We start from the raw sequence: 72,089 nt of genomic DNA, 5'->3' as shown, positions 1-72,089 counted from the left end.
TGTCAATTCGTAGGACTTATCCATCTAAACCCTACAATTATTATTTTTTCTTTTTCTTTACAAAAATAAAAGAAATTATTTATAATTTTATTTTTTCAGAAAATATAACTCATTTTTATAAATTCATGATAGAACTATCATGAAAATTATTATATTTTATTAATAAGTCCATAATTAATAAAATTTTGTGCATAAGAAATCAAATGTTTCTAGTTGTGTAACTCTTTTGAATCAATTAATTTAATTAAAATACTGTTATTTTATTTTTAAAATCTTAAAATTTTAAAATAGTTTGTTTGATATTGAGATTTTTGAATTTTTATTCAAACTACAATATTTCACACTTTTATTTTATCTATCCCATCACTTTTTGTAGATCATGTTTGATTTGAGTTTTTATTGAAATTTTATCTAGTTTTCTACAATTTATCTTCTGGTTACATTATTATTATTTTCATTAACTAAAATACTAATATACCTTTACTTTATTCTAAAAAAAATAAAATCTTAAATATAAAAGAATATTATAGTATTTTAACAAATAAAAAACTCAAATAACTTATTTTTCCATCGAACAAGGTTTTATGGGCAAAATCCCAAAAAATCCTAAAAAAAAACCAAATTAAATAACCTAATTGTTACAAGCCTTTACTCGTCAAAATATTAAAATATCTTTTATTTAATATCTCATATCTCATCTATTAAAAGGTAAAACGGTCACTAAATGTAAAAAAAATTATATTTCAAAAAAATATTAAGTCAAATAAAGCTTTTATCCAAAACCTAACCTTTTTTTTAAGGATTTGATTGAGCCCTAACATGATAATATGAATGAATGCAGCTAAGGAATGTGATGATAAATCTGGGGGAGAAGCTAACAGATGAAGAAGTAGAACAAATGATCAAAGAGGCTGATTTGGATGGTGATGGTCAAGTTAACTATGATGAATTTGTCAAGATGATGTTGACCCTTTAATCATCCTCTCATTATCAACAACATATTATTAATTATTCATGCATTTCTTTCTTTTAGGTTATTATTATCATTTTCAATTTTATTTGTCTAATAACATGTCTATCATTATTAATTCCTTGATTCTTATTGTAGCTATATATAGCTAGTTGATTATATGATCATTGATTCTAATTACTGGGTAGAGTTACAAAAGATACAATTCAATTTCTTATTATTATTTATGTGTTCCATTATTTATAGTTAGTTTCATTTAGTTTACGTGATATGTACCTCAAAGCTTGTTATTTTTTTTTAAATAGTTTAGCGCAATTTCATTAAAAAGTTTAAAAGTGAGAGAAATTGTCAAACTTTGATTAAAAGATCACAAATAGCGACTCTAGAATACCTGATTGGAAACAAACAACAAAATCATACCGGACTTATAATTTTAAATTCTAATTCTATTGTGAGTTTCTTCTTTGACTACTATTACTCTGCTCTATAATCCCAATCTGCATTCCTTGAATCTCAACAATTATATTCACGTTTCATCATCACTTATTTGATTCTAGACTTTACTATTGGTGATTGAACTGTTGCATATGATGATGTCTATTTGTGAGTTGTGTTTACATAATTTCTTTGGGTTAGCTTTGCTTTAGTTGAACCAGCCCTTCTCTAATAAAAATAGTTTTGTTTTAGTATTTCAGAAATTTCACTTTTACCTATACATTCTTTGGCTTCAACCTTGTCTGAGTTGCTTCGATCTATTTTTCATAGGTTTCTCTTCATTTTCCTCCAGTATTTTGCTATCACTTCCATCTTCTAATTTTTCATTGTTTTCATCCCCTAATTCTTTACCTTTTTCTTCCTCTAATAATTCTTCATTTTTATCCTCTAATTCTTCTTCTTCTTTTTTTATCTGATTCTTCATCTTCTCATTTCTCTAATTTTTCATTTTCTCCCTCCTCTGAATCTTCATCATTTTCATCCTATTCTTCTCCATCTTTAGTTTTCCTCTAGATGTCTTCTAGTTTTTGATTCTTTAGTTTCATTTTCTTGAGGGTTTTCTCGTTCTGTTCCTGAACTTTCAGTCTTTCATGTTGTTTTTCAATTTATTTTACACATTTATTAATGACATGCTAAAAGTATATTGTAGAACACACATCTATTTGGACTCCATTCATATCAAATATTCATGACTGTGGACTTACCTCTTCTATCAATAACTTACAATGATTTTCCCAAGAGATTAACAAAATGACTAAGTGCTTCTGCATTGTACATATGAGCCGAAATGTTCCTCAGTTTGAACCAAATTTGACCTGTTTCTTTCGGTTTTCTAAGAAGGTTCATTTCTTCATACCATATTTTTAGCTTCATGCAGTTTGACCCAACATAAGTATGCCCCAACTTTAGAATATTTTTAGATTTGTTTTCTATTTTAACTTTATAAATAAAGATCGCTGATATTTTCTAATCCAATTTGCATCCTCCTTAGTGATCGGGAAAGATACACGATTATTTTATATGTAATTCCCAACAACTACATATTCTCACTCTTTAATGCACTTTTCTTCAACTTTAAAGGGTAATTTAAATTCAAAAAGAGAATTGAGAATCACAACATTTGATTTAAAATCACTTAATTAAATTTTGTCTTTGTTGGAAATAATGAATGAGTCATCATTGAATAACGTATAAGTGACTTGGGGAATATAAATATTTCCACCTTGGTTAATGTCTAAGTCAAAGTTGGGAAGTGGAGTAGTGGTTTGAGTAATGTAAAGGTTTATAGGGTAGTGTAAAAGTTTCTTGTATATTGTATATAAATAGGGCTCTCTCCCTCTCATTTAATCAATATAATAATAAATAATATATTACAACTTTTCTCTACATGGTATCAGAGTGAGTACTTGTGTCCTGACTCTCTTTCAGCACTATCTTTATTTTCTCATATTCCTTTTTAGCACTGTTGTGCTATTTAGTTTGAAATTTCAGAGTTTTCTCTGTTTTTGTTAAACACGACAATGACTAATTTCGGGAGCAATTTTTTTGATGGGCACTCAACCGGGAAGATGACATCGGTTCTTTTGAATGAAAAAATTACATCATTTGGGCGCGGTCAACAACTATTTTTCTCAAAGGGAAACTCAAATATGGCCATATTTCTGGGACATCAACACAACCAACCATATTAGAGAAATCCACTGAGGAAGATTAGAAAATGGCCGAGGAATGGGAAGCCCATGACTATCAAATCATGAGTTGACTTCTAAATTCCATGGAGCTGAGAATTTCCGAATTTTTCTTGGGCAAAAATTCAGCAAAAGAAATTTGGGATTCAGTCAAGAAAAGATATGAAAATACTCAAAATTATGCTCACATATATCAACTGAAATTTGAAATCCAGTCCCTCAAAAAGGGATCGAAATCGATTACCGAAATTGTTGGTGAGTTAACTAGAAGACGAGAAGAACTCATGATGTACTTACCTCGGACCAACGATGAGAATACCTTGCAAGAGCGAGATAAACAAGAAGGGATATACCAGTTGCCTGCCTCCTTCGATCCGAGTTGGGACGACATCCGTGCTCAAATCCTCATGATGTCTACTCTTCCAGATTTCGATGATGTTGTCTCAAGGCTACAACAAGAGGAGACACGGAGAAGCACCATGGGAGGTGAGGGGCAAACAATAGGTGAAAATCAAGCATTTTTTGGTCACAAATCCCAAAATTTTCAACGAACCAGCAATCTCTTCTATAATCATTGTAAGAAACAAGGTCATGCTAAGGAGTCTTGCTTCAAACTCTATCCTAATCTTCGTGCGGCAAAGAAGAATGACGAAGAAAAAGGTAGAAATTTTAATGGGAGAAACCCGAAAGGATTTCTCGCTCAAAACAATGGAGGAGAAAGCAATGATAAAATGGGCTGGAATACTAGGCCAACTACTGGACAACACAACTTTAACATATCAGCAAGGTCAAACAATCAAACAGATTTCAATAATCTTTTTGATCAGTTTACCAAATTCATGTAGACACAATAGGCTCGGTCCACATCCATAGTGGACCCAGGTATTTTTTCAAAATATTTTACATATTTTTGCAAAAATCCTAATTATTGGGTAGTTGATTTAGGAGCCTTAGATCATATGACTGGAAATAAAAATAATTTTTTGGATTTTTCCATTAAAAATTCACAACAAAGTGTTAAAACAGCTAATGATTCAAATATGTCTATCTTAGGAACTAAGTCTATTAGAGTATTTTCAAAAAATGTTGATAATATTCTTTATGTTCCACAATTATCTCCTAACTTATTATCTGTTAGCAAAATAACTAAAGATCTTAAATGTCTTGTTATTTTTTCTAATGAATGTGTTGTGTTTCAGGACAAGTTGACAGGAATGAAGATTGGTGAAGGACAACTTGTCAACGATATTTATATTGTCGATCTTTCTAGATGTGCTTTCAATTCATACACTAATTTTGAGCAAGATTTATGGCATCAAAGGCTAGGACATCCTTCTAATAAAGTTGTAAAACATCTTTTTCGAATAGATAATTTTTGTTCAAATTGTGATATTTGTCAATTTTCAAAACAAACCAAACTTCCTTTTTCCATCTCTACAAATAAAACCAAATCTCCTCTCGAATTGATACATTCAGATGTATGGGGTCATGCACCTATCGATTCGTATAATAAGTTTAGATATTATGTTAGCTTCATCGATGATTTCTCACGAACAACTTGGATTTATCTTTTAACTTCCATTCAGATGTATGGGGTCATGCACCTATCAACTTCGTATAATAAGGTGGAAGTGTATGAAATTTTTTTGGAATTTAATTCATTTGCAGAAAATCATTTTACTGCCACAATTAAAAACTTTCGATCTGATAATGGTACTGAATACATTAACTCAAAATTTTCAAACTTCTTTAAATCAAAGGGCATTGTTCATCAAAAAACTTGTCCTCATACACCTGCCCAAAATGGAGTTGCTGAACGAAAAAATAGACACCTTCTTGAGGTAACCCGAGCTTTACTTTTCCAGTCTAATGTCCTTAAGAGATTTTGGTCTAATGCCCTTCTCGTTGCGGTTCACCTTATAAACAGAATTCCTACCTCTGTATTGAATGGAAAGCTCCACTCAATGTCTTAAATAACAAAGAAATCTCTTATAAACATTTGCGTGTTTTCGGTTGCACATGTTTTGTTCACACTAGTCGCACCGATAAAATTAGTACAACTTCCATTAAAGCTTTGTTTCTTGGATATTCAACGACTCAGAAAGGGTACAAATGTTATGATTTTGAAACTAATAAAATTTACATATCTAGAAATGTTATATTTAGAGAGCATGAGCCATTTTTCAAAGAAAAAATTAATGATTATGATTCTTTTAACGATTTTATCCTACTCTTAACCCTTTTACAGATGTAACTACAGGAAATGAAGCACTAAGGTCAAGCTCATGCTCAGGGGAGATGAGGTACCAAGGACCAAAGATAACGTGCAATCCGATATCATCTCAGGGGGAGAATTAGAGAGTTCAACCTATTCAAGAGAAAATAAGGAGTCACATGGTTCGGAAAATCCATCAGAACAAGAAAGACAACCTATTTTAGAAGAAGTTCGTGAAAACCTATCAGGATATGCAGGTGTAAGAAGATCCGTGCGTCGTAGCCTACCACCTGCAAAACTTGATGACTATATTTCGTATAAGGTAACCTACCCTATTCAACAATTTTTATCTTATGAAAAAATTACTCCAACACATTTTAATTTTTTAACTTGTTTAGATAACATTGAGCCTAAAATTTTTCAAGAAGCTGTTTCTAATCCTTTATGGCAACAAGCTATGTGTGAGGAACTAGAAGCACTTTAAAAAAAATCATACTTGGGATATTGTTGTTCCTCCTATAGGAAAAAGACCCGTCGGTTGTAAACGGGTATATAAAATAAAATATGATAGTAATGGTAAAATAGATAGATAAAGGCACGTCTTGTAGCAAAGAGATATACTCAAACATATGGTATAGATTATGAGGAAACATTTGCCCCCGTAGCCAAAATGAACACGGTTAGAATTCTTTTATCGATTGCCACTAATAAAAATTGGAATATTTTTCAAATGAATGTAAAAAATGCTTTTCTCTAGGGTGATTTAGAGGAAGAAGTGTATATGGATCTTCCTCGAGGTTACAAAGACAACTTGAGTTCTAAACTTATTTGTAAACTTAATAAAGCTATATATGAATTAAAACAATCTCCCCGTGCTTGGTATGCTAAATTAAGTAATGCTCTTCTTCAAAATGGATTCACAAAAAGTACGACAGATTCCTCCCTATTTATTAAAAATTTCTCTCCTTTTGTTCTTATATATGTTGATGGTATTATAATTACTGGGAACAATGACGAAGAAATAAATAAAGTTAAAAAGTATTTACAAAAAACTTTTGATATCAAAGACTTAGGTATTCTTAAATATTTTCTTGGAGTAGAGATAGCCCATTCACAAAAAGGGTTATTCTTGTCTCAAAGAAAATATACTTTAGATTTATTAAATGAAACAGGGAAGTTGAGATTAAAGCCAACTTATACTCCAATGGACACCACTACTAAACTTAATTCTGAAGATGGTGAGTTGTTAGTGGATATTGGCAGGTATCAAAGGTTAGTTGGAAAATTTATATATTTAACCGTCACTAGACCAGATATTACTTTTTCTGTTAGTGCAGTGAGCCAGTTTATGCATGCTCCACGAACAAGCCATCTAAAAACAGTCGAAAGAATACTTCGATATCTCAAGGCTACTCCGGGGCAAGGAATATGGCTTAAAAGAAATCAGTGCTTAAACATCATTGGATACTCGGATGGAGACTAGGCAGGAAGTTCTGATAGAAAATCAACCACTGGATTTTGTACATTTGTTGGCGGGAATTTAGTCACTTGGCGCAGCAAAAGTAAAACGTGGTTGCAAGATCCAGCGCTGAAGCAGAATCCCGGGCTATGGCTACTACAACTAGCAAACTTATTTGGATTAATCATCTACTCTAAGATATGGGGATATCTCATAGTGAACCTATGAAAATGTATTGCGACAACCAAGCAGCACGACATATCATATCTAATCTCGTTTTTCATGAACGAACGAAACATATTGAAGTTGACTGTTACTTTATCAGGGAGAAAGTACAATCTGGCCAAATTGAAACACCTTACGTAATGAGTAAGAACCAGTTGGCCGACATCTTCACGAAGTCTCTGGATAGAACCTCCTTCAACCACATTCTTGACAAGTTAGGAGTTTTCAATCTATTCACTCATAACTTGAGGGGGAGTATTGGAAATAATGAACGAGTCATCATTGGGTAACGTATAAGTGTCTTGGGGAATACAAATATTTCCACCTTGGTTAATGTCTAAGTCAAACTTGGGAAGTGGAGTAGTGGTTTGAGTAATGTAAAGGTTTCTAGGGCTCTCCCCCTCTCATGTAATTAATATAATAATAAATAATATATTACAACTTTTCTCTATAGTCTTTGTATTGTACTTGAGTTTCAGATTTCTGTTCAGTGTTTTTTTTTCCAAATTTTCCAATTGAAGTTATTTATAATAATGTAATCTTGGTTTTGGGGGCACTTCATTAGCTCCCGCATTATTTCTACGGACCAACTAATTATCTTATCATATTCTTATTTTTTGAGTAAATTTAATCTTGAAAATAGTGAATATTAAGTTGGGTTATGGATTGTTGGGTTTTTTTCTTTACTAAGAACAATATCTCATTTCTTCGTTTGGAACAACGATTTTGTAATTTGATTTTTTAGTCCATATAGATTTACCCTTCCATTACATCAAACCCTCAATTTTCTATACTTGTTGACTTCTGCCCGATCACTTTTTGTCTTTTAAGTTTGATTCTAATTTTTTTCTCTGTTTTTCTATTATATTTTAGCCTTCTGACTTCTGTTTCTGCTCTGTTTAAACCTTTTCATAACTATTTTTATTTTTATTTTTATTTTTATTTATTTTCTTTTTTTCTGTTTCAGCCATCGTTTTTTTACTTTTTATCTTCATTATTATTTAATTATTATATATCACAATCTCAACTTATTTAAAGTTATTTCATCTAATTTATCAAAATTGTCTATGCTTGCTTGATTTAGTTTATTTTTCATATTTTTCATATTTATTTGTTTAAAATATTGTAACAACTTATTCACTATGAATAAGCTGAATAAAGTGTGTATATAAATGTTGAACAAATTTAGAATGTTCAAACATTATTGAAATGGGCCCACAAAATTTAGCTGGGTTTAGTCTGCCCATTAGCCCAATATCTTGATGGGCTTTTCTGTTGAAAAAATTGATTGAAACGATTAGAATAGTGTCATAATTCACTAAAGTAAAAGTAGTCTAGGGTAAGATAACAAAAGATTAGAGGGAATTATTTGGCGGTGATTGAATATTTAGATTTATTAAACATGTCTTATAAAATACATATAATAATAATAGTAATAATAATTACTTTACTTGTTTTAATACTTCAAATAACAATTTCAAATAAAATTGCAATACAATCTTTATTTTTAGATTCGGCTATTAAAACTAGCTAAGTTTGTTAATTGGTTTGAGACCATAATTCATGGCTTATGATTGCGACAACTTATTTCAAAACTCAGACTGAACACTGAACACTATCACTAAGTCGAAAATTTATTATGATAACCCTCTATATAGTAGTCTTCTATTCTAAAAACGACAAATATTTTAAATGTGCCAAATTATGAAATTGAAGTATTTTTACGTTAAAAAGTTATAAATACTGAGAGATCAATCGTATGACGAGAGATTCCATCAACAAAAAGGAACTGTCCACAAAGAAAGACTCAGATTCCAGCTTTTATAAAGTCTTAGATTCGAGTTAGATTCGAGTCCGTTAAACGGTAAATTTCGCTGTCTGGTTGAGTAAATTTGCAGATATTACTTAACTCATAGGGATTAATCGCATTTCTAAAGAGAAAAAAAACCTAACGTTCTAAAAGTAAAATAAAATGATTAAAGAATATAAATTATAATATATTAATTTTTATGTTATGTATGTTTAAATTATGATAGATTTGCCACTTTGTTGTTTTTAATATGAATGTTATGAATATTGTTTATTATATTTGTATATACATGAATAATATTATGTGAATCAAACAAACATGATTTATTTTTTTAACAAATAAACATTATTTATTGTTGGATCATTAAGTTGAGTTTGGTCCTCTCTTACTTAGAGCTGAAAATTGGTTTTTGAGGCACAGGGATGCACTTAACCATCAAAGCAAGTGGCAAAGAAAGAGCCGCAATGGCAACACTAATTCCCCATTGCCATAAACTCAGCCTGATAGTATCAGCAAACTTGTTCAACAACTCTACCATCACTACTTGAAGAACAATTGTTATCCCAATAATCGCCAAGAACGGTTTGTTCTTAACCACTCCCTCGAACACATTCTTCTTCTCGAGTTTTCGCGCGTTGAATTCGTTAAAAACTTGACATAGTACAAACACATTGAAGATCATCGTGTTGTTCACCTTCTTGCTCACCCCAAGCATTGTTTCTCCCTTGAACTGCATGATTAGCAAGATTGACATCTGATAGATTGCTTGCGATAAAAGATTCCTCCACATTATGTTGGTAATGATCGGTTCGGTTTTGTCGGTTGGTTTCTTCATTAGTAGATCGTCGGTTGGCTTCTCCGTTGCTAGAGCCAATGCTGCCATTGTGTCCATGATCAAGTTCACCCATAGTAGTTGTACTATGGTAAGTGGGACTTCGCCTGTAGAAACTGCCCCAACGAATTGGATCGATATGGCTGCGACGTTTATGGTCATTTGAAATTGTATGAACTTCTGAATGTTATTAGAAACACACCTTCCCCACTTCAATACCGTGACAATCGTGTTGAAGTTATCGTCCAAGATTACGATATCCGAGCTCTCTTTAGCTACCTCGGTTCCTTGGATTCCCATGGAAAGCCCTATGTTGGCTTCCTTTAAGGCCAAGGCATCGTTCGTGCCGTCGCCGGTTACCGCGACGATATGACCTTTTTTCTTCAAGCATTGGACCATTTCGAGTTTGTCGAAAGGTGATGATCGTGCCATTACGAGGATATTTTCAACTTTCTTCATTCGCTCTTCCGGAGTATAACTCCGGAATGTGACACCTTCCACTACTTGAGTATCCAAGTCGTGTTGGTCGGGACGAAGTATCCCACATTCGATGGCTATGGCTATCGCGGTGAAAAGGTTGTCGCCCGTTATCATTTTTACGTTCACACCTGCCATTTGGCAATCTTCAACCGCTTTCTTAGCACCAGGCCGACATGGATCCTTAATACCAATGAACCCTAGAAGTATCAAGTCTTTCTCCACCATGGCGTTTCTATGATCTTCAAAACGAACTTTCTTATGTGCGAATCCTATACATCTAAGGCTGCTAGTCGACATTCTTTTGATAATCCCCTCGTATCTCTTCCTTTCGGAGTCATCTAGAGTTTGAATGTTTCCCGAAAGATCGTAGTAATGTGAGCACATGTCTAGGATCATTTCCGAAGCGCCTTTCCAATGTAGGGACATAGTTTCGATGTCTTTCGTTCTTCTCATCAAAACCCCGCTTCTTTTCTTTGTAGAATTGAACGCTTCAACATGAAGAACCGTGCTATTCCGTTGTGTTTCTTCCATGTCGAAGTTTAGCTCCAATACGGCCCATGAAAGTATGGCCTTCTCGGTCGGGCTGCCGGTGAACTCATATTGAGATTCCAAATTGGATGACTTGTAGACCGTAGCCGTCGTGTTAAGACCAATCGCTTCGTATAACAACTCGAGGACGTTAGTAGCCATTGACATGTAATTTTCCTCTTTGACCAAGTCGTGTCCTAGCCAAAATTCAATTACTTTCATTTGATTCAATGTCAAAGTTCCGGTTTTATCGGTGCAAATGGTGTCGACCGAGCCCATTGTCTCGCAAGCCGAGAGCTTCCGAACCATCGCATTATCGCGCATCATCTTTCTCATCGTGTACGCGAGCGTAAGCGTAACCGCCAAAGGAAAACCTTCCGGAATCGCAATGACTAAAATGGTCACCGCGTTCGCCACGATCCCCACAATCGCGTTCACTATATCGTCTACTCTTTTCCTATCCATATCGAACCGAGCATTCCCATTCACATCCTTCGTGCTCCCCGAAAAGTATCGAGAAAGTAGAATAACCAATACAAGGAATGCAATCGCCAAGCCGACTTTACCTATAAGAGGTGTCAACCGATTGAGTCGAGCTTGTAAAGGAGTTTCCTCCTCCGATAAAGAATCGCGATTCATCAAGCTCATCATCTCTCCCCAAGTCGTGTTCATCCCAACCGAGGCAACCATCATTTTTCCATACCCGTCGGCCACTTTCGTGCCCGAAAATAGAAACGGATTCGTCTCCTCGTTTATCTCGACGTGTTCGCTCTCCCCTGTTCGACTAGACTCGTCTAAACAAAGCGAGTGACCCTCTACCAATAGCCCATCGGCCGGGACTTGATCTCCTATCCTTAAACAAACGATGTCTCCAACAACAATGTCAAAGATCGAAACCTTTTGAGCCCTACCGTCTCTAACAACATCAACCATGATATTACGGCTAACCCTAGACAACTTATCGAATTGCCTACTCTGTCTATAATTGCTGACGGAGGAAACAACCGTAACAAGAAACACGGCCACAAACACACTTCCTCCATCGTACCATCCTTCTTTGAGACCATTCTCTTTTATACCAAAACCAAGCGAAAGGATTGCACAAGCAAGAAGAATCAAAATTGTGATATCTTTCAAGGCCTCCCATACAAAGTAAAAGAAACTCTTTAATGGTTTAAGTGGATAAGTGTTCGTACCAAAAGCTTCGCGCCGACTTGACATTTCCTCAACCTCGAGAAATATCCCTTTCTCGGGGTCTGTTCTAAGAGCCGAAACAACCCCTTTAACACTGCCGTACTCTTTGATCTTTTCGAGATCTTTCTCCAACATGATTTTAGTGAGGATTGGACCGGAAATGTTGGGAAAACGAGGGTTTGGCTCGGATATGTCGAGTTTGACTGCTTCATTTGATTGAGATATTTGAGAGAGCTCGACATTGTTGGGCTCGTCCAACGTTGATTTGAGCTTACTTATCGAGTGATCTAGTTTGGTGGGATGATTATCTTTAGGGGTTGAACTTGAACTGGACATGGTGGATTTAGATTTGGTTTGAGGAAACAGAGACATCTGAGAATTTTGGATTCTGATTAAGAAGATATAATGTGTTTTTAAGAAAATTAATGATGGATTCTAAGTTTAATAATAATGTTTACCTCAATTAATTGCAAAAAAACAAAACAATATTTGTCAGCTTTCATGCATGCACATGTACAAATGTCATGCATGCATGCATGTTCATGTACAAATGTCCAAGGTAGAAAAGAATTATTGGTTAATTTTAAAATCTGCCCTTGAACTATGAAATTGTTTCGATATGAACCTTTTTAAAGGGTTGGGATTTTTTTGACGCAAATACCTATTTAGGTAAACATTTTTTTTTATGTTAAATTTGATATTTACAAATAAAATAAAGAATGGTTTGATCGAAACAAATAGTTACAACTTACTCTTTAAAAGGATTGATATCGAAGTATTTTCACCATCGAAAGTCATATATAATAAAAATAAATAATTGAAGGACACATTTTAAAATTGACAAGTCGATGGATGAGTTTAATCAAATGATGAAGGACGAAGTTTCCTTTCTTTGTCTTTCTCTTCACCCGTCAACAAAGCAAATATCTAGTTAAAGAAATTACATGCATTTTTTGTATTTTATTTGTTTGTTTTAAAGTTAGAAAGTGACTTAACATTGCAACCGATATAATGACAATATTTTCATCATTGAAGGTCTTATATAATAAAAACCAATAGTTGAAGAACACGCTTAAAAATTGACAAATAATTTTCAATAATTTGATGGATGAGTTAAATCAATCATGAAATGAAGAGGTTTAATAAATTATTTATTTTGAATTTAGAAAGCTACTTAACACTTCTAACCGATATAATGATAATATTTTCATCATTGAAGGTCTTATATAATATAAACCAATAGTTGAAGAACACGTTTTAAAATTGACAAATAATTGTAAATAATTTAATGGATGAGTTTAATCAATAAAGTTTAATAATTTAGTGTGGGTTTGATAAAATTTGGTGTGGACTTGAAAAAAATAAAAGAAAAACATTATATTAAGTAAAAAAATTGAATAGAGTACGTATGTCATTTAAGAAATCTGTCACATAAGTCACTAGGAAACCATTATTATTTTTACAACATTGAGGAATTTGGTAGGTAATAATAAAGAAATTGGGCTGAAATTTCAGCCTAATCTTTTATCACATTCTCAAAATTAAAACCATTTACCAAAACAATGTGATTAATATTTCAAATCAATTTTTTATCTTTAATATTTTGCTAAGACAATTTCATGTAGGAGAAAGTTTGAGAGTTAAGGATTTCAAGATCTCATTTTCGGATAAAACGTTATTTACGGTGAAATTTTATTGATGATATGTGCATGAAAAAAAGTTGTATTATAGTTAGCCGTTGTCGCATGTGTCACGAGAATGTTGAATCAATAACTCACTTACTTTTGTATTGTCGAGGAGTGATTTATAGTATATGAAATCTTTTGTGGAATATTATTGTGATTTATCGAGTGATGTCTAATTTTTTGAATAGTTATTGAAAAGTTTGGATTGATGTGACTGATATGACAAACTTACATATTTGAGTTTAAACTAGCATTTAGCTTGTGCAAACGATTAATAATATAAAAAATCGTGAAAAAAAATTACGGATAACATTTTTAATTTTATTTTTAATCGTTTTAAGTTTATGGGTGTGTCAACCCACAATCCGACCCAAGTATCTATTTACTTAACATCATTATATATATATTAGTTAGTTAAAAATTTGAACTTATATTAATATTAAAACGTCCTGCATTTATCAAATTTGGTGTTGAATTTAAAATATATAGTCTTTGTAGCCTAGTTGGTTAAATAGTTGTATTTATTTTGTTAGGTTGCAAGTTCGAAACATACCTCTAACATTTTTAATTTTATTTTTAACCGTTTTAAATTTAAAGGCGGGTAAACCCACAATCCGACCCAAGTATCCAAATTAACCACAGCTCTCGACCCGGCAATCCGGACACTTTAAAAATTAAGCATAAATATATATATATATATATATATATAGATTAGTTAGTTAAAAAGTTGAACTTATATTAATATTATAACGTCACGCGTTTATCAAATTTGGTGTTGAATTTAAAATATAAAGTCTTTGTAGCCTAGTTGGTTAAAGAGTTGTATTTGTTTTGTTAGGTTGTAAGTTCGAAACATATCTCTAGCATTTTTAATTTTATTTTTAACCGTTTTAAATTTAAAGGCGGGTCAACCCACAATCCGACCCAAGTATCCAAATTAACCACAACTCTCGACCCGGCAATTCGGACACTTTAAAAATTAAGCATCATTATATATATATAGATTATTTTTTAGAGAATGTATTATATATTATGACGTTTTCTGAGATTCGTTCCGGAAAGTTAGTAGAATCCGTCGGGGAGTTAATCGTTTTTCAAGAGGACTTACAAGCTCGATAAGTTATTGAGTAACATTTTTTTCATGTTTTTTTTGTTGTACTTGAACCTTTTTTTTTTATCATTTTTAATATACATAAAACATTTAAAAAATTAAAAATAAATTTATCATTTTGTCCACACCAATTTCATATTTTTATTTACTTTAAGTAGTTTATACATTAGTTAGGAAACATATATAATTAAATTTTGAACAATTTTTTATATTAAATGTATTAATATAATATATATAGCATTATTTCATTAAAAAAAAAAATTCAATTTCAAAACAAAATTATAAAATAAATATTCAAGCAACTATTTCATTAGATACTGTTAGAATATAAGATAATATATATATAATATATTATCACAATATTATAAAAATTGTGATAATATCATTAGTATATTATACCATTCAATACAATATTTCTTTCTTTATTCTAACATGATATTAGAGCCTTATTATCGTTCTTGAGTCAATCAAGTGATAGTCTTCCGCTGCCTCCATCAATGGTTACTTTATCCATTGATGGAGGGCTCTAATAATTTTTTTTTTTATTAATTATTATTAATATCTCTTAATAATATTTTCTTCTTTCAAATAATTATGTTGATGTTATTACTTTTTTCTCGATAATCATATTCTATGAGTTTGTTTTCAGTTGTTGTTTTATCCCAGTAGTTAATGCCATATTTTTTTGTGTTAATCCAATCATATGTGCTCCCTTACTGGTTATTTAGTCAATACACGGTCATTCTCTCGTTAGAAACAGGTGTTGTTTCACCTATCATTCTATTCTCATGGGATTCTACCTTCTTCACTACTTTTTTTAATGCAACACACTACCATCCCGTCGTTGGATGGATTTCGAGACTCGCGAGTAACTTTGGAGTTCATTCGGTTGTTGTTTCACCCCAGCATTCTATTCCCATGAGATTCTATCTCTTTGCTGGTTTATCAGTCAACACACTACCATATTTTAATTGGATGGAGCTCACGAGTTTATAAAACTTGAAGAATACAGCATCAACATTTCATTATCTCGTCTTCAATTTTAAGTTGTTCAAGCGTTTTCCATCTTGAGTTTAAGGAGGGATGTTAGAATATAAGATAATATATATGTAAGATATTATCACAATATTATATAAATTGTGATAATATCATTAGTATATTATATCATTCTAATACAATCTTTCTTCTTATTCTAGCATGTTAGAATAAAGAGATAAGGAAGATTATATTAAATGGTATATTGAATTACGTAAGTGATGTCTATTATATAGACATTACATTAAGCTTATAAGGAAACTAATATAATATAATAATGATATAATATGCTAATGATATTATCAAAATTTATATAATATTGTGATAATATCTTACATATATATTATCTTATATTCTAACATCCCTCCTCAAACTCACGATGGAAAACGCTTGAACAACTTGAGGTTGAAGACGAGATGATGAAATGTTGATGTTGTATTTTTCAAGCTTCAAAAACTCGTGAGCTCCATCTAGTTAAAAGATGATAGTGTGTTTACGAATAAACTAGCGAAGAATTAGAATTCCATGTGAATAGAATGTTGGGGTGAAACAACAACTAAATGAACTCCGAAGTTACTCGCGAGTCTCGAGATCCATCCAACTACGGGATGACAATGTGTTGCATAAAAAATGTCAACAAAGAATGTAGGTAGAATCCCATGGGAATAGAATGCTAGGATGAAACAATACCTGTAAAACTCATTCTAACGAGAGAATCGTAGTGTGTTGACTAAATAACCAGTAAAAATATAAGCATTAATACTAGAATAAAGCAACAACTGAAAATAAAACTCAGAGAATATGATTCCGAAGATAATAAGAACATCAAGAGAATTATTTGAAAGAAAAAATATTATTAAAAAATATAATAATAATAATAATAATTATGATTAGAGCCCTCCATCAATGACTAAAATAACCATTGATGGAGGCAATAGAAGACTAAATTTGTATCTCAAGAACAAAAGTTTGGCTCTGATACCATGCTTGAATAAGACGAAAGATTGTATTAGAATGATATAATATACTAATTATATTATCACAACTAGCATGTATCCCGTGCATTTGCACGAGTGATAATATAAAAAACCGTGAAAAAAATAATACGGTAAAATTTTTATGGGCGGGTCAACCCACAATCCGACCCAAATATCCATTTACTCTCACATATATCCAAATTAACCACAGCTCTCGACCCAGCAATTCAGACACTTTAAAAATTAAGCATCATTATATATATATATATAGATTAGTTAGTTAAAAAGTTGAACTTATATTGTTAAAATGTCACGCGTTTATCAAATTTTGGGTTGAATTTAAAATGTAATGTGTTATTAGCCTAGTTGGTTAAAAGATTGTAATTGTTTTGTTAGGTTGCAAGTTCGAACCATACCTATAGTATTTTTAATTTTATTTTTAACCGTTTTAAGTTTATGGGCGGGTCAACCCACAATCCGAACCAAATATCCATTTACTCTCACATATATCCAAATTAACCACAGCTCTCGACCCGGCAATCCGGACACTTTAAAAATTAAGCATCGTTATATATATATATATAATATTGTGATAATATCTTACATATATATTATCTTATATTCAAAACAAAATTATAAAATAAATATTCAAGCAACTATTTCATTAGATTAGATACAATTAATGATAATTTCTTCAACACTATAAGTGTGCTTCTCCACTAATTGAAGAGAAAGACACATATATGAAAGTTCTTGATTCACAATTCCAATCTATTTGCTTAAAATTATCTACACTTAAATTTATAAATTTTAAAACTAATTTAAAGTTAAAATTAATTAAAAATATTTCTATACGAGTTAATTGCACAAGATTTATATAAATAATTGGATTGAAACTGACGCCGTGTATACGTAATTCACTATGAAGTTAGGTAGGAAATTTTTGAATTCATGAAATCCTGCTTCCTTCCATAAAATCAATAATTTAGGTTTTTCATTTTTTTTTTCTGATTTTCAAAATAATGAAAATCCGAAAATTAAAAAAAATGGTATAAATTTATATATTTAGAAAAAAAAGAAGATTTTCAGAGCATAATCAACTGGGTATGGCTAGGGATGGCAATAGGTACCATATCCATCGGGTAGAAAAGTATTCATCCCCAAACCCAATTTTTATTTTATTACCCGACTCCAATCCCGACGGGTATCTATATTTGTATCCCCATTCCCGATTTGTCGGGTATCCCATTACCCGATTAAAATATGAATTTTATTTTTTATTTTCTAAATATACTAAATATTAAAAACACAAATGAAAATATTACTTACTTGCATAGTTATGTTGTAGAAGTTGAAAAAATAATAACTTTGTTGTTATTGCATACATAAAATTCAACCCAAAAAAACTAAAGAGAAAGTGTTAAAAAAATATGAAGAGATGTTAATATTGAAAATAAAAAATGAAGATTGAATAAAGAGAGAAAATACATGAATTTCAATAAAAAAAACTAAAGAGAAGGTTGAAGAAATGTTGATCTTGAAAATACAAAAATGAAGAGTGAATAAAGAGAAAAAATACACGAAATTCAAAAAAAAAAACTAAAGAGAAGGTTGAAAAAAGATGAATAAATTTTGATCTTGAAAAAAAAATAAGAGGGAATAGATAGATAAAATATTTTGTTATTAAATAAATGAAAGATTAGAATTTCATGAGAGAAAGATAAATTGAAATGATGAGGGTATGAGAGTGAAGTGTGAATAATTAAATAATATATTTATTGTAAATTTATAATAAAGGTAATGATATGAAATTTAAAAAAGTCATTTTAAATTATAACAAATATATATTTTTTAATATTTATATTTTGGATATCGAATTTGGGTTTTGCACACTCCATGTTTCTAGACCACAAATCCGATTGAGTATCATTTTTACTCTCCATCCCCGATTCCGAACCCCAGTTTAAAATACCTGAACCCAAACTCGACTATCGAATATTCACGGGTATCAAATATATGGGTACTCATTACGATCCCTATGTATGACTGACTGGTCAACCCAATCAACAATGGTTTTGGCTAAGGATAGGAAGGCCTAAATTAAAAAAAAAATATTATCATGTCACATTTCTATTTTTATATTTGGATAAATCCGTCTTGAGTTGTAAAGAGAATCTTGAAAAAAATATATGAATTAACACAAATCTGAAAGTAAATTCATAAATAGTTTTTTTTAACGTTTACAGCATTTTTAGAACTTACTGCTTGACAGACTCGAACCTAGGACCATAGAGTTAATATCCACTTCTTGTTGCCGCTAGGCTAGAAAAGGGGATATAGAAGTTGTTCAAAAAAACAAAAACTTATTAATTTAAGTTTATTCAACAAATCTCGCTTTAAATTTAAATACTTTTCTCATATCTCATTCCAACTAGTCTTTTACAAATCTCCAACAGTGTGGTCGGTAGTTGCTTGATAAATATGTCAGCGGCTTGATAAATATATTAGTGGCTTGATAAATATGTTAGCAGCTTGAGCTCGACTTTCAACATGCTCCAGCTCAACCTTTCCTTCTTTGACTTGTTCTCAGATGAAATGAAATCGGACGTCGATGTGCTTGCTCCTTCCGTGATTAACCGGGTTCTTTGTCAACTCGATCGCTGACTTATTATCAACTCGGATCACAGTCCCTTCATCTCATATCACTCACAAATACCTTAGTAAATTTGAAAGCCATACTACATGACACGCGCTCCAAGAGGCCGCCACATACTCTGCTCATAGGTCGATAAAGTTACAACATGCCACTTCTATGACAGTCAATTAAAAGTCGTATTCCCGAGAAGGAATACATAACTTGAAGTATTTTTCTGGTCATCAACATCATCACACCAATCACTATCCGAGTAACCCACTAATCGGTAGTAATCTAATTTGAATATAAAAGACCAAGTGAAAGGATTCCTCGAACATATCTCATAATTCTCTTAAAGGTCTTCCATTGTGTATAGCTTGGATCTACTTGATATCCAAATACTCAACATTAGTTTGGGTCTCGTGCTTGTAAAACTGATTAAGCTTTGATATCTCCAGTATCCAGCTCGTTCTCCTCCATCAAACTTTAAGAGTTTAGTGTCTGGTTCCATTGGAGTAGAAATTGGGTTACAATCCTCCACTTTAAACATCTTTAAAATTTCAAACGCGTACCTCTCTTGAGATATAAAAATCCCTTACTCCGACTACTTCACTTCTAGGCCAAGAAAATATTTCATCAGACCTAAGTTTATCATCTTGAACTCTTTCTTCATTACCTTATTGACCTTCTTAATCATTTTTGTGTTCCTTCCGGTGAATATGAGGTCGTCGACATAGAGAGCGACTACTATCATATCATTTTCTAATTTTCTTTGTGTACAAGGCATGCTCGTATGGACATTGCTCATACCCGTTTTTCTTGAAATACTCTTCAATTCTCTCATTCTAGTCACAAGGAGCCTACTTCAGTCTGTAGAGGGTTTTTCCCAATCACACACCTTCTTCTCATCCCCTCTCTTCATATATCTGAGTGGTTGTTCAACGTACATCTCCTCCTTTAACACTCCATTTAGAAAGGTTGATTTCACATCATCTATAGAATCGATCATTGGTTCTAAGCAGCTAACGAGATTAGAAGTCGGGTTGACTTCATTCTCGTGACAGGTGAAAAACTTCATCATAATCAATTTCCTTCTTTTGTCTATAGTCATTCACCACAAGTCGAGCTTTATAACGCTCAATCTCTCCCTCAACGTTAATCTGTTTTTGTACACCCATTTTACTCCAATGGGCCGAGCTCCTTCAGGAAGGTCGGTCAGCTCCCAAGTTTTGTTGCGTTCAACTGCCCAATCTTTTCATCCATAGTTGATCTCCAATTCTCGTCTTGTACAGCTTTCTCAAAATTCAAATCTTTTGAGTTGGCCAAGAGACATACAACGCGGACTTCATTTGTAGTGGCATATATCTCATGCAAACTTCTCATTTTGGGCGGTTGATGATCGGATTCATCTTCTGAAAACTCAGTGGTTGTTGATATCAGAGGCATAACAACCTCCAAACTTGTTTCTTCTTCAATCGGGTTACTCTAATTTCATGTCATTGATTCCTCCACGTGAACATCTCGGTTCACCACCACTTTCTTGTTAACATGATCAAACAATTTATATGTCTTATATTTTTTATCATACCCGATAAATATGTACTTCTTGTTCCGATTTTCTAATTTTATCATGTGCTAACTTGGTACTTGCCCATAGAACACGCTATCAAACACCTTGATATGAAAGACATTCGGCTTCATACCACTCCAAATCTACTAGGGAATCTTCTCTCCTAGCTTTGCATGTGGACATCTATTTTGCACATAGATTGTGCAGTGCACCACCTTTGTCCAAAACTTTTTGGCATATTATTTCCTTTCAACATAGATCGAACTATATCGAGAATAGTTCGGTTTCTTTGTTCCACTGCACCGTTTTTCTGCGGAGAATATGACGCAGTCAAAAAATGCTTGATCCCATATTCCTCGCACTATTTGTTGAACTTAGTAGAAGTGAACTCACCTCCTTTGTCAGTTCGAACTACTTTGATGACTTTGTTTGTTTCTTTCTCTACCATCACTTTGAATTTCTTGAAAGTTTCAAAGAATTTTGACTTCTCCCTCAGAAAATAAACTCACGTCTTTCTCAAAAAATCATCAATTAATTAAAGAGAAGAAATATCTCTTACCACAGAATGATTCTGTTGTTATCGACCCACATATATCATTTTGGATTATTTAGAGTTGCTCTTTTGCTCGATATTTAGAACTACTTGGGAAAGAAGTCATCATTTACTTCCCGGTCACAGATTCTTCACAGAACCTCTTTTCGAATTTAATATTAGGCAGTCCAAGTACCATATCTTTTTTCACAAGCTCAGTCAACTCCCCAAAGTGAAGATGATCGAACTGATAATACCACTTCATGGCATCATCCTCTAGATCAAGTTGCATACATTTATGTTGAACTATTTCACCTCAAATTTGTACATGTAATTTTTCTTCATTTCTACCTAGGCAATGAGCCTCCCGAGTTTATCCTTCATTTGTAGTTCTTGGTCCTTCATCAGAACCGAGTACCCTTTATCCATCAACTATCTCATGTTAAGTATGTTGCTTTTGAGATTAGTTACGTAGTAAATATCTATGATCTCTCTGATTCCCTCATTTCTCTATTGATACCTAATCGTTCTTCGACCTTTAACCGCTACTTTTGAAGCATCGTCGAAAGAAATGGATATTGACTCCACATTTGAGAGTATTTTGAATAACCTCTTTTCACCACACATGTGGTTACTTGCGTTAGTGTCCAAACACCAAAACGAGTTATCAGAATAGCTCGGTTTGATCTCAATTTCTGGAATTTTTGTCACCAGCAACAATCTTTCATCTTTTTTCTCAGCAAAGAAGTTTGTTAATTCCTCTTTTTTCTTCTTGGATCTACAATCTTTGGATATATAACCCAACTTTTCGTAGTAGTAGCATTTTATCGAGTAAAAATCATTGGCAACATGTTCATACTTTCCATAGTTATAACACTCAATATTGTTGTTTGTGTTTGTCCGGCCACCCCGAACTTGACCTCAGCCATGTCAGTTCTGTTGGCCGACTTACTCACTTCATCGTCCTCCGCTTCCTCTATCGCATAGGCCTCTACCTCTTCTTCTGTCTTTAGTACTTTGAGCATAAAACACTTTCTCCTCTTTTATTGTCGCCTTCGCCTGGAGAGTCTGCTCAAAGGACTCCCCCTTTTATTTATTTTTTTTCTTCTCTGCTCATGCACTTCCAGGGACCAATAAGTATTTCAATGGTGAGTGTTATAAATCGTTGGATTCCTCTATTGCGCACATGATGTTTTCGAAACTATTTTTCAATGACCTTAAAATCTTTTCAATAACTCGGTTTGATGAAAAATTCTCACCATTCCAATTCAGTTTGTTCACCACGGTCTCCACCCGAGTAATGAACTCATTTACTCTTTCAGACTCTTTCATCCTCATGTTTTCCAGATTGCCCCTTAGGGTTTGAAGTCGGACTTGCTTAACCCGTTCGTCTCCTTTGTTTGATATTTTGAGTGTATCATATGCTACTTTAGAAGATTTTGCGTCAGCTATCTTTTCAAAGTTAGATTCGTCGACAGAACAATATAGTAGATACAAAATTGCTCTATCTTTAGCTCGAATGACTTTTAACGCGTTCAACTGGGCATTTGAATACCCATATGTGTTCACCAGTTTCTCTTACCGAGACCCGACCACATCCTAGTTATCTTGGGAGCCAAAAAGGGCCTTAATCTGTACCTTCCAATTGTTGTAGTTGATGCATTTAGTCAACTTAGGTAGTGGGATGCCACTGGTTAGACTTGTCATTTCTCTCAAGTGTTTACACTCAACACATACCTCACAAAGCTCTCGATCGCTCATTTTTCTCTTTTGGACAGCGCACACCGCGTCGTTCTCTTTTGAGGCTGGTAGGTTCTCTCACGCTCACCTCACACACAATGGTTCGATACCAATTTGTTGGTAACAAGAGTGAAAAATATTTCTTCTTATTCATCTCAAATAGATTTTTACAAGCTTTATAGGAAAGCATTGACTTTTCACACGCCTGACTCTTTAAATGCCAAAATAAATTATTGTACATATTAAATAGGTCTCCCACCTAAATCTCTTGATTATCTCACACATCCCTAAAACCATTATTATTAGTTTAGGAATACTAAATATAAAAAAAAACTTATTAATTTAAGTTTATTCGACTACGGGCTATAATAATAATAATATCAATAAAATTAAATTTATCTAGTTTACCATGGTTATTTCCTTTTAACGACGGGCGACGGAAAAGATATCAATAACGACGATATTTCATGTCGCTATTACTCCCTTTTATGCGAGTGTGGTTATAGAGCCACCGTCTTTGGTTACTAGTAACTTAATTTATTTTTATCTATGTACTTTTTTTAGACAATTAGTTGAAGGATTATAATTTTATCTTAAATCAAAGACAGGTAGAAGCATGCTTAATTAGGCTTTAGAAAAACTTGTAGACACATACCTAGGTTTGAATGAATAATTGATTATGTAAAAAATTTTTGTAAATGATCACACTTTATAATATGGTCAAGTATTAAGTAAAGACCGCCTGAAAGAGCGGACACATGAGACATAGCGTCGATACTCTTTTACACGTGTAATTAAACTCCGAACCAAACAGAATTTATAAAACTAAAAGCGTTCAGTAAATAATTTTTTTTCCTAATTTTTAAAATATATTAGGTGGCGACTCTTAAAGTTCAAAATTCAATCTAAAATATGTCTATCGATGACTATCGTGATCTCGATAAATCCAAGTCTTGGATTTGAGCGAGCCCGGCTCCTCATCTCGATAAATGCAAGTACTATTTTTTTTTATATGAATAAGATCTTAAAAGATGAAAACATTTCCATATCAGCCATTTTAAAGAGCAAGTTATATGGATTTAACCTTTTTTATTATCATACACCATGGGCCTCAATCCAAATTGAAATTAGAAGCCATTAATTTTATTCAAAGAACAAATTCTGATTTTTAACCTAAAAAAATAGAAAACTGCCAGTAAATTTCTAAATATTTGCTCTAACAAGATCATGATACATTCCATTTTCCAAATATGAGAAAATTAAAAAGCTTTATTTTTTTGCAATCATTACCCTCATTTAAAGCAGAGCGTTTTAGAATTGAACCTGAAATCCTTACCACTTAACAATACTAGTAGGTTAAAAGGTTGAAAAACTTATAAACTGAAAAGCAACTTTTTTCACTGTACAAACACAAGCACAATCATAATATAGAATAATGATACAAAGAGCATGGTAATGTATTTTACAGTTTCAAGCTTCCCAAGTCCCAACTACGGGTCTTTTGTTTTTGATCACACTGGCAAGGAGACATATAAAAAGCAATCCTATTGCATTTTCTTATGTTTGGTCCCTGTGCACCTTTGCCTCATATTTATTCAATATCACACATAAGAAAGAAATAAAGAAAGCTGTTATCCCAACACACACGCAAACACAATGGAGACAATTGTTTCTCCTAAACATATTTAACAGGAAAACATTGTCAACTGTTGTTACCCCTACTAAGCTGGGACAGGTTCCCGGATTCTTCCATTGGTGGTAGGAGTTAAGCTATCATAATAATCGACCAACACTTTCCATCCCGAGGGGCACATGAATCCATCTGGTGGGTTCTCCTTGTTTTTTGCCAGAGTACGCATCTGTAAACAGAGAAATGAACAAAAATATCAGAAATCATATATGCAAAGAATTTTCATATACAAGGATCTATAATTAGATAGATGATCTAGATTCAAATTATTATGCAAGATGTATAAAAAACTAGGAAATATAAATGCAGATGATTCCTTGTTATATTGACAAGAAGATAGGAGATGAGATTTTGAGCTTAGGCCTTGTTCGGGTTCGGTAATTTAAATAACCCATGTCTTGATCATGTTGGGGTTATGAAAAAGTGAGTTATTAGGGTAAAAAGACTTAAAGGTAGTTATATATAATGAATTAAAAAATAGAGGATATTTTGGTATTAGATTTGAATGGCGTGATTAATTAGAGGGATGAAAAGATAAGATGGTGAGTTATTTGAGAATTATTCAATTAACCATTTCCAAATATGATGAGGATTGTGTAACTGAAGTGGTACCTTTACAAACTGATATGAATGAATTGTCAAGTCAAGCTGGTTGAAGTTGATGATAAAACTTAAGAGGAAGAGGTTGAAGAAGATAAGGGAAAAACTGATGGAGAAGATGATGTGGGTGTAATGATGCAATACAAAATCAATGGCTTATGAGTGCCTTAAGAAGTCAAAGCCAGATTCTAGAATCCTATGAGAATTGGATAAAAAACATTGATAAAAACATATAAAATCAAAACTCGAAAGTAAACAAAATAGACTTCAATGTGATAGCATTGAGAAGCCTAAATCGGGTATGAGAAGGACAAGGAGTAATAGGCTTAGTGACTCGAGTTGATTCACATATAGTAGTGGAAGAAGGTCTAGGTCCAAATTCAGAGGAAGATTGAGATATGATTATTTTTGTCTCATCTTGATTTTGTGATTCTTTGGAGTTGAGTGAGAATTTGATTATAAACTCCAAACTGTAATACAAACTTCAACACTTCAAAGAAAAATGTAGTGCCTTATAGATAATAGTTGCATATCATTGATGTGTATTCATGGAGAAATAGGTACCTTGGTTCCTGAGATAAAGACAAAATCTTGGGCCCTTGAAGGGTCAAAGAACGCCATCTTTCCCTGAGTTTTATCATAAGCAGCTACCTGCATTGATACCGAGAAGAATATGCAGTTAATATCATTTTTTAACTAAGAATACAATAGTAAATGAGATTTATTTTGTCAACCCATACAAAAAAAAATTAAAGCAAAACAAAGAAGAAATGGTATTTTTGGTACCTTGAAAGGAAGAATGTTGAGCCTTTCAAGGCCAGGAGCCATACTAAGAACCTTCTTTCCATGGTCAGCATCATATAAATCTCTTTTCTCAACCGGGTGACCCATACCAGCTGGATCACGTCCCACAATGTAGAAATTGGCTCCTGCATTGATCCGTGCCTTTGCATGCCATTGAACCTCAGTTGGACCTGCATAATGCATTGGAGATGGAAATATAGACACAACCGTAGTCTCTGGATCAAGAACACCATCTTCTAGCACCTGTAACAGAATTGAATTAATTACTTATAAGACAAACTAACAAAAAATTTTACTTTTTTCAGATTTAAACCAAACTGACCATATCCACTTACTTTCTCATGTTGCTGCATTCTCCAGCTGAGTGGAACATCATCTGCTTTAGTGTATCCACCCAACGGGTGAAGCAAAAGAATGGGATTTTTGAAACCCATATCAAGTAGTCGACGACGTGTATCAGTCATGAGCAAAGCATGGCCATTGTGAACTGGATTCCTCAGCTGGAAAGCGAAAACAGCATCCGCATTTCTTCTTGTAAATTCATCGCGAAGCTCAGATGGGGATAGTCTGAACCTATCGAGGCCATCATTGTACTTGATAGGCTCTATAACCTCTAAATCTCCCCCAATAAGCCAGTTTCCTGTATTCGTTATGGCTTCATCAACATAAGGCAGACCGGGTGCTGTTGTGCCCCAAGTTCTTGCTATTCTTTCTTCCTTGTTGTGCTTGTAGATTTCAATGCTATAAATACATACCAACCAATGAAACATATCAGAATAAAGAGTAGCAAATCCGACTTCGAATAATACAAACAATGTCTATATCACTGACCTAACCTTCATTAAACAAATCAATTTTCTGAACTGAAAGGATAGTTATTTGAGTATGAACAACAGAGCATAGCATCAGATGTCAAAGTCTATTCACATGACAATAACATCTAACTTACATCATCTCTTTGACATGCTAACTTGAAAAATTCAGCTAAGCAATGAAGATTTATGCTTTTAGAATGCAAAAACATAAACAAAACAGATCATATATGCATGTATGCACATTATATGATCCATATGTTGCACAAAACAGTTAAGATCATGACATAACACATGCATAAAAACAAAATAAGATATAAATGATGAAAAAGAACATAGTCCATACTTATTCAGAATAGCAACCGTCTTGTTTGCAGAGTCAACTAGGGCGACGCTGCGAGACTCGCCGATCTGACTCTTCTGAGAGTCATCTAGGGCGAGAACAATCGGCACCGACATGTTGACGAAAGAGCCGTCATCAAGTCGGAGGCAATTGAAATGAAGAGTTTGGAGGAACTCGGATTCTCTCATGAATCCTTGTAGGGGACTAGCCCAGCCTTCGCTGAGAACATGAACCCATTGCAGATCGATCCGAGAAAGCTTGATCTTCGGCATGGAAAGTGCCTGTAATCTCTTCTCATCCCTTCTGGATTCCTCGACGAGGAGTTCCACAAGATGCCCACCATCGGGTTCGATCAGGCCAGAAGATATACTGATCCTCTGATATTTGATTTTGGGACTGCATTGACGATAACTGGGTAACCTAAGGGGAATCGCATAATGGGTTTTCTGGGTTTTGAGTGGCGAGAGAGATTGGATCGGGGTTATGCTAAACAGAGCCGCCATGGACGCCATTAGAGGCAGTAACAGTGATTGGCGTCTCTTTTATCTCGCTCTCTCTCCCCTCTAAAAGAGGCGTTTTAAAGTTGGAATCTTTGATTTGCAAAATCAAATTCAAAGAATTAAGATTGGAAGATGATTGAGAGGCTAAATAGAAATTAAAACTAGGTCTTAATTAACATTTTTATTGAGAAAAAGCACATTTATAGAAATTGATGGAGGACTAGGCTCAAGTAAGGATGAACCTAGACACTTTCTTAGCAATGGGTTGGTGGGAACAAATATACATCATCTTTTCACCCCAAAATTTACCCTCATTTAAAACACTTCCAATTTACAAATACCAAATTCACAAGTACTACTATTTGTTTATTCCCCTAGTCAATTCAAATGTCCTATATTTTATATACATCCATCTCTAATCTATCTATTTTAAAATCGAAGATTTTGGGCCCATAATAGATACTCGATTAAACGAGTAAACGCTAGTTGTGTCGGAGGAAGGGACGGGCCCTTGTATTGTTCTTTCCATCCTTGGTTACCTAGAGGTGGGACATGGGTCTAAAGAATACAAGTGTATGTCGTGTTGTGTTGAGAATCAATTTGAAATTATATTATTTCACATTGTTTACAAGAATAACAAATAGAGCATAGTATGATCTAACTTATAAATTGTGTAATTGGCCATCTATGTACAAGAAATAAGGATAATGAACGCCGAGTAGGATGATTATTTTTTTTGAGGTGTTGAAATCAAGAAGTTAGAAACCAAAGGGTTTAACATGTGTTTGAAAATTAATTGGAGGGTACCAATTGTAGTTCATTATCTTTTAACTAGTACAACTAAACTAATCAAAGACTACAAAAACAATGGAAGTATATTGTGATTTGTGAGAAGATAATGTAGTTTTGGGAAGATGAGAAGTAGGATATTCAAATTAAATATCTAAAGCACCATGTTATGAAATAAAGTGTATTAAGTTGAGTGCTTGAAAATGTTGTTTTTTATCTCTTTAAAGCAAGACATTTTTTTATATTAATTTCTTTGTTGCGAAGTCCGAAAACATTTGGAGAAAAAACAAACTGAGATAGTACAATTTGTGACAATAATATTACAACACAAAAATAAAACACCCAAAACAAACAATATCAATAAAAATGGAACAAAGTCTTGATAAGAGAAAATAAAATCATCGATCACTACTCTTCACAAAATTGTTTATTTTCTTTCTTTTAAATGGTACGGGTGAAGATTCAAACTCATCGAGAACATGAATTATTCCGCTCTATCATTAAGTTGTGAGTTTCCATTTCACAAATTGTTTACTATGATTCTCATAATTGAAGTCCTTCTTGAGTTTGAAACCATCTCTTTGAAATAGTGACTTTATTGTCTTCTCTTGTTTCTTTTGTTGGCTTCTCATAACAAAGTCTTCATCATCTCCCAAGTCATGACCTTTTGTCCGTACGAATTTTGTCTTTATGTAATGCTTCATTGACCAACTCAGTCACATATTTCATCTTGACCGGTTTGTTTTCGCAGAGCAGGCAAAGAACTCACTCATCATGTATTCTAGCGTCTTCTCGAACTTGAGACAATGCAACATGACATGTATTAGGGTGGTCCTGATTTTTATAATATTAGACTTATCTTATGATTTTTGACATTCTTTCTTAGCACATTTGCCTAATATTATGAACACACTTTTGATAATACAAATATCAGACAAATTTGGGATTTAGTTGTATCTTTTCTTTGTACTTTATTTTACATTTCACTCAATACATACATGATCATGTAGAGACAAAGAAAAAGTGTGAAGGTTTGGAGGCTTGAAGGCGCTTCCTCTGCCCATTTGAAACGAACCCAATGTCCAACAAATATGAATACACATAATATAAAGTCGGCCCCGAGTTTTGGGCTGCCCCATCTCCACGTAAAAGAAATATGGATTTGTTTTTGTTGGCCTAGATCTAATTTACAAAATTTATAAAAAATAGTTTGTGTTTGCTAAGATTCTAACCCATAATCAAAATAAAAATATTAATTTTTATCTTGAACCATTATTTTACAATATTCTATATTTAAAATAACAATAAATTTAACTACATATTTTAGTTTTTTTCAATAAATGGGTTGCCATAAGGAGTGAACGTCCTAGCCAGAGGGTTTGCTGAGCTTACTCCAGAGCCGACCCTGAATATAGTCAGGGCCGACTCTGGGATAAACCCAGCAAACCCCGGGCTAGAGAAGTCTACCTCCCGGGATAACTCATTTAAAAAAAAACAGATTTTAATTAAATTTACTTATTTTTTTAAACATACAAGGGTTTAGTGTAGTGATTCAAATTGTAAGATATAAATTTTTATTATTCACATGTTGAAATCTCACCAAAAGCATATTATTTTTTAATTACACATTTATATTAGAAAATTATGAATTATTTGTTAAAAAATAAAAAAGTGACCATTAAAATCAAAAACTCATTCTGCTATCTTGACTTTATATGTGTATATATACTTTCACAATCTTAACTAAAATTATGTTAGTTATAGAGTAATTTAATAACATTATTCAAAAATATTAAATAAAATATGTATTAACATGTATTTTTAATTATTAAAATGAAAATATTTAAACTAAATTCAATAAAAACGAAAAATTTATTCTGTAAAAAAAATTGGTTAATTGGTCTTTTCTGAAACACACTATTGAGTCAAAGCTGCCCATTTTTAATACTAATTTGTAGCTACATGGAAGCTGCACAATATCCTTAATCATTTATTTATTTATTTATTTTAAACCAAAAATTATTTTATAATATTCAAGATCATCATCGGCTTTTAATCTCTTAAATAAAATTATTTTCACTTAAACTATATCACAGTCGATTACAATTTACAAGATATACTTAATTATTAATTATGAGTAAATTAAAACTTATAAGAACTATTTATTAAACTATAATCCAAATTTATTTTTTACTAGATTTATTTTATAACAAGAAAAAGAAAAGTTAGGAATATTCTTTGCAACTTACAAGTTAAAATGGGAAATTAATTAAAAATAAGATTAAAAAAATAAAAGTGAGTTTGTAGATAAATTTTGAGTTGGAACTTGGAAGGTGGGAATTGCGTTGGCTTGGTTTGTCTTATTAAACTTTATTAGGAATCTTTCTAATTATTTTAATTAAAAGATCCTAAAATTGACGGAGATCCGCACCCAAGAAAAGTCTTTGGGATTTATTTTTTCCAATTGATTGAAACTTGAACATACCCCTTATCCACGGCCACATTCAATTAGCAATGCAATGTTTTCTTCCTTGTACCTTTTTTCTAACAATTTTATTATTCAATTCTTCTCCTAACATATAATAATTGAAATCATCGAGATGTCACATCTTTCTAATTGAAAATGTTTTTCTTTCAACTAATACATGCTTTTCAAAATATCTTAATCGATGTTAACACTACCCAATAAAGAAATTAGTACGTGCCAAAGAAAACCTAACAAATCTAACGTATGTGAATAATCAAGCATGAGTTGAAGTTGATTCCTCGATCTTATTATAAAGAGAACAAAGTATAAATATTGAATTAAGTGAATAATGCAATGGTTTTTTAGTTATAAATGAATTGCACATAGTTAAAAAATAATAAAAATATAATTTTAAAATTTTAAAGTTAATAATATCTAAATTTATGAGGTTTAGAGTTTAGGGTTTAAAAACAATTCAATACTTACGTGTTTTATAAAAATTATTGTCAAAATAAGTTTTATTCTTCACTCTTGCATTTTTTTTGGTCACAAATATATGGTACTAAACTTTATAGAGATTATTGATATTTGTTTTACTAACAAGGAAAAAAATGGTTATGTAAATTGATTAAAAAAGGAAGAAAACAAATTATTATTCTTTGAATTTAAATGAATATGTTATAGTGTTTAGAATTGTAAAAAATGGTTATTATGTACTAAAATATGTCAACTAAATTAGTTGCATTATTTTATAAAACCATTTTAGATATATTTTTACAAATTTGTTCTCAAATTCATCTAGTAAGTGATGTGATTTATTTATTTATTTATTTATTTTTTATTTTTTTATATTTTTTTAGAAAGTGAAAATCGGGTAATGAGATTATTGGCTGAAAGTTAGGGATAAATACTATTTTTTTTTACCGAATTTTTAAGGTACGAGGCGATTAATTTGATCCACTTTAAATTGAATTGAGTGTGTCTCAACAATGCAAATTGAGAAGATGACAATATTGAAAAGCATCTATAATGCAACTTATAAATTTATTTATTTATAAAATATTTAAATTAAATATATTTATTTATGCATTTTCAAAAAAATTGAAAATATAAATTATGTGTAAATTATATAATTTTAAAAAATATTTATTAGTTTATAATTTAGACAATATGTTATGATTTTTTTTTTCTTTATTGTTTTAATTAAAATAAGAATCATCTGAACTTATTCCAAAAAACTAATAATAATAATTTATGATTTCAGTAAGACAATATAATATTTTTATGTCAAATATTATGTTTGTTTCATTTATTTAAAATTACAATATCAACAATACTTTATACTAAAATAAATATATGTATATATATTCTTTAAAATAGTTTGACAATATTTCTAATTAAATAATCAACAACCACAATTATAAAATTTATTAAAAGCATTCTCCTAGTGACTTCTTAATCAGACAATCCACATCATCTACCATGTTGAATAAATTTGAACTAATGAGTAAAAAAATTGAATTACTTTTAATGTATTTATATCCAATACTATTCCAAGGTTTTGATAGCAACAAGATTCTCATTAGAGGTTAATTTGTTATAAGAAGTTGATTAAAAATATCAACTATCTTAATAAATTTGTTCTAATAAGCAAAACTTTTTTCATTTAAACTATCTTAATAAATTTATTTCAATATTTTATATGTGAGTTTTAAGATTATTTTTGTAATAGTAATAATTTTTAATATATTAAATTATTTATACTATAAAAATACACACATGAGTACAATTGTTTGTTATTTGTAAGTATTTAGAAGTAGTGTCTTGACATTTTTTTATTGCATTCTTAATTATCATTTATGTTGTTATCTAGCTTCCATCATAACTTTTTATAATTAACATTTAAAAAATAAAATAATACAAATGTATTTAACACATTAAATAAAATTATATATCAACCATCACAAAGAAGTTTTTTTTAAGGTATATATTAAATTTATAATATATGTCCACATGAAGAATCTAATAAGATCCTCTAGGTACACCTCATAGCCAAAATATTTTGACGTAGAAAAAATGGTACTTTATTTTATAATTAAAATCAATATATCATAATTGAACTTATTAATTTAAATTTAAAAATCACATTACAAATTGATTTATAATATATGAGAATAAAAATAATTACAATTCACCTCCTCCAAACTAAGAAATTAGTTACTTGATTTTACTTCCATTTTTTTATTCTTATTAATTAAAACATAAATATTGGGAGGTGGGTTGTGACAATTATCATTTAGTTTTTTTTTTATTTACTTTAATAATAAATCTACTAGTACTAAAAATTCTTCGAAATAGATTAATATTTTTTAGAAAATATTATTTTTTTATATTAAGTTCTCAAAACATCATTCCTAAACATGATGTCACTGCTTATTGAGAATCCATCCACATGTTGATTTAGCTGTTAAATATTTCTTTAACTTGTTTGGTATGTTTAATAAAATATATTATTTTGATTCTATTTTAATTTATTATTAAAAAAGAAGTTCAATAAATATTTTCAAAATTAAAATCCATAAGAAAACTCAAGAACAAAGGTATTATTAGTCTCATTTATATTATATTATATATATATATAATATAAATTGCACTTAATATTAATATAATAAAATTTTTAAATAAAAGAATAAAAAAAATTATTTTAATTTTAACATACCAAGTTGTTGTAAAATATTTATTTATGAGTTGGAAATTTTGGTTGACATCATCTATTTCAACTGGCAATTAAACTATATATGTTTTAAGTTAAGTATGTTTAATGTAAATAAAATATTTATCTTTAATGACTTAATCACATGCCGAGCCGACCTGAGTTATAGGATGCCTCGCCTCCGATAGAAAAAAAAGAAATCGATATTTTGTTGTTCTCTGGTCTAATTTAAAAAATTGATTTTGATGAGATTTAATCCCATAACTAAATAAAATAAAAATAAAAAATAAAAGTAATTGGGGAGCAAGAAGACAGCCGATGAAAAGAAGGTGACATGTGTCTCTGGTAGATAGAATAAATAAATAAATAATAAGAGAACAAAAGAGACGTTAACAATTTGAATTGGCTTTGGCCCTTTGACATTCATTGGCCGACGGAGATGGTCAAAGGCCGCCCGCCACAAGGACATTATTGGGCTTTGATTTTGTTTCTATTTAATTTCAAAAAATGTTTTTTTTTTTCATGTAGTCCGAGCATGAATCATGGCATTAAATATGACTAAAAACTGGCTTATCCTCTTTTAACTCTTTAGAAATAGAAAAACAAATTTTAATTTTTTTTTTAAAAGACATTCTTCTTTTTTTGTCCTTTGATAGTTTTTCTAGCATCGAAAAATATTATATTTTTTTTTCTCTAACACTTAGATTTCAGTTGTTGTTATATTTTGTTCGATACGACATCTTATTTAGGCGTTTTATCTTGAATTTTTGTGTTTCGAATAATTCTCCCAATTTTTGATGAATTGTTTTATGCTCATATTCTCCGACTGTGTGGTGATGCTTTCTCGAGTCCATGTTTGTCCCCTTTTAGCAACAAAATAGATGAAGTTACTGAATCTGTAGTTGTTTTTTATTTTTACAACAAAGAGTCACTGAATAAGATCTTTTAGTCAGAGACCTTTTTACAAATATCCTCCCATTATTTCTACGAGTTTTTTACTTTTTTTGACCATATATGTAGATGGTCAGTTATCACTTGGTATGGAATTTTCCGATGTTGTTTACCAACCCTCGGTTAGGACAATATTCAATGTCGCTCAAAATATTTTGTAGAGATTCTCCTGACATCGTTTGATTAGTTTGTTCGGCTTGCTCTACTTCATTATTCATCGTTACATATCATTGGAGTCGCCCACAAGTAATTACAAGATTGTTTGATCTTTGTCATTATAATTTAATTATTACAAACATGTCATATTATTTAACACCTAAATTTTTATTTAGTTGTTTTGATTTTGTTAACATTATTCTGTAATTTTATTTTTTATTTGTTTGAATTAACAAAAATTAATTTCTTAAAAAAAAAAAGTCATGACATTATAAATATATGAAATCATTAATAATAATAATGTATCTGTACAGTGTATAAAAGTCTTATTTAAAATAATAAAATTTATTAGGTTCACTTTTATTAAAATACTTTAAATTCACATAATGTAATTGCGTTGAGAGGATAAATAAAATTCACAATTAGAAAATTAAAATAGACAATACTTATTTTTTTTTCCGTTATCATCATCTTATATCTAGTGGTTGTCTTTCTTCTCTCATTCATCGTTGTTTTCGTTATTCATAACAAAAAGAGAAAGAATAACAAATTTGATAAAGAGACATTCATTTAACTCTTTTCTCATCAGTTCACCGATCTCTTCCTTTTTGACCTCTTACCCTCATTTTTTGGTCAACCAACAATATCATTTCTTACATAATAGACCTCTTATATTACAAATCTCATGACCTCACTTCTGCACTAACCAACATCTTTTATCCTCACTTTTGGCAAACCAACCATCTCATCATATCACTAACCTCTTTATCTTAACTTATTCGGTAGACCAACAATCTCATTCATATATTTAACCACCAATATTTTTTATTTTCAAATGAATCTCTTATATTACTAATCTTATGACCTTACTTCGGGTATTTTGTACCTCAAACATCTCATATCATTACCGTGACCTCTTTACCCTCATTTCGGCAACCAACGACTAATACAATCGACCTCACATCTCGTGACGTCACTTTCACACTTCAGTTAACCAATCAACTCATTCACACATTTAACCAAACACTATTATTTTTCTCAATAGACAACTCTCATTACTAATATCGTGAACTCACACACTTTCATACTTTGCCAAACCAACCACCAAAATTCCATTTGACCTCTCAATCTCATGACCTCATACTTTCAAACACCCTCTTATCCCTCGAAAAACATCACACTTAGGTCAATCAACATCTCATTCACATATATTTTTAACCACCAATCTCAATCGACCTCTAATCTTGTGACCTCACTATCCTTTGTTACCGACCTCTAATCCCTTAACAAACCAACCACCAATCTCAATTGACATCTCATCTAACTTCACGATCTTTTTACCGACCTTTTATCCCTTGACAAACCACATCCTAAATCCCAATATTACCAGCATCTTATCCCTCAGAAAACCACATCCCCAATTTTAACTACCAATCTCAATCAACCTCTAATCTCATGACCTTTAATCTTGTGACCTCTTATCCCTGGACAAACCTCACAGTTCGGTCAATCAACATCCCATTCACATATATTTTTAACTACCAATCTCAAACGACCTCTCATCTGGTAAACTCACGATCTTTTTTACCAACCTCTTATGCCTTGGTAAACAACATCCCCAATTTTAACCACCAATCTCAATCGACCTCTAATCTCGTGACCTCACGATCCTTTGTTACCGACCTCTTATCCATCCTCAGACCAACTACAAATCCCAATTGATCTCTCATCTGGTGACCTCACGATCTTTTGTTATCGGCTTTCAAATCCCTCGAAAAACCACATCATAATCCCGATATTATCAACCTCTTATTCCTTATCAAAACCACATCCCAATCACCCTTTCACAAGTCTCTTATCAATGAAAAACTAATATTACCGACCACTTAACCGTCGGGAGGCAAACCAACCACCAATCTCAATTATACTTTCACACGTCTCTTATCCATCGATAAACCAACCACCAGTCCCAATGTTATCGTAATATTGTAACCTTACGATTCTTTGTTACCAACCTCTTATCTTTTGAAAAACAAAATCTCAATCCAATGTTACCAACCTATAATATCATGACCTCACAATCCTTTATTACAAGTCTTTTATCCATTGACAAACCACATCTCCAATTTTAACCACTAACCTCAGTCGACCTCTAATCTCATGATCTCATGATCCATTGTTTTCGGCCTCTTATCCCTCAAAAAACTAACTACCAATCCCAATTGACCTATCATTTGGTGACCTCAAAATCTTTTGTTACCATCCTTCTTATCCCCGACAAACCACATCCCAATCCTGATGTTACTGTAAGCATGAAAATTTGACCTACCCTAATTTATAAATAATAATATTTTGAATATTTAAATTCAAAATAACCCAAAAAGAGATGATCAAATTAAGGTTAATTATTGTGGTAATTAAACCATAATTAAGAAAATTAAATAAAAATCCAAAAAATACTTTGAGATTAAAATATTGTAATTATTTTACCCAAAATAAATCCAAGAAGGGGTTGAAATGATTTAATAATGATTTTAAACATAAATTATGTATAATTTATGCTTTAAAACATTTAAATAAATACCCCAAAATTCCCAAAATACCCAAAAATAAAAAATAATGAACATAATTTTTATTATGTTTCCAAAAATAATTTTAGTGAAATTTTGGTAAAGGAAAACGCAAGAAAAGGATTAAAATTAGATTTCAAATAACCCTTTTATAAAAAACAAAACTGATAATTGGGTGTACCCGAAAATGAGGAATTAAATTGCAGTAGGATATTGGGCCATCGAATCAACGCTGAATTTTAATCTAGCGCCCAAGAATCAGTCATGCCTGCCGGTTGTAACTAAGCGAACGCATACCCAATCCAGACAGGATCGACTAACGGGCCGCTAACCCCGTTAGCCCGATCGCCCACACGTGGACGGAGCTCCAACGGAATGCCTAACGGTGCATTCATTAAATAATTATGTACAAATATTTACTTAATATAAATCTATCATTGTTTAGGACCCCCAAACTATTAATTAACATAACTAAATGTTATAAATAAATCTTATAATAGCCGTACTTTATTTTAATAAAATAAAATCGTCATTTGACGGGCGCAAAGGACATAGCGCTAAAGCCCTTTTTTGAGCGTAATCAAAATACGAACCCTTATAGAAACTCTATTATAAAGTACATTTATACACATACATTTTACTGATTTTTCTAAACTCATTTGGCGACATTGTTTTCAAATAAATAATCTTTTAAATTATTTATGTTTGATTAATTTAAACTAGGTTTTGTTTAAATTAGTATTTGAACCCATATTATTAATATTTGAATAAAATTAATTATTTTTACATGATTAATTTCAAAAGATCTCAAGTATTCTCAAAATCTTTTAAAATAATATTTTCTTTTAAAAGATGCCTGGAACGCAAACCAATGTTGAAACGCATTGAACTTCGAGCAATCCCGTGATCCTCCGTATTGCCACGTGTCATCCAGACACATGTTAAGCTACGGACCAGGGAATTTTTGGGGTTTATAGTTACCGACTTCTTATCTCTCGGCAAACCACATCCGAATCAAACTTTCGCATGTTTATTATCCTTAGTAAACTAATTTTAGTGACCTCTTAACCCTTAGGAGGTAAACGAACCACCAATCTCAATCAAATTTTTATACGCTTTTTATCCATCGTCAAACCAACCAACAATCCCATTGTTGCTGTAATCTCGTGACCTCACGATACTTTGTTAACGACCTCTTATCCATCGACAAACCACATTCCCATCTCAATATTGTCGACCTCTAATCTCGTGACCTCACGATCATTTGTTACCAATCTTTTATCCATCAGAAAACCACATCCCCAATTTTAACCACCAATCTCAATCAACCTCTAATCTCGTGACCTCCGATCAATTGTTTTCGGCCTCTTATCCCTTAACAAACCAACTACCAATCCCAATTAACCTCTTATTTAGTGACCTCACGATCTTTTATTACCGACCTTCTTATCCCCCAATAAACCACATCCAATCCCCAATGTTACCGACCTCTTATCCTTTGACAAATCACATATCAATCACACTTTCATGAGTCTTTTATACCTGGCAAACTAATTTTACCAACTCTTAACCCTTGGACATAATGCTCTAGAACATGACTATGTTCGGGACGGAATGTTCCCGAACATGATCATGTTCGAGATAAAATGCTCCTAAACATGACAATGTTCGGGATGGAATGCTCCCGAACATGATTTTCTCTCTCAAACTTTCTCTTTATAACTTTTTACATTTATAATTTTCTCCTTCTAACTTTTTACAATATACATTATTTTTCTCACCGTGACTTAAATTTTCCACGTGGCTGCCAAGTGGAAGTCGTTGGGGAGTCGCTGTCACTAGCGTCACTCCCCCTATCATTATTCATATATATATAATAATGATGGAGATCATGACGACAACTACTCCACATTAACCTCCACTTGGCAGTCCTGTGAAAAAAAAAATAAGCCATGGTGGAAAAAAAAATTATAATGTAAAAAGTTAGAGAGAAATATATTTTTCTAGACATAACGCTTTCGAATATTGTCATGTTCATGACAGAATTCTATAATTTTTTAAATTTATAACTTTCTCACTCTAACATTTTACATGATAATTTTTTTTATCACGAGTGACTTTATTTTTTCCTAAGTATCATTATTTTTATCATTACCAACGTGATGGTTTCCCAATCTAACCTAGTTTGGCGTTCAACTTTTGAAACTAACTTATTTTGTTTATTCATTCCCAAACTAATATAGTTTACTATTTAAATTCAATTTTTTTTTTAATTTATTATATATATATTTTTAAATTATCATTTTTTAAAAATTTAATATATTTAAATTATTATTTGTATAAACTAAATTATTTATATTTTGATATATATTTTAAATTATTTTTTTTATAAATTTAATTATTTATATTTTGATATATAATTTAAATTATTATTTTTTATAAATTTAATTATTTATATTTAATATATATATATATATTTACATTTTAATTATTATTTATATAGTGTAATAAATATTTCTTTTAGCATTCTAATAAATAATTTATAAATATTAATAAATTTAAAATATCTTAACCATAAAAATATAATAATTAATCATTTATAAAAACGATTACAATAATTATTTATCTAAATTATTTACGATTTTGCTCGGAAAGCGTTGACTACGTCTCGTATGACCTTCTTAGCCACACCTCCCACAAATGATGGTCCTTCGTGCGTTATTCATTTCGGTTCGAATACGCTAGCTTTGACCTCGTTAATTTTTTTTCTCAAACTTGTATATTAAAATATAAATAATCAAATTTATAAATATTAATAACTTAGATTATATATCAAAATATAATTAATTAAATTTATAAAAATAATAATTTAGATTATATATCAAAATATAAATAAATTAGTTTATATAAATAATAATTGAAATATATCAAATTTAAAAAAACAATAATTTAAATATATATATATATATATATAATGAATTTTAAATGTAATAAAATAATATTTAAAAAAAGTTGAGTTTGAACAGTAAATTAAGATAGTTTAAGAATGAAGTAGGTTAGTTTGAGAAATCATCTTCTCCTATATATTATATAGGATAGAAAAAATATAATATTAGTTTTCAAAATATTTATTTTTTAAATAAATTAAAAAATATATATAATTTTTATTTTTTCAAAAGTTTAAAAATTAATTTATTAGATATTATGAAAAAAAAATTATATAAAATTAATGATAAAATATATATAAGGAGTGATGAAAAGAAATTGAGAGAAGGTGAGGAGTAATGAAGTAACAACATACTTTGGAAAAAAAAAATGTATTAAAAGATAGGAGAAAGAAAATTTTTAAAGAGAATTCATATAGTTATTTATATATTATAAAGAGAAAAAAAATTAAATATCAGAATTTTTTATATATATATATAATTATATTATATAATAAAGAAAAATATTAGAAAAAATTAATTAGGAAAGAAAATTAATATATTTATATATATATATAAATAAATATTAAGAGAAAAAATTATATATATATATATATATATATATATATATATATATATATATATATATATATATATATATATATATATATATATATATATATATATATATATATATATGTGGTGAGAGAAAAAATAAAATAAATAAATTAGGATAGAGAAAATTAATATATATATATATATATATATATTTATATTTTAGAATAGAGAAACGTGTAATATTGGTTTTCAAATATTTATTTTTTAAATAAATTAAAAATGATATGTATAACTATTATTTTATTAAAAAATATAAAAAATTAGAATATATATAATGTGATAATAGAAAAAATAAAAAATAAAATAATTATTAGAGAACAAATTATAATATATATAAGAAAAAATAAAAAAATAAAAAAATTATATATATAAATTTTAGAGAAAGAAAGAGAGCGTTATATATATATATATATTTATATATATATATTTATATAAATATATATATATATATATATATATATATATATATATAAATATATAAAAGTTTTGATGAGTTAAGAAATTAAAAAAATAAAAATTTATATATTATGAATTATTAGTCTATATATATATATTTATTATCAAATAGAAAGAGTATTGATCAATAATTGAGAATTTGTTTGGTGGTGATTTAAAGAAATTAGTTTTAAATTAAAATAAAGAAGATAGTTTTCTTTTCTTTAAAGTATGTTTTAATTTTTAAATTAGAGGATAGTTTTCTTTTCAAAGTATGTTTTAAATTTTAAATTATTTAATGTCCGATTTTTGTTTTATCACGGTAATATTAATAATATTGATATAAACCATCCAACATTTTGGAGCTCTTTAATAGTGTAATTTAAATATTTTATAAAAATTTAAATATTTTAAAATAAGTTAGGTACAAATTTTTATAAATAAGTTAGGTAATTTAAATATTTTATAAAAATTTGAATATTTTCACATGTTACTAATTTGTTAATGATTTAATTCATTAGGTACAAATTTTTTACTTAATTTTTTTAAATTTAAATTTTAAATACAAAAGTATTTTTAAAATTTATTTTACACTAGTTTTAGTTAAATTTTTTTTATCAATGATCTCCATCAGCTTACCCAGGTTGAGAGTTCAAAATCTTATCTTTGTACAAATAAAAGTTTATATTGTCACCCGGTCCATTGCAAACTTTCTATTTTTTATTTTCTTGTAAAACCTTATCTTTGTTAATTAATTTAATTTATTAAATTAATATATAAATTAATTTGTTTAGTGTGTGTCAAAACAATTTTGTTTATATTGAGATGACAATAATATTCTTTTAACTTTTTTTTTTGTAAAGTTTGAGAGGATGATCAGATTCATATATATTCTTTTATAAAATTATAGGATTTTAATTTGTATCATTATATTTTTTACACATATATAATATAATATTTAACGCAAACCATGTAACTAGCAATATTCTATTTTGATTAATAAAAAAAAATTAAATTTAATCATAAATGTACTACTACATTTTTTACTACTCAATAAATGTATATTTGATGTAATTCTAACTATTTTGGAACTTTATATTTTTTAACTTTCAAATTTTATAACTCATTACCCGGACATTACACATTTTGATAAGTTTCAAATTACAAGTTCACTCTGTATTTAACTAGAGATTATAGGTATGTTTTTTTTTTTTTATATATAAAATGCTTAATTTTATTAGATTCAATAAGCTTGAAGAATCCTCAATATTAGTTTATTAAATACTTACTTTTAACTCTTATTGAAAATATTGGATAATTTATTTAAATTAATTAATTTAACATTAACTATATATATATTATGTTTTAAATGTTCTATATATTATAAAAATGTTTAATTATAATGAAGTCAAACATTACAAAATTAAAAATTAAAATTCTTATTATATATTTGAATTGATATTTTCAAATTATTAATTAATCTAATAAATAAATAATTTTTTTTATAAAATATAATAAATACTAGTAATATATATGTATTCAAATATAAAAAAGTAACTGTACTATATTTTAAATAATTCATAAATATTATTATTTTAATTTATTATGTTATTATTACTAATTAAATATTATAATTAATTTTATTAGTTATTAAGAGAATATATTATTTTAGAAAAAGAATTATTAAATAAAAAAACTTCAACAAAAATAAATTATATTAAAGAAAGAGATTAGATCTAGAAAAATAACAGAAAAAAATGCATAAATGTATACATTCCCTAGGAAGGGTCATGTGGGTCCATGTCAAAGTTAGGAAATCGGGGCAGGTCGCTCTGGCCGGGTATTCCCATGTTGGGATCCATGTAAGGCAAGTCATTTTGTGGAAAATCAGTATGCTAACCGGTTGAAAATCCATAATGGGAGGAGGCTGGAATCCCATGTTTGTATATTGGTAATTTATATTTATAGGCTCTACCATCTTGTTTGTATGTGAAAAGTTGACAGGGGTCTCAAATCCCATGTTCATCTTGGCTTACAACAAGATGCTGGCTACCACCAACTTCACTCCTGCTGGCGTCAAATTGAGGAGGTGGATTAAAAGAGGAGTCCCTCCGGCGAATCTCCATCAACTTTTTAACCTCCATTAAGTTTTGGCTGGTAACTTTAGCTAGGTCCTCAAAACCATCCACATTCAAATTTGACATTGCTCCTAGTGGGTTTATCATGGATTGAAACATGATATATGTCATTTGTTTATGACGGTTCTCTCTTTGTTGTCTTTTCAGTTTCTCTTCCACCTTTTCGATCCTCTTCCTTGTGAAGGTCTCTTGATTGACCTTTCGTTTTACTTGATCAATCTTCGGAAAACCCAAATATTTCGTAATTATTCTTCGCGCTTCATCTGTAGATGGCCTTACATCAGGTTGTGAATCAAATTCACTGTAAATGACCGTACACCCCTCAACGCCACAAATTCACTGTAAATGACTGTACACCCCTCAACGCCACAAATGGCAGTGAGTTCATGTAAGTTCTTCACCTTACAAACTTTTCTCTTCTCGCATGCCATTGAGAATATAAGAAAGTTTGACTTTCTTTCTAGTCCCGTTGCTTTTAGTCATGGTGTTTCTAAAATGTATTGGATAAGAAACTATTTTTTTTTTCAAATGTGTTGTGATTTTGTTATGGCTAGAACTCATCTTATATAGATTTTTTTAGAGAAAAAATAATTGATAAAAATTTGTTTGAAAGGCCCCCTAGATAATAGTAATTAATGTGTTAAACAAATCTTCAAAATTTAAATTTTAGATTTTGTAATTAATGGTGTAAAATTTACTACCATAAAAGCTAAATTTCTATATTGAATAAATAATTATATTATAAAATTAATTTTTTTTAATTAAAATATTTCTTCTTTTGAACTCACGTTAATATTCATTCACCACAATATTTTTAAATAATTATATTCCTTCGATACAACCGATTTTTAACTATAAACATAAAATAATTTTCAATGTCATTTTTTATTATTTAAATTGAAATATTTATTTTATATTTGCTTTCAATTAATAAGAGGATAATATATAAATTCATTACAAATCTAACCAGTTACATTGAATGGATATTACTGTGAAAAAATTGAATTCAAAATATTTGATAAGATGATGAATTATAGTATCCCTCTATAACTATTGTCATTAGTTAACTAAATTTGATAAAATTAATTAATTCATATCTATAAAATTTCATCAATATTGCATAAGATTAACTACCATAAAAAAGTGATTCCTTTTGTGATTATTATTTTCATTAAAATAAAAGAGTGCTCTATAACTAAGGAAAAATATAATAAAAAAATCTTTCAAATTCTTTTCCCAAATTTGGTTGAATTTTACAAATAAAGGTTTTTATAAATAATTAATCAAAATATTCATTTATTCTAAAAAATTCTATAAAAAAATATTACCTTGTGTAATAACATAAATATAATTTCAAGCTTATTTATTTAAAAAAGAAAAGAAAAAAAGAGGTTAATAAACATAATATTATGAACTGTTCTTATTCATCTTCTTTAAATGAATAAGTATTATTTTTTTATAATTAGGATTTTTATTTCAAATGTTTTTTTGTGCGATAAACCGTAACTCAAACACAATTTATTTATTTATTTTGATAATAATAAAATGTACTTAAAAATGAACAAAAATAAATATTCCAAAGATTAACCAAGCACTTATCTTTCAGTTGAAATTGTTCCTGATAGTATAGGTCTTTAATTTTGGGGACTTCATTAGCTCCCTCATTGTTTCCACTGACTAGTTTACTATCTTTTCGTATTCTTCCTTCTTCAATAGGTTCCAATCTTGAAGATAATGTATATTCAATTGGATGGTTGTTTCTTATATTTTCTCTTTGTTGAGCACAATCTCTCCTTTCTTTACATGCATTAGTAGATTTGTGATTTGATTTTTAAGCCCAAAGAGGTTTGCCCTTTCATTCGAATGTGTGATTTTCTCGGTCGGGTGCATGGATCGTCATGAAGAACACTATCAATTTTTGAAATCACGTTCATACACATGAGGGAAATGGAGAACCTCCGGATACATGGGAAGCGACCCATTTTTGTATCGGTTAGGCTCTCGGTTGGTTGAGAGGCTAGCTGATTTTTTCGGTCATGCTCTCGGTCGACCATGAGGCTGACTGATTTTTCTTGATCGGGCTCTCAGTTGGCCATGAGGCTAGATGAATTTTCTTGGTCGGGCTATTAGTTGACCATAAGGCTGACTAAGTTTTCTCGGTCACTCCTCCAAATACCGATTAGTAAGTAGAGCCAACAATTTTGGATCCGACACGAAAACACGACCCAAATCGAACACAGAAAAATCAAGTTAGTGTAATGTATCTTTTTGTTTGGGTCAAAATTAAGTTGACATATTTAACCTGATTAATAAATAAACTCGATAACCCTTTACAAGTTTCTTTTGTTGAGTTTTGCATTTTCTTTCATCCTCACTCACTCATTTTCTTTTGTAGGATTTTTTGTAAGTGGATTTATGATTTAACCTCATTTTAATTTTGTGTTGATGTCATTTTAATTTAAAACAAAGATATGTGAATAAATCGGGTCAATCGGTTCGGGTTCAAGTCAATGAGAAAATAAATAATTCAGGTTTAGGTTAAAGATTTTGACACGAATTACTAAACATGTCAGATTCATGTTAGTATCGCTCAACCTATTAATCTGCCAACCTGAACTTGTCAACCTGAAACTGTCCCGAATTGTCACCCTTATTCGTAAGTTAGTTAAGACTAACTTTATTGGTCGGTTCTTCCTAACCAATAACACACAAACATCAAGAACACACATTAACAAAAAAAACAACCCAAAACTGAAAACATTTTGGACTCAAATGTTAATTTTAAATAAAATAACAATATAACATCAAATTTGTAATCACATCATCAATTGATTATACAAATCAAAAAATTCACCAATATTCACTAAATAAGTTTTTTTTAATCAAATCAAAGGTATTTTTAGGTGCTGTAATTATTTTTTTTTCATTTTAATATATAACATTAAGCATCATTTAGAACTTTTCCTTTACATAACCAATTCAATAACACTTTTTAATAAATCTAAGTCATCCCCTCTTCTAGCCTCCTAGCGGCAACGAGAGCTGGATATCCTCAGCCTCTTTGAGAGGTCATGGGTTTGAGCCCGTCAGGCGATAAATTCTTTGTTTGGTTAGATGGTTAAGTGTGTTTGTAGGTTATGTGTTTAACCCCTTTTGACCACATTTTTTTGAGTCGTTTAAGTGACCGAAAGGTCACGAGTTTGATTTCATTTGGAAGTACTTTGAGTTTAAGTGAAGAGTCATGACTATGAGTGTCATGCTAGTTCTTCTTTAATTAAAAAAAAAAATCAATTTAAGGGTTTCAATTTGATGTGAATTTGATAATTCTATTATTGCAATAATATTCTAACATGCTTTAATCTACGACATACAAACTCAATTTTACAACCGCAACATCATTCATGCATCAAAGTTGAAAATGGATGTCTTTTATTAAAATCTAAATTACAAATGACATAAAAAGTGATAGGATTTCTTATGGAGATTATGGATATTCTTATTAAGCAAGTCAACCATTTTCAATACAAAATAACATATTTAAGATATCAAGAAGACAAGTTTTGTTTTAGGTTTTGAAAAATCAAAAATTGAGAGAGGGAAGATCTCGGTGGTTGTAACTTTATGGGATATAATTTATGTTATATAAGAGTTTCTGTAAAAACATTAGGTCAAAAACTCTAGCGTATAGATTAAAGAGAAGCACGTAGTTCCCACTAGTCTCGGGATCTAATTCAATCAAATTCCTCAACGCAATTTCGCCTCTTTCTAAATTACTATGGATTCTTGCAGCTGCCAATAATGATCTCCATATATATTATCTCATTCGGCTTCATTGGCATCCTCATAATCCTTTCTCCATATTATCTCTATCAAACACCTTCCGTGCGTTGTCCACTCTGCCACACCTTGAATAGAAATCGACCAAGGAGGTTTGTATAAAACGGTCATACGGTGGGTCATGAAACTTGAGAACATGGCCCAGACAAGTTGCATAGGGCCTTGGGATTCTATTTTCTAATTTTTAATAATATTACATTAATAATTTTTTTAATTTTTTTTTTACCTTTAATATTAAATATATATTATACCATATATATATATATCTTTTTTATTATTTTAGGAACCCAAAATTTAAATTTATATTGGATTCAAATTCACAATAAAGGTCTTATAACATGGGCATGGAGGACACGGCCATATAAAAGACAGAAAGAAGAGTCACAGGCCTTGAAGAGGGATATGTGTATCGATTCGGGTTATGAAGATGGGTGGAGATAACTTGGGTGTAAAGTGAGAAAGAAAGTTGAAGAGGTGATTGGCGGGGAAAGATTGTAAGATAAAGGTGTTGAAGAGAATGATGTATGGGGGAATGGAATTGATAGAAGATGGTAAGAGTATAGGTTATGGAGGCAATGGAATGAGAGATTGTTAGGAAAAATTATTGCTCTAGCTTGAATAAGTTAGTATTGACGTGTGATTTACAGATTTATTTATTTTAATTAATAGTGTTAGTGGGTAGTGTAATGGATAGTATTAGTGATTATGATTAAATTGAAAGCTAAAAGCAACGTAAAAGCAACGTGAGTGACATTGGAGAGAAAGAAATTATTTGAACAAAGAAGATGGGTGAGGAAAAGAAAAGCTTTGTCGAATATATCAGCTTTTAATGGTCAGTTCTATGACCATTGGAGCGAAATGATGGAGAACTTTCTTAGGTCAAAAAATCTGTGGAGTCTTGTTAAAGATGGAGTTGAACAACCAGAAAGAGCGGATGTTTTTGATCGACAACAACATACGAAGTTTGAAGAAACCCAGACAAAAGATTACAAGTTAAAACATTACTTGTTTTTAGCGCTAGACAGGGCTACATTTGAGCAGGTGTTAGACAGAAGCTCTGCGAAATCCATATGGGTATCCCTTAAAGGTAAATATGGAGGAAATGAAAGAGTGAAAAAGTCTCTCTTGAATACACTTAGAAGAGAATTCGAGATCTTGGAAATAAAGCATGGTGAAGCCATTAAAGACTATTTCTCAAAGATTTTGGGCAATGCTAATAGGATGCGTAGCAATGGAGACCAGGTTGCAGACTCTATCATTTTTGAAAAAGTGCTAAGAACTTTGATAATGTATTTACTTATGTGGTTGTTTCTATTGAGTAAGCCATAGACACTAGAAATATGAGTGTGGATGAATTACAAAACTCCCTACAAGTTCATGAACAGAAATTTCTGAAAGCTAAAGAAGAAGAACAAGTCTTAAGAGCGGATGTGAGCAGCAGAAGTAGAGGAAGATCCACATATAGAAGAAGAGGTAGAGGCAGGGGAAGACCATATGATCGGGTCTCAGTCGAATGCTGCAATTGTCATCAACTAGGACACTATCGATCAGAATGCCCCAAGTGGCAAGAGAAGATTAATTACGCAAAAAAGGAGAAGGAAGAAATCTTGTTGATGGCTTTAGTAGAATCAAAGGAAATGCAAAGAAGTGGAATGTGGTATATAGACTATGGATGTTCTAACCACATGTGTGGTGAAAAAAAGGTGGTTTGAGCCGCTTAATCAAAGTTTTGAACACACTATTCGATTGAGAAATAATGTGTAGCTGGAAGTTAGAGGAAGAGGAAATGTAAGAATGAAGATTGGAGATATAGATCAATTTATCTCAAATGTCTAATATGTTCCAGAATTGAGAAACCATCTTCTAAGTGTGGGACAGATTCAAGAGAAAGGACTAAGTGTGATGTTTGAGGAAGGGCAGTGTAAGGTGTTTTATCGTCGGGATAGGCTAATTTTGTTTACAAAATGATGAAAAACAGGCTATTTAGTTTTTCTTCTACACAAATAGCACGATCTTCTAATCACAGCCCATCCAAACAATGTTTTCAAGCTATCTCGGAATACTCTGTTAACTCTGCTCCAAAAAGACCCTCTTCTGAAATGATTCATATCTGTGGCATTGCATATTTGGACATCTTAATTACAACCGTCTTCAAAGAATGCATTCAAAGAGAATGGTAAATGGATTGCCAGATATCAGAGCACCAAACAAAATATGTGGTGATTGTCTAGTGAGAAAGCAGCATAGAGACAAGATGATAAAAAAGAGCACAAGGAGGAGCAAGAGAAAACTGCAACTTGTTCACAATGATTTGTGTGGACCTATAAATCCAACATCTACTAATAGAAAAAGGTACTTTCTTTCGCTTATTGATGATTATAGTAAAAAGATATGGATTTATTTTCTGGTTGGAAAATTAGAAACATTTGAACACTTTAAGAATTTCATAGTTAGAATTGAAAGAGAATACAAAGAAAATGTAGCATGTTTAAGAAGTGACAGGGGGTGAGTTCACATCAAGAGAATTTAAAACATTTTGCAAAACAAAAAGAATTAAGAGACAACTCACACTTCATTCACACCACAACGAAATGGAGTAATGGAAAGAAGGAACCACACTATTATGAATGCTGTAAGAAGTATGTTGGCTAACAAAAATTTACCAAGAAGTTTTTGGCCAGAGTCAGTACAATGGAGTGTTCATGTGATGAAACAAGACACCTGAAGAGATATGGTGTGGTTCTAAAACTTTAGTGAAACACTTTAGGATATTTGAGTGCTTGTGTCATGTACATATACCTGACCAAAAGAGGACAAAATTAGATGATAAGGGTCATGTATGTATATTACTTGGTCTAAGTAAGGAGTCCAAAGCTTATAAACTATATGATCATATATCTAAGAAGGTGATAGTGAGTAGAGATGTGATATTTGAAGAAAATGAGTACTGGAATTGGAAAGAAAATGTGGTTGACAAAGGTCAAGAAATTGAATGGAAAGATCACCATCTTAGTGATGGCAGTGAGAATGAAGAAGAAACAATAATTGTTGTAGAAGACAAATAAGTCATTCAACAAGATGAATCAACATCAAACCAACTAAGAAATGAAGAAATTGATGCACCATCTAACACAGACACCCCAACATCTGAAAGAAGTAGGAGACTAAATAGGAGGGCTCCTAGTTGGTTGAGAGACTATGTAACTAGTGACTGTGAAATAGACGAATATGGAGAAGAGATTGTTATGTATGCTCACGCAGATCCTATTTTCTTTGAAGAAGTAGATGAGAATTCAAAATGGATGGAAGCTATGAAACAAGAAATATCTTCCATAGAAAAGAAAATGATAATTGGACACTAGTGGATCTGCCTCAAGGAGCTAAAAGCATTGGAGCTAAATAGATTTTTAAGACAAAGCTCAATAAGTGTGGTGATATTGACAAGTTAAAGGTCAGACTTGTGGTGAAATGATATGCTCAACAATATGGAATTGATTATACAGAGGTATTTGTCCCTGTTGCAAGATGGGATACAATTAGGATGGTAATAGCAATGACAGCTCAAAACAGTTGGAATATATTCAAATTGATGTGAAAAGCGCTTTTCTGAATGGTAGTTTAAATGAAGAAGTATACGTTGAGCAGTCCAAAGGATTCAAGAAAAAGGGAGAAGAACATAAGGTTTACAAGTTAAAGAAAGCCTTATATGGCTTGAAACAAGCTCATAGGGCATGATATAGTCAAATCGACACATACTTTATCCAAAAGGGGTTCGAGAGATGTCCATATGAACCTACATTATTCATCAAGAGATGTCCATATGAGCCTACATTATTCATCAAAACTATTGGTAACATTGATATTGTTGTTATTGGCATTTATGTAGATGATCTCATTATTATAGGGAATGATGAATTTCTTATAAAAACTATTATGGAATCATTAATGCTAGAGTTTGAGATCTGGGAAAAATGAAGTTTTTCTTAGGAGTTGAAGTGGCTCAAACTGAAACTGAAATATTTATTGGACAACAAAAATATGTAACTAAACTGCTAGAGAAATTTGGTATGGCTGAATGCAACTATGTCCTTAATCCAATAGTTCTAGGTATAAAGATATTTAAAGATGAAGAAAGTAAAAAGATTGACAACACATATTACAAGCAAATGATTGGTAGCCTTAGATATCTAACTACTATTAGATCTGATATCTTGTATGTAGTAGGTATTGCTAGTAGGTATATGAAAAGACCTACAGAACAACACTTAAGTATAGTTAAGAGGATATTTCGATATTTGAAGGGAACTATTATTGCTGGTATTTTCTACTGCAAAGAAATTGTGGAATAATATTTAATTGGTTTCACAAATGATAGCAAAAGAACGTTATGTATTTATGATGAGAAAAAGTTTTGTAGTCTGGACATCGAAGAAACAACCAATTGTAACACTTTCAACAATAGAGGATGAATATGTGGCTGTTGCTTCTTGTGTGTGTCGAGGAATTTGGATGAAAAGAATTCTTGAAATACTTAATCATTCCAAACAAAAGTGTTTGAAATTATTCTTTGATAATGCTTATACTATTAAACTATCTAAAAATAATGTTTACATGGAAGCAAACATATCCATATTCCATATCATTTTATTCGAGATCTTTAGTTATTATAACTCATTCATTGCAGGAGTGATGATTAATTGGCTGATGTGATGACAAAACCATTGAGGCCAAGTGTGTTTCAAAGCTGAGAAGATAGTTATTTGCTTTATGTTGAATAAATTAGTATTGACTTGGTCATTAGAGGCTTATTTATTTTAATAGAAATGATTAGGTGAGGGAATTTGGTGAGGGAATGACTTGGCATAATCTTATTCGTTGAAAAAATCAAATAATTTCTCTCTTTTCTCTCTTTCCTCTCATTTTTACATTTTCCAACCAATGAAAGATGCCAAGTCATTCCCTCACTAAATTCTCTCTCTCTATCACTCCTCTTATTTTAATTGGTAGTGATAGTGAATAGTATTAATAGTTATGATTAAATTTTTATTTCAGTTATTTTCTTAAAAATTTAAGTAGTTTGATTATTTATTTGTTTTATCACTATTTAAAGCTAAAACATATTAATAAAAGATGTGTGGTTTTCATTTCATTTATACTTATTTCACATAGATAAAGAGAAGACGACGGATAGGGTAAGTGTGGAGGATCAAACCCGTTTTGATGATTTGGGTGTGTGCTTGTTTGAGAGAACTTAGGGTTTTTCATATCGTTGTAGAAGATGAAGACTCTGATGGTTGAAGATGGAATAGAATGGTTTGAACATTGTGAAATATAGAAATAACCACATTCACATTATGTCTCATTTGAAGTGTTTTATTAAATTGAACTAATTAAAATCAAAATCAAATTATAATTTTTTTATAAATTAGCATTAGTTATATACGATTATTATTATAATATAATTATGTATAAAATTAATCTTTAAAATATCAATAATATATATATATAAACAAATAACTATTTAAAAAATTAATTACTTAGTTTTGAATTTATAAATACTTAATTTATGTATTATAAATATAAATAATTTATAAACTCATAAAATTTTAATATATTATATTAAAATTATAATAATTTTAGATTTATTTTACCAAATTTAGTGATTAATGTGCTAAATATGTGACAATTATTTAGATATTATATAACTTAAAAATAAATAATATATAATTTTTTAAAACATTTATATTAATATTTTAGTATATATTTCAAACAATTTATTAGAATTTTACTCTCTTTATTTTAAAAATTAGTTATTAATTTATATAATATATATATATATATATAATATTTTATTAAATTATACAGTTTCACATATATTAATTAATATTTTTCTTAATTATTATTATTATTATTTTTAATTTATAAATTATATAATAATAATAATAATAATAAATACTTTTTAATTATACAGTTTCACGTATATTAATTAATATTTTTATTAATTATTAATATTTTTATTTATAAATTAATAAATATTTTTTAGAATTATTTAATTTAATTTTATGTAATTTAAAATAATTTATATAAGTATTTGAAAATTAAATAATAAAATAATTAAAAGAATTTATATAAGTATTTGAAAATTAAATAATTAAAATAATTTATATAAGTATTTGAAAATTAAATAATTAAAATTAACTATATATATTTTAAACTTAAGAATTAATATATAGTATTTATAAATAAGTTTTTACTTTTATATAATAATAATTTGGTTAAAACTTAATATAATTCAAATATTTTTTTTATATATTATATATTTAACTAAATTCTTATTATCTAAAACAAATTATTAATATATTTTAATTTTTTTTATATATATATTATATATTTAATTTAATTAATTATTATTCCATTTTTTAATAATATAAAATAACTTTTTTAAAATTATTAATTTTATTTAAAACTTAAAATTTATAAATAATTACTTTTTATTTATATATATTTTAAATTAAATATTTTGAAATTATTTAATAAATTTAAAGATATTAAATTTTCTAAGACAATTATTTTTAATAATACATTTTACTTATTTATAAGTAATTTATTGATTTTTTATTATAATAGTTTAATTTTTAAAATATATTAATAATATAATTTATTATAAAATGTTAAATTTATAAATTATATTTTTATATAAAAAAATTTTATTATTGAAATTGTTTTTTAAAATTTAATTACATTATATACTTTGTATTAAAATTAATTAAAATTTTATATATTTTATTATAATTATTTGTTTTATTATTTTTGTAGTTTTTATTATAAATAAATATTTTCTTATCTAATAGTAATAGGTAAATTATTGTTATTTTTTTTATTATAATATATTTTTATTAAAAATATGATTATTTAGTTAGAGTTACAATAAATAATTTATTGTTTTTAATTTTTTTGTGCTGATAAATAATTAATTAATTTTATAAATTTATTATTAAAATTTAAAAATAAATTAATTTACATAATTATTAATTTTAAATCTAATAATATATTGATAAATGTTTTAAAATATTTATTTGAGAAGAATGATAAAAATAATTAATTATATTCTATTTATATAAATTATTTTAAGAATAAACTTTTAATATTAAATTATTATATTTAAAATTTTAATAAAAATATTTTTTTTATTTAAATATTTTTATAAAAAATTATATTTGGTTTTGAAAATTTATTTATTTATTTATTTATAAATTTATTACTAATTTTAATATAATTGTAATATAAAGAAAATAACATTCATTTTCATCTTTTTAGAGGACAGACTAGGTTGAATATGATTTTTATAACTTTGATTCTATAAAAACATATAAAATTTATTTATAATACAATATAAAATTACATATAATAGAAAAAAATAATACAATATAAAATTATATATAATAGAGAAAAAATAATTAAATATAATAAATTATATATATTTGGAGAGAGCAAATTTATATATATATATATTAAAATAAATAAACGTTTAATATTGGTTTATGAAAATAGAAAAATAAATAAATATAAATGAATTTAATATTTGTTTATGAAAATAGAAAAAAATAAATATAAATTAATTATAAAATATAAAATATATATATATATATATATATATAATATCTTAAGAGGGATAAACCTTGTGTTGAAAAAAATATATGTTAAATTTATTAATTATTATTAATTTTAATTTATAAATTAATAAATATTTTTTAAAAGTATATAATTTAAATAATTTATATAAGTAATTGAATATATAATAGTTTAAACTAAGAATTAATATATAGTTTTATAAATAAGTTTTTATTTTTATATAATAATAATAATATTTTTTAAATTAATTTGGTTGATATATAATATAATTCAAATAATAATTATTTTTAATAAAATAAATAATATATTTTAAAAATATTAAAATATAATTTTTTTTCATAAAAATAATCATATAAAATATCTAATATATTCAAATTTTCATTTCTTTCAGTTTTATATATTATTTATTTAACTAAATTAAATATAAATATATTTTAATTATATATATATATATATATATATTTAAAGAATATATATTTTATTTTTAAAATATATTAATAATATAATTTATTATAAAATTTAAATTTATAAATTATATTTTTATATAAAAAAATATTATTATTTGAAAAATTAATTAAATTATATAAATTTTTTATTAAAATTAATTAAAATTCTTTATATTTTATTATAATTATATTTTTATTATTTTTTGTTTTTATTACTTTTTTTATTATAATATATTTTTATTAAAAATATAAATATTTATTTATACATTACAATAAATTTTTGTTTTAATTTTATTTTTTTTATCTTATAAATTATTATTAAATTTGATAAATTTATTATAAATTATTATTAATTTTAAATATATATTAATTTACATAATTATTAATTTTAAATTTAATAATATATTAATAAATGTGTAAAAATATTTATTTAAAGAAGGATGAAAGTTATATTTAAATGTAATTTCCATTCTTTATTTATTAGTTCAAAATAATTATTTCTTTTTTTCTTTATATAATTTATATAAAGTAATTATTTTAAAAATAAACTTTTAATATTAAATTATTTATTTAAAATTTTAATAAAAATAGATATTTGTTATTTAAATAATTTATGAAAATTTTAAATATGATTTTGAAAATTTTATTTATTTATAAATTTATTACTAATTTTAATATAATTGTTAATATAATAAATAAAATAACAAACATTAATTGAAATAATATATATTAACATTATTATTTTACTATTACATAATTTAGTTATAAAATTCTATAATATTTATTATAATTTAAATTTAAAAAATTATTAATTATTATTGTGAATATTTTGAATTAAAATTAAAATAATTATTTTATTTATTCATATTAATTAAATTTAATAAAATCCTAACTTTTTTTAGTTTGTTACTAAATACAAACTATAATTCATAAATATATTTTTATTATTATCATGCAACTTATCTTTAAATTTTTTATTATAATCCAATTAAATTTAAAATTACTTAAAAAAATATTATTATATAGACTCAAGTTTCATCATTTATTTATTTATTTATTTATTTATTTATTTATTTATTTATTTATTTATTTATTTATTTATTTATTTATCAGATCTCTTTTTAATTTTGTTAGTTAGACAAAATATGTAAAAATATGATATAATAAAAGATTGAGAAATGATTAGGTGAGATAATTTGGTGAGGGAATACTTGGCATAATCTTCGCGAAAAAATCAAATAATTTCTCTCTTTCCTCTTACTTTTACATTTTTCAAGTCATTCCTTCACCAAATTCCCTCTCTCTATCACTTCTCTAAAAAATTATATTATATTATATATATATATATATATATATATATATATATTATAGAAAAATAAATGAGTTATATATATTATAAAAAATAAATGAGTTATTTATATTATATTATATTATATTATATATATATATATATTAGAAAAATAATGAGGGTGAATGTTTTTAATAATATTGTTGATATAAATATAAAAATAAATAATGAGAATATATATATATATATATATATATATATATATATATATATATATATATATATATATATATATATATATATATATATATTAATCCTCTATCTATGGTTTTTTAAGAAAATGAAATTGAATAAATCCCATATAAGTGAGGCCTAGAGCCCCAAGTTGAGGAATGGCACATCATTGTTACTTTTGTTAAAGAATGAAATGATTGAAACTTATACTTTGGGGAAAAAACCAAAAAAATGAAAATGTCAAAAAGTGAACTAGAATAAACTCTAAAAATTTCTAAAAAATTGAAAAATGTTTATGTGTTAGTTGAGGTATTGAAATCATCATTCACACTCACTCAGACTCTAATCATGATTGCTATGGCAATAAAAGAATGTATCGGTTCTACCAGATATACCTTGGGGACGGAAAAAATGGCTCAAGTGGTTGAAGTATTGAAATCACTATTCGTTGTCTACCTAAACTCTACTCTTAATTGCTACGACAAGGGCGATGATGTATCGATTCTACCAGATACACCCACGAACCAAAAAAGAAAAAAAAGAGAGAAAATGACATATGAAAACCCAAAGAAGAAAGTTGAAGAACCTCTCCCAAATGTTTTTGCGATGAGTTGAACTTTCAAGAAATATGGTTCAGGGTCGAGCAAACAAAAATAAGTTGCACTCTTTAATCAAAATGTCAAAATGTTGACTACCTTTCTCGAGGGTTATGATCATGGATAATCGTTTGTACACGAGATCGAATTTATAGTTGATATCTCAAAAGTGGGAAAAAAGAAATTGTATTTCTTGATGAAAGTAAAATCATCACAAAGGACGAAAATGATATTCAAAATCTAGCCCCAAATACGTTTTGAATTCGAAAATTTCATGATTCATTACAAAGGATCAAGGTTAATTCCAATCTCGAAAAAGAAAAGAGATAAATAAGGATAGGAATTGGGGGAACAAAAAAAAAGTGTTCCTTTGTCCAAAAATATGACTCATTTGTCCATAAATATGACTTTAAAAACATCGACTAATTTTAAATTAGTTGTGAATGCCATTTTGGAAAAAGAAAAGGGAGACAAGGATTTTGTTGAAATATTCCCTTAAAAGGCATAAAGCCATGACCGATACTGCAAAAACAAAATAAGCAAAAATTTGAGTCTTCTAAATCCTATTTGTTGATAGGTACGTGAGTTCATTCGCACACGATCTCGTCTAAACCATAATTGTAGTTAGGTATCCAAAACTCTATCTATTGATAGGTGCGGTAGATCGTTTTTTTACAATTTTGCTAAAAACCCTAGTTGTTATTAGTTATATAAACTCTATTCGTTTATAGGTACGTGAGATCGTGCGTACATTATCCTATCAAAACCCTAATTGTCGTTAAGTATTTAAACCATGTCTATTGATATGTATGTGAGATCTTTCGTACACGATCCCGTCTAAGCCCTAATTGTAGTCAGGTATCCAAAACCCTATCTATTGATAGGTGCGATAGATCATTTTTATACGATTCTGCTAAAAACCTTAGTTATTATTAGGTATTTAAGCTCTATTTTTCGATAGGTGCGAGAAAACATTCGTACACGGTTCCGCTATTAGCCTTGTTTGTTAACAAGAATAGAGATTATTTGTAAGATAATCTGTTAACAATCTTGTCTATCGATAAGGATCTGAGATCATTTGTACATAATCTAGTTAAATCCCTATTTGTTGATAGGTCGAGATATCATTTGTATATGGTTTCGTTAGAAACCCTATCTGTTGATAGGTGCGAGAATTCGTTCGTACATGGTTCCGTTATAAACTTTGGTTATTAACAAGCATAGAGATCATTTGTAAGATAATTCATTAACAATCTTGTTTGTCGACAAGAACCCGAGATCATTTTTACATGATCTAGTTAAAGCCCTATTTGTCGATAGGTCGAGACATTATTTGTATATGATTTCATGTAAAACTCTATCTATTAATAGGTACGTGAGATCATTCGTACACGATTCTGTTGTGAACCTTGTTTGTTAACAAGTATAAAGATCATTTGTAAGACGATTTGTTAACAATCTTGTTTGTCGACAAGGACCTAGATTATTTGTACATGATCCAGTCTAAACTCTATATAACGATAGGTTGAAATCATTGCATATGATTCTGTTTGAAATCCTATTTATTGATAGATTGAGAAATCGTTTGTACACGACTCCATGACTAAATCTTATTCGTTAATAGGTCGAGACATCGTCAGTACACGACTTTGTGACTAAATCCTATTTGTTAATAGGTCGAGACATCGTTCGTACATGACTCTATGACTAAATCCTATTTATTACTAGGTCGAGACGTCATTCATATAGGGAACCCCGTGACTAAATCATATTTATTAATAAGTTGAGACGTCGTTCGTACACGACTCTATGACTAAATCCTATTTATGGATAGGTCGAGACATCGTTCGTACATGACTTCGTGACTAATATTTATTAATAGGTCGAGACGTCCTTCATACACGACTCCGTAACTAAATATTATTTGTTAATAGGTCGAGACGTCGTTCGTACATGACTCTATGGCTAAACCCTATATGTCGATAGGTCGAAACATTATTTGTATATGGTTCTATTAGAAACCCTATCTGTTGATAGGTGCGCTAATCATTCGTACACAGTTTCTTCTAGAAACTCTATTTGTCAATAGGTCGAGACATTATTTGTTTATGATTCCATTAGAAATCCTATCTGTTGGGTCAAATTATTTTGACTAAGTGTCAAAGTAGTTTGACTATTGGAATTTTGATGATGAATGTATATAAAACTAAATTTATGTTGTCTAACTGTTTTGGGTGCATGTGTATCAAAAATAGGATATATTAGACTCAGTCTTAATAAGGATCATTAGACTGATTTGGCATTAAAAATATGGAGTTAGACGTACAGTCTAACTAGCGGAGTTAGACGTGCAGTCTAACTAGCAGAGCTAGACGTGCAGTCTAACTCCTTCAGATTAGTCTGAAGGGATGTATAGTTAGATGTGCAGTCTAACTAATGAAAGTTAAACGTGTAGTCTAACTCCTTCAGATTAGTCTGAAGTAAATTGTAATTAGACGTAAAGTCTAATCCCATTAGACCAAGTGGTCTAATGGATGCTTCTATTAGACGGGGGCGTCTAATTTCAATAGACGAGGTCGTCTAAGTGAAATACGTCTAATGCAAAGCTTAAGCAGTTGCTTGAAGCTAACACCCGTCTACCCGCGATCAACTAGTTGTACGCTACTCCTACTCCACTTTCCTGTGAAGATCAGTATGACATCCAGCTGCAACCAATTGATTAATGCCACGTAAGCAAATATTCTTCCCACTACTTGTTTTTGCAGAAATATCCTTGAAGAATACTTGGCGCACTACCAGATTGGTATGGCCACGATCCTAGTACTCAGAGTCTGATGTGTACTATGGAGGCGTTCCAATGGAAGCTCGCCACGTGTCATTATGAAGATTTGACCATTGGTACATGCTCCTATTTAAAGATCCTCAAGGACAACGGAAGAATCATCGATCTATCGATACTCAGATTATTCTATCTTAAGCATACAAATTGAGTGAGCTTCTTTCTTGCTTTTATAGAGTGTTCAATCAAAAAGAGTTAGAATCAAAGCATTGTATTAGCTGAGTGATATTTTCATTTTGTAAGTTGAACAGAGCCTATTCTGTTCAACAGAGAGCTAGTCATGCGATTGTATTTAATTCGTTGTAAGTTTAGTGAATCCTTCCGGTGGTTGGAAGAAGGGGTGACGTAGGAGAGTTAACTCTGAACATCCATAAACAAACTGTTGTGTTGTTTCTTTCTGTCATCTTTTCATTCTTTGTTCTTCGCTTCAAACCCAAGCAAACATTTCCGCACTTGAATCGTTCAAGAGTTTGCAAGAGTTTGTGCAGAATAGAAAGTGATCTAAATCCTTAACAGGATTTCTATCAAATCGTTTGTCCTAAGCCGTTATCAATCGCCAGACCCCCGTCTCTATTGATTACGCCGATTCTATCACTATCTGTGGATAGGTGCGTCAATCGTTCGTACATAATTTCGTTTGAAAACACTATTTGTCAATAGGTCAAAACATCATTTATACATGATTCCTCTAAAACCCTATCTCTCGATAGTTATCACCTATCCCAACATCACCACGACAAAATATCTCAAAAACAAAAATCATATATCTCGATAGGTACTCCAGTTAAAATATTATTCATCAATTGGTATATTCTCAATTCTTAAAAAAGGAGCCTTATTTGTTAACAAGCACGACGACGATCATTCATACATGATCCGACCCAAAACCTTTTTCATTCGAACAAGTACCTTAAAATTCTATCTCTTGATAGCATCAATTTCCTTGTTCATCAACAAGCACGTAGATCATTTGTACATGATCTATTAATAATCTCATTTGTTGACAAGACTCGAGATATCTATACATGATTCTTACAAAACTGTATCCCTCGATAGGTCCTCGAACAAAACCATATCACTTGATAGGTAACCAAGCAAACCCTATCTCTTGATAGGACCCTATCTCTTGATAGGACCCTATCTCTTGATAGGTACTATAGTGAAATCCTAAGTTTCTAAATAGATCTTTTCTTATCAACCCACAAAAGTCTATCTATTGATAGCACCACAATCATTTGTATGTGATTGTTTTCTACCTCACCTGTGAGTGACCTTCTTGGAAAGTTTGTTAACTCCCGTGGTAAATCTATTTGTGGATAGTACCATGATCATATGTATACATGATTGCATGATACATTACTTGTTAGTAAGCCCCATAAGTAAACTTGTTAGATCTCACTAAAACTTATATGTTGATGGTCTAATGATCATATGTTTACGATCACCCTAAAAATGTTACTCGTTACTAACCCACATGAAACGTTACTAAAACTTTCATATTCCTGGCATATCTCATGACAATAACCTTAGTCATTAATACATTACTAAACATTAATAATATGTTCATATTCATGCCAGACATGAATTGATGTTTCAATACCTATGATTATCATTATCCCATAGATTTTACCGTTGCGTTGTTAAGCTCTATGAAATAGGGTTTCTCAAAAATTATCCTTGTTAGGATAATCACCAAAGAAAGATTCTTATAGCAATGCTTGGAAATACCTTGACAAGATGTTATACACAGCATCACCAGGTCATTCCAATAATCAGCACACTACGTGTTCTATCTTTCTAAACCCCCTCATTATAAATTGGATTAGATAACCTAGTGTTAAATGTCATACTTGAATCAACATTTTCAAAAACTAGATTGTTGTATTCAAACTCAATTTGAGAGGGGCACTATATAAGCACTAAAAATCTACACAGCAATTTATAAAATTAAAATAATTATTATAATTTATTTTTGAAGAAATAAAATCAAAATAATTAACCCCATAGTCAAAACCTAATTAAAGCAATTAATAATACTAATTATTGTGATATCTGAAACATAATTAATTAAAGAAAATGGTCAAAATAATAAAAATAAAAATATTTGGGATAATTGTTATACTCATTTATCTTAAAATAATTTTAGAAACATTAGGGATTAAAATAAATAATTTAGGATGAAATGAGGTACCCATTTTATCTCCCAAAATTATTTATTTAACCCTAAAAATATACATAAAATAAATTAAAATAAATTGGTAAAAAAATATTTGCCATAATTATTTTAATATTTTGTGTATATAAAAAGTTCAAAATTAAAACCAAAATGTTGAAAGAAAAATCAATTTCAAACAAACCCTTAATGTTTTACATAAAAAAATTAAAATTCGCGATCCAATGTGGCTGAAATTATGAGAATCGGCTACAATAGGAATCGCGTCCATCAGATGGACACTGGATTCTCATCCAACTTTCAAAAGCAGGTCGCATAGCCCGTTAGACAAAACGCTAACGAAACGCCTAGACGTTGATGGACTGCTGACAGAACGCTAGACGCGCACGAAACGACGTTAATTTGGCCTCTAGTCATCTTCCTCATCGCGATGCCACAAGGATAATATGAAAGACCCGTCTTTGATTTTGCCAATTTAGAAATCAGCCTACAGTCAACCATTTCGGTTGTTAAAGGATGAAATGATCACCTTACCACGGTGATCATTTCTCCTACATCCATAGACATAATCAGTGCCTATATCAACAAGTTTGATCAAGAATATCCAAAATGCCATTAATGGCTTTTGGCTGATTCAATTCACTTGAAACTCACAACCGACCTTGGGCAACTTATTCGATGTTGTAGATTGTGGAAGACAATTCGATGTAAAGGGTTTTCTTATTAAAGCGGGTGGCTTTAATGTTTGTTTTCAATAGTGTGATTTTTGATATTTGTGTTTAAGGACCGAATTTGAATTTATATCAAACCTTGTGAGAAGGTTTGTTTAGAAATCTTCGGTAAGTGTTGGTGCGAAGTTGTCAAGTGGGTGTTGATGACCTAAGGGTTCTACCAAGAATGATAATTTCTAAGGTATGAGTTGAGAGTGCACTAATCATATACATGATTTGTTAGATTTTTTGTGCATGATTTAGCTAGAAGATTGTGGAGAACAAACGATACATCTTCATGTTTGTTGAAAATTAGTTGAAGGTTTTATTATAACTAATTGTTGTCTTGGCATAAGTGAGTGACATTATTTCACTATGTCGAGACCTTTGACTTGAAGAAATTCTCGGCTAAGATAAGTTTGGAGAGACTTTTCTTTGGAAAACGGTTATTGAAGAAGTCAAAATAAAAAAATAAAAAATAAAAAATAAAAAAAAGGCAGAGAGAGAAAATCTAGCAGCAGATTTTCGTCTAAAATCGTGTACGGTTCATCAAACTGACGATTAGAAATTCAAACGGAGTTCAATTATGCTGAGATTTTGTCAAGAGGTTGATAACTCCTTCCTCTACATTTTCAACAGGAGGATCAAGGTTTGGACGTCTCGAAGTTTGATTTTATGGGGCTTAATGTTTTTTCCTAGTTTGAGTTTTATTTTACTTATTTGGGACCAAAAAGTTTGTACATTTTTTGTTATGACCTTTTATCTTATTAGAAGAGCTAATCAAGATAAAGACAATAGTGAGATTATGTGTTTTACACTTGACAAAACATGATCGTTATATCTTGTGTTGCTCATTATTTTTTACCATTCATTGTGTGAAGACAACATCCTCAAACACAAAGCGAGATTGGTAGTGAAAAGCTATGTGTAGAAGCAAAGCATTGACTTTAAGGAGACCTTTGCAATGGTGGCGAAACTTGACACAATCAGACCAATTTTTGCCATCATAGCTCACCGTAGATGGGAGATTCACCACTTGGATGTCAAATCAACATTCCATAATGGTGACATCATAGAAGAAGTCTATGTTGCTCAACCTGAAGACTTCATCATCAAGAATAAAGAGCACAAGGTGTACAAGTTATACAAGGCTCTCTACGGACTACGTCAAGCACCAAGGGCATGTAACACTTGCCCCAATAAGAGAATGATGAGTCTCGGATTTGTGAAATGTTCTCAAGAGCAAGTTGTATACACAAGAAACCCTGGATAAGAAGTACTCATTGTTGGCGTATACGTCGACGACTTGATTGTGGCAGGATCAAACATCAAGGGTGTTGAGGAGTTCAAAAACTAGATGATGAAGGAGTTCGAGATGAGTGATATCAGGCTACTCTCGTACTATCTTGGTATCAAGGTGGACCAAAAGAAACATAGCATGGAGGTGAAGCATGAAGCTTATGCGAAGAAGGTGTTGAAACAGTTACAATGGAGGATTACAACTCGAGCAAGTATTCGATGGAAACAAAGTTGCAGCTCGGAAAGGATGTGGAAGACATCTTAGTGGATCCAAAGGAGTATATGTGTATCATTGGGTGTCTCAGGTACTTGACACACACTCGACCCGATATCTCTTATGCAATTGGCATAGTGAGTTGATACATGGAGCAGCCTACCACTCTACGCCAATAAGTAGTAAAACAAATTTTTCGTTACGTGAAGGGAACGACGAGCTATGAGATTCAGTTAAGAAGAGGATGAGAAGTCGAAGAACTCGTTAGTTTTACTGACAATGACCTAGCCAGTGACACAAACAATAGAAAAAACCCAGAGGGATGGTGTTTTATCTCAACGAGAATTTGATCACCTGGCAATCTCAAAAGTAGAGAATTTTTGCTTTATTTTCAAGTGAGGCGGAGTTTATGGAAGCTACTGCAGCGTCGTGTCAAGGAATTTGGATGAGAAAAACTTGTTGAGCAAGGTGCTCAGATGGCAAGAATTAGTCTAACTGTGCTAAGTTTAGCCACCGGTGCACATATCTTTTCGTTACCAATCTCGCTTTGTGTTTGAGGATGTTGTCTTCGTTGTTTCTTTTCAACTTGAAAACCCACTTTAACCCGAAGGACTTATGATTGGGTGATAAGTCAGTGAGTTCCCATGTCTTGTTCTTCCTGATAGACTCAAGCTCTTTGTTCATGGCCTCATTCTACGACTCTTCAACTACCGCCTCGTGATATGTTGTTGGCTCATCGATGGTGAGTAACAACAATTCATCAAGATCCATCTCTACCAGTAGTGTCTCTGCATAGACATCTCGTAGAATTCCAAACTCCATAGAATTTTGTACGAGCTTATTCTTATCATTTCACCACTCCCACTTCTTCTCCTGCTCGAACACGGTATCTCTACTTATACATATTTTTCCACAAGCTGGATCAAGAAATCTGCATGCCTTGCTTTCGTCTTCGATCTTCACATTTTCGTTAGTTTTCTCGTCGAGCTCATTGAGCTTCTCTCGATGGCCCGTCATATGGTTGCTTGTTCCATTGTCAAAGTACCACACATCGGTGTGATCACATTCATCACCACTTGTGAGGAGTTTCTCCATGACTTTCTCTTCATTAAGCAACACGACATTTAGTTCCTCCTTTAATGATTCTTGCACAAACTCTTCAAGGTTTGTCTCCTCGTCTTTGGGAAAATAATTCATCACTCTCTCAACAAACATTAATATTGGATCATCGTCATAGAATCTAGTGAGGGTTGTCTCATCGTCTTTAGACAAGGCATTCGTCACTCCCTCATCAAACATTAATGTTGACTCATCTTCATAGAAGATAATGAGATTTGCCTCATCATCAGACCTTTTATTAGGGTACTTAGACGCGTAGTGCCCGTACTTTTAAAAAGCGTAAAACTTCAATGTGCTCTTGTCTTTGCGGGGCTTGGTGTCTTCTTGTCGAGGTGAGGTTTATGTACGACCTAGCCCTTGACCTTGCCCTTTTCCACGACCTCGGTTATCTCCATTGTTGTCGTTGTGACTCGACGATCTAAAAGAAAGTTTGGCTTCTCCATTTCTCTTCATCCGCGACATCCATTCATCATGCGTGAGCAATATGTGCTCCTCCTCTTGGTCTTCATAGCTAAGAAGTCTCTCCTCGTGGACTTTGAGAGATTCCTCGACGGTCATATTCTTAAGGTCACCAAATTACTCGATCGTGGTAATGATCTTCATTTATTTTTTTGGTACGACTCTAAGGAACTTCTTGACGACAGAGATCTCTTCCACCTTCTCTCCCAACGAGAGAATACTAGTCATGATGGATGTCAATTTGGAAAAATCATCCACCGATTCCCCATTCTTCATGCAAATCGACTCGAATTGTGTCTTCAAGATTTGCAATTTTTTTCTTTCTTGACTCTCTCCACTCCAACATGCATTGTCTTTAACGTCTCTCACGCTAGCTTTGCAGAATCCTTCTCGGCCAACATGATAAAGATGTCATTGGGGAGCGCTTGATAGATGGCTGCGAGAGCCATTTTATCCTTCCATTCATTGGCCTCGTCGAGCATCACGACTTCCCACACTCCTTGTGCTTATAAGTTTACTCGCATCTTCAACGCCCACACAGAGTAGTTACTCTTTATAAGTAACGGATAGGAGAGCCTCACGTTACCTTCACTTTCGATCTTCATTTTCGCTGCATCTCTAGTTGATATTGTCGACGATATGTTCTTCAAATAGGCTCTAATACCAAATGTTGGCTATAATTATCGGACCAAATGTTGGCTCTCACTATCAGATCTTTTGAGAACAATTATGAAGAAATAAAACTCTGGAAAATAGATAATAATATATTAAAGAAGAAAAGTCTTATGAGTCTTAAGTGTTGTATATCAACATTTACAAACAACCCTTATAAATGGGTAATTAGCCTAGAAATCCTAAATTACGTATACATACAGGTTCAAGCCCATTAATATAATTAAATAAGTCATAATTACATAAAATATAATTAATACCAACAACTCTCAATTTACTGATAATTAATGCTTAAACTCATAATCTCCCCCGTAAGTTTGATTTGGTTTGAGATTCTTCACGCCGAGCAGCTCTCGCATCTTTGCGAATTTGACTATTGCTAGTGCCTTGACGCTAACGTAGTTTCTCGTTCTCATAAGAAGTCACTACAGTAAGAAGTCACTACAGTTGCGTTCAAATACATTGCCTTATTAAACTGAACGAGAATGCGGCGGTCGGCGATGAAGGTATTTATAGAGAGAGAATTGAGAGATGATTGACTTTACTAGTGAATTTTTATCATTTTTCTTGCTACGGGTAGTTTGTATCAATAATGTCGATAAATTCCTGCTTATCCTTCATCGTTGTAGATATAGTGAGCGAATAGGGGAGAAGTAAACCGACAAAGTAGGAAATCCATAGTTATTTCCTTTGTTCGTCATCAACTCATTCATTATTGCTATCATTCCTTCTACCATGTTCTTTTTCCTCCTAATTATCGGTATAGTATGTAAATAAATAGTATTTTTATCGCCAAAATACATCTAGATCGATATTTCTTCAACCACAATATTTCCTCTTTCCGAAGAACCGAACCCTTTCATACTCCCAACATGTCTCTAAGCTTTTCAAAAAATGTGAACTGCGATGATCGAGAATACGTTACACGACTACAATTCGACTTAATAAGTTTCTAGGAAAGATAGTGGGGTTAGGAGACAGTTTCTTATTGGTTCTAATGTCATAGGCAGGAAGAAATAAGGAGTATGAGTTAATGATGTAATTGTTGAAGTCACTGATGATAGAGGGGTTAATACAAGTCGGCAGGCTGCGCGAACTTCTGATGACAGTTCTAATCCAGCTCGATGTACTCAGAAATCTCAGAAGGCAAATTTGGGTGAGAATGCTTCAATAACGGATGTCTCAAACCTGGCGAACGAATCTGCAGGTACTGTAGCTCAGTCCCAATCTGATGTTGTTATCCGTTCTCTTTCTGAGGGATAAAGGCTTTGTTTTGGGTGTTAATACAGGGTTTAAAGTAGGCAGAATCAGTATGTGGATATGTCTAATGCTCTAGCTTTCGTACTAGCTTTCTCGATCTTCTTCTCCTAGCTATCTGTCTAATCGACTGGAAAAGGCTCACATGGGTGTGCCTTGGACATACCTATACCCTCCTTATTTTATTACCTTCAGGGTAGGGATTTTAGCTAATCTTGGAATAAATTTTCAGTATCAAGCAATGGTTCAGTCTCTTTAACTACTCGAAAGAAAGAAAGACTCCTCATGAGCTTGATATGAAGGAGAAAAATATATGACAATTGAACTTAGAAAACCAGTCTCAAGGGATGTTATTTCTAAAGCGGTAGGATCAAAAGCTTTATTTAACTACAACGACTGTAATACCTGAAGAGAGATATAGAGCAGCAACGAGGGGATAGGAGAGGTATGAGGATAGTTTAACTACCACAAGTAGCTCGAAACTTGAATAAACCGGAAGGAAGGGTAAATACATCTAGGTGGATCTACCAGGAAAGATGATAATAAGTGTACCGGGTCCTCCAAATTTATATCTAGGAGCTGGCTAGCAAGTTCGGGCTATTCATAAGTACCTGCACTTACTAAAAGGGGTTTGTCAAGAAAGTACTTGTACTTACAACATTTGCTTCACTTTAAATAGACTAAGGCTGGCTACCCAGAAAATAAATGGTTTTCTATTCCAAAGGCTAGGTCATAAACCTGTTGAAAGAGGTTTAAACTTTGACTATCTTAACTTATATAAACATGATATCACCGCTAATATAAAAAAGTACTTACTTAACCCGGCTTACCGTTCTATTAAATGGAATGAAAGAGCTCTTAGAATTGCGCCAACAGATATACCATAAAATATATCTAAATAAAATAGAAAAGAACTTCTAGATATGCTATTAGATAGGCCTGGAGAGAGATCTATGCGCTCAGATCTGAGTATTTGGTTCGACTGAATGAATAGAATCTAGGGAGGCTGGTACGACATCGAAAGCTACTCCACCTCGATTAAGATAACTAGAACTCCTAATATCTAAAAGATAACTTCCAATGGTTGGAAAAGACTCCTACCTTCACTTCATAAGGAACTCACTAGCGCACTCGCTCTAATGAATGTAACGTGCCCCTACCTTCCCTGAAAAATCCACTGCAAAGAGATTCAGGCTCGAGAGTCCTCTTCCCTATCCTATTGTTCGAGTGATTGTTGCCTTGGAAGAAAATCCTGGCAAGCCTCGCATTGAAGCAAATTATATAACTAGATCGCAGGCATTAACACTAGAAGGTGATGGAACTAAACTAGCTTAGGCTATTTTCCTTGCGGCAGGCTCGAGAGACCTCTTCATAAGTTCTTTTTTTTAAGTAAGAAGAGGTATAAAATCACTCTACTCTATAGAGAGGGAGAGGAAACCATAGAATAATCCAAAGTTAATCACAAAACAAAGATGGGCAAGAGCAAAATCTTAATACCTCACAACTGGATCAATGGTTGGCCTTAGGACTACAAATGCGGAACCCCTACGTTGAGTAAATTAAGAGGTAGGTACTACTTAAAGTAAAGGTTTAAAAGGGATCGCTCACAGGGTAATACCCTGAGGGCATTCTAAAATCGATTAGCATTCCTAACTCGCTCACGGGGAAAAGATATTCTTCTTAGAGTAAGGCAGCTTACACAACCAGGACCTGCCCATTTGGGTGGCGACCTACTAGCATAGTAACAGAAAGGCATCGACGTGGGCACTAATACTTGTATTCCATCACTAAGAAAGGGTTTGTCGTTATCTAAGTCATTTCCATTGGCAAGAGGCACGCTAGCATCTCTACAAATTTGTTGAGGAGAGTTTTTCACTAAACTTGAAGGAAAAAAGATTGATTCATCACCCGAAAAAAGAAGAGAAAAAAGCCCTTCTCTTTCTAGCTATTCCATTACGAGACTTCTCAACCGCCTTGATAGCACCAAGTTGACTTGCCGCTCGACCCAATCTTGTGATTTCCAATGATGAAACCGAGAAGGACTAGACTAATTCGACTTCTCTCACTGGCTTGGTTTCTCGATATGAATAGGAAACCGTTCCAACCACTTCCACTTATGCGGGACATTCACTCTCAAAAGGATGATCGTCACTCTAACTCACGCCAACTGCCTCTCATAGGGAAAGCTTATTCCCTTCCGCCCTAGTTGCACTATTCCACCTACCTAATCCCGGTATTAAAATGGAAGTTGCCTCTGGAACTTCTTTTTTCGTTTTCCTATAAGGGAGGAGGCTTGTCTAAAATGCACATGGATGCCAAATAGAGTAGAATGTACATTTTTCGATGTAGTGGATTAGAGACAGTCATATATATATCGAGTATCTGACAAAAGGAACCTTACCAGATGATAGATACGAAGCGAATAAGCTAAAGAAGATGGTCGAAAGATATATCGTGAATGATGGTAAACTATTCAAAAAAGGCTTATCGGGAATTCTGTTGAGGTGTCTATCAGGTGATGAGTGGATGATTGATGAAGCTTGTACATTTCACATGTGTCCCAATTAAAATTGGTTTTCCACGTACAAAGAAGTTAGTGGTACAGTTTTGTTGGGAACACCAAAGAGCTTTGGGTACAATTATCCTTAAGGTGTATGATGGGGTTGTTAGAACCTTGGAGTGGAGGTACGGCATGTTCCAGAAGAATAATAATCGAATATAGAATAAATATTTCCACCAGTGGCTGCTCCGGCCACCAGTAGAGGCAGCGAAAACTCTCCAAGATCCTTAATATTAGAGCTCTAATACCATGTTAAATTCTTGAAGAGAAATATGTAAACTATATTATTCAAGTTGTTGTTTCAAACAATTACATGTCTCCCTTATATAAGAGTTTCAGTAATAACTAACTAACTACAATTAATAAAACTAACTAACAACTATTACAATTAATTAGTAGTTTTAATTAATAACTAATAAAAAAAATTATTAAACTGTATTATTATTTTTACAATCTTGAAAATTAGTCATTTTCAAAAATTATCCACTAGAACCTTCCATCAAACAACAAAGAGAGACCCATCACGATCTCGAATCAGCCATCATCACTTTTACTTCTCAAATACTCTCTTATTTATTCAAGCAAGCCCTCAAAAGCTGCAGCAATCTATGATTCTCTGCCCACATATTCTTCCTTTAGGCCAGCCGAATTAGGAAGAAGCAAACCGTTCCTATTGATGTTGGATTTCCTATCATAAATGTTACATTGCATATTGGTTTGTAATTTTAAATTTTTAGTTGAAAGTTCAGGTATTGAGTTTAAACTTCGACAAAAACATTTTTTAAAATTAAAAGATTAAGACGTCGTATAACAAATGAGATGAGGTGGCTACGTGAATTATTACAGACTCTACAATTAAAAATAAAGAGCAACATACTTGAGTTTCTTGGTTTTCATCTTCTAGCTATTAAGCATATTTAAAAAAACTTATATATTCTAACTCTTTAGTTTCCCTTATTTTGTATAAATTCATACTCTTGTAATTGTAAACATACAACATTCTTAATCCACATCAAGTTCTTTTCTATTTATCTTTTCTAACATGGTCATTATTCGGTTATAA

The 72,089-nt window shown here is 30.6% G+C and overlaps 5 protein-coding genes across 5 annotated transcripts in view; 2 read left to right on the top strand and 3 right to left on the bottom strand.

Moving 5' to 3' along the window:
* The window catches only part of LOC124939809 (calmodulin-like protein 8), a 2,753-nt gene extending 1,629 nt beyond the window's left edge, over positions 1 to 1,124 (top strand). Inside the window, exon 4 of the mRNA XM_047480257.1 lies at positions 842 to 1,124. Within this exon, the coding sequence (XP_047336213.1) occupies positions 842 to 976 (135 nt within the window). The 3' untranslated portion in view covers positions 977 to 1,124. The remainder of the gene's footprint in view (positions 1 to 841) is intronic.
* An 8,069-nt stretch (positions 1,125 to 9,193) lies between these two features.
* LOC124938496 (putative calcium-transporting ATPase 13, plasma membrane-type) lies at positions 9,194 to 12,288 on the bottom strand. Its single transcript, XM_047478938.1, has one exon. The coding sequence runs from the start codon at positions 12,266 to 12,268 to the stop codon at positions 9,248 to 9,250; it is 3,021 nt and encodes a 1,006-aa protein (XP_047334894.1). The 5' UTR covers positions 12,269 to 12,288; the 3' UTR covers positions 9,194 to 9,247.
* Positions 12,289 to 24,558: 12,270 nt separating this feature from the next.
* Positions 24,559 to 28,062, bottom strand: LOC124937683 (ATP sulfurylase 1, chloroplastic-like). The gene is made up of 5 exons (XM_047477985.1): positions 27,434 to 28,062; positions 26,611 to 27,016; positions 26,258 to 26,518; positions 26,036 to 26,122; positions 24,559 to 25,040 (listed from the first exon to the last, which is right to left on the bottom strand). The coding sequence occupies exons 1-5, from the start codon at positions 27,940 to 27,942 to the stop codon at positions 24,903 to 24,905; spliced, it is 1,401 nt and encodes a 466-aa protein (XP_047333941.1). The 5' UTR covers positions 27,943 to 28,062; the 3' UTR covers positions 24,559 to 24,902.
* Positions 28,063 to 43,562: 15,500 nt separating this feature from the next.
* LOC124939340 (agamous-like MADS-box protein AGL80) lies at positions 43,563 to 44,122 on the bottom strand. Its single transcript, XM_047479822.1, has 2 exons — positions 44,049 to 44,122; positions 43,563 to 43,992 (listed from the first exon to the last, which is right to left on the bottom strand). Exons 1-2 carry the CDS (start codon positions 44,120 to 44,122, stop codon positions 43,563 to 43,565), a joined length of 504 nt encoding a protein of 167 aa, XP_047335778.1.
* Positions 44,123 to 48,389: 4,267 nt separating this feature from the next.
* LOC124939339 lies at positions 48,390 to 49,240 on the top strand. The gene is made up of 2 exons (XM_047479821.1): positions 48,390 to 48,797; positions 48,914 to 49,240. The coding sequence occupies exons 1-2, from the start codon at positions 48,390 to 48,392 to the stop codon at positions 49,238 to 49,240; spliced, it is 735 nt and encodes a 244-aa protein (XP_047335777.1).
* Positions 49,241 to 72,089: the final 22,849 nt, after the last annotated feature.

This window comes from Impatiens glandulifera, chromosome 5 (genome assembly GCF_907164915.1).
Source record: "Impatiens glandulifera chromosome 5, dImpGla2.1, whole genome shotgun sequence".
In the NCBI taxonomy this organism is placed as follows: Eukaryota; Viridiplantae; Streptophyta; class Magnoliopsida; order Ericales; family Balsaminaceae; genus Impatiens; species Impatiens glandulifera.
Note: the sequence above shows the minus strand (reverse complement) of the source record. Positions and strands in the feature narration are given on the sequence as shown.

Excerpts from the sequence above, each read along its gene's own strand:
- LOC124938496 (XM_047478938.1), bottom strand. The coding sequence starts at position 12,268 with ATGTCTCTGTTTCCTCAAACCAAATCTAAATCCACCATGTCCAGTTCA.
- LOC124937683 (XM_047477985.1), bottom strand. The coding sequence starts at position 27,942 with ATGGCGTCCATGGCGGCTCTGTTTAGCATAACCCCGATCCAATCTCTC. Across the intron at positions 26,519-26,610 it reads GAATGCAGCAACATGAGAAA|GTGCTAGAAGATGGTGTTCT; the intron begins GTAAGTGGATAT and ends ATTCTGTTACAG. Across the intron at positions 26,123-26,257 it reads TCAACATTCTTCCTTTCAAG|GTAGCTGCTTATGATAAAAC; the intron begins GTACCAAAAATA and ends GTATCAATGCAG.
- LOC124939340 (XM_047479822.1), bottom strand. The coding sequence starts at position 44,122 with ATGGCATGCGAGAAGAGAAAAGTTTGTAAGGTGAAGAACTTACATGAA. Across the intron at positions 43,993-44,048 it reads GCCATTTGTGGCGTTGAGGG|TGAATTTGATTCACAACCTG; the intron begins GTGTACAGTCAT and ends GGTCATTTACAG.
- LOC124939339 (XM_047479821.1), top strand. The coding sequence starts at position 48,390 with ATGGAGAACTTTCTTAGGTCAAAAAATCTGTGGAGTCTTGTTAAAGAT. Across the intron at positions 48,798-48,913 it reads ACTCTATCATTTTTGAAAAA|AAATTTCTGAAAGCTAAAGA; the intron begins GTGCTAAGAACT and ends GTTCATGAACAG.